Source organism: Chionomys nivalis, chromosome X (genome assembly GCF_950005125.1).
Source record: "Chionomys nivalis chromosome X, mChiNiv1.1, whole genome shotgun sequence".
Classification (NCBI taxonomy): domain Eukaryota; kingdom Metazoa; phylum Chordata; class Mammalia; order Rodentia; family Cricetidae; genus Chionomys; species Chionomys nivalis.
The window spans coordinates 69,070,853-69,142,443 of NC_080112.1; the positions used below are offsets into that span (position 1 = coordinate 69,070,853).

General features: G+C 43.7%; 2 protein-coding genes across 2 annotated transcripts; both read left to right on the forward strand.

Moving 5' to 3' along the window:
* The first annotated feature begins 491 nt into the window (after positions 1 to 491).
* On the forward strand, positions 492 to 25,050 carry Igbp1 (immunoglobulin binding protein 1). The gene is made up of 6 exons (XM_057760460.1): positions 492 to 697; positions 1,050 to 1,343; positions 8,956 to 9,151; positions 11,677 to 11,756; positions 12,473 to 12,585; positions 24,603 to 25,050. The coding sequence occupies exons 1-6, from the start codon at positions 507 to 509 to the stop codon at positions 24,749 to 24,751; spliced, it is 1,023 nt and encodes a 340-aa protein (XP_057616443.1). The 5' UTR covers positions 492 to 506; the 3' UTR covers positions 24,752 to 25,050.
* A 12,452-nt stretch (positions 25,051 to 37,502) lies between these two features.
* Positions 37,503 to 58,231, forward strand: Dgat2l6 (diacylglycerol O-acyltransferase 2 like 6). Its single transcript, XM_057760551.1, has 7 exons — positions 37,503 to 37,587; positions 52,632 to 52,742; positions 52,989 to 53,059; positions 53,428 to 53,632; positions 54,902 to 55,076; positions 57,435 to 57,646; positions 58,077 to 58,231. The coding sequence occupies exons 1-7, from the start codon at positions 37,503 to 37,505 to the stop codon at positions 58,229 to 58,231; spliced, it is 1,014 nt and encodes a 337-aa protein (XP_057616534.1).
* Positions 58,232 to 71,591: the final 13,360 nt, after the last annotated feature.

Here is a 71,591-nt window from a genome sequence, read left to right on the forward strand (position 1 = left end):
GAGCAAGCAAGAGTGGTGGGGACTGAAGACGGACGGGAGCAGGTGCCGGCTAGGACAAGCAAACCCGCGAACCAAGAGAGAGTGGCCCCTGGGTACCGGGACTCTATTTGGGTACCGACTTGACTTGCGAGGAAAGACAGGCGGCTGACCCAACCCGCACCGCACCCACGGTCGCCCTCTCACGCTGGCTAGCGCTCGGAATTCAACCCCGCCACTCTCGGGTCTCAGAGTCCTGGGAACTTGTTAGTCCACTTCTGGCCTCCTCGAGCCCATCTTCAGTAAAGCAGCTTCTACAACTTTAAAACAGGCTAACTGCTGAAAATGAGTCCATGGAAACGGTTGCCAGGGCCCGTAAACTACTACTCCCAGAAGTCATTTGGGACTCTTTGGTAACAAGCAATTGGCCAATGATGTACTGTTTCCTGTGTCGTGAGACCTTTTGGGCTCTTTACTGAGTTTACCTTTGACTTCGGTCAGAATTGTTCCGGGTTTCTTTCTCCCACAAGATGGCAGCGTCTGAAGACGAGTTACTGCTGCCGCGGCTTCCGGAGCTCTTCGAAACCAGCAAAAAACTTCTGGAGGAAGTGGAAGTAGCGACTGAACCCTCCGGCTCCCGGACAATCCAAGATAAGGTGTCCAAAGGACTGGACCTCCTTGCGAAGGCTTCTGGAATGTTATCGGAACTTGATTTGTTCAGGTATGGGGGAGAGGGTAGTAACCGCAGAGCATGATTGGTTAGCAAGGGTGGAGCCATTGCGCCTGGGTGGAAAGGACCTTTAAGGCTAAACTCGCGTGGTTCTTGCTTGCTCACTCTGTCTGCATTCTTTTCATTGTCCACATCTCTTCTGAGATGGTTAATATCCCAGGACAATGCTCCCTAGTGTACGGCTGACTGCCTCGGCCTTGGGTATGCAAACTCAGCCACTTTCTTTTAATCTGGCCAATGCTGTCTTCGCAACACTCTCTGCAAACTCTGTTCCTCCCCTATAAGCAAGAGCCACAGTTTAATGCTCAGCCAGGCTTCACGGCCTCCTCTTTGCTCTTTCCAGCCGCAATGAAGATTTGGAAGAGATTGCTTCCACCGACCTGAAGTACCTGATGGTGCCAGCGTTGCAAGGAGCTCTCACCATGAAACAAGTCAACCCCAGCAAGCGTCTAGATCATTTGCAGCGGGCTCGAGAACACTTCCTAAATTTCTTAACTCAGTGTCATTGCTATCATGTGGCAGAGTTTCAACTACCCCAAACCAAGAATAACTCAGCTGAAAATAACACTGCTAGCACCTCCATGGCCTATCCAAATCTCGTTGCTATGGCATCTCAAAGACAGGCTAAAATAGAGAGGTGGGTCAATGACTGTAATTTGAGGGCTGCAGTGCTGTTGGGGTGCATGTGTTTGTGTGTGTGCGTGTGGACTGCAGAATGGTGTATGCCATTCTCGTGGTTCTTTATTGAACATAGGCCATGGTAAAAGCAAACTTTCCAGAGTCTTGAGAAGCCTCTGCCATTGTTGAGGGGGTTGTACCAAAACTACAGGATTTCCACACCCCCCAGCACACACCTTATAGTTGCCGATAGTAGCGGTGTTTACTAGCTTGACCTTCGGGATTAGCAAAGTATATCCTGACTTTTTCCATGTCAGTACATAATGCTGTCTGTATGGGGTAAATATCACAGACGTAGAAAGTATTCTGTTCTATTTATTGAGCAGTTCTCTTCAGGAGTACAATCTGAGATGTGTAATGTCCTTAATTAATTATAGTCCTGGTACAGCATCATGTAACCTTAATATTGTTTATTCTTAGATTTAAAAAATTCAGTGAATGCTCAGTGTCTAAGAACAAAGTTAAGCACTGGGGATGCAACCTGTTTGGGTGTTTGTATGAATGTGGGTGATCATTGTGCTCTGGTGTGGGCAGGTGGCATAGAAACAATGTGAGTATAAGATGGTACGAGGAGAGATGCATGGGCGCTCTGAAGAAAGAAGTCCAGGGAACAAGGGAGAAGAGCGGGCTCCCAGGAAAGGGGATTTCTGTTCTAAGGTGGAAATGTTAGTCCGAGGAAGGAGAGAGGAGGGGTTAGCCCAATGAAGTAACGGTGTCATTCAAGCCACAAAGGCATTAGATAAACAGTACTGGAGCGGGGCTGTGTGGGAAGAGAAAAAGCGTCTCCTCCCAAGCAGCAAAATAAGGCTACAGCAAAATGGTGGTGGGGAGAGGGCAGAACTAATGATGAAGAGTGTTATAGGGCTCACATCAGAGAGACTTTGGGATGTGATAGGGAAGGAGCAAGCTTGAGAGGGTGTTTGAGTCCGGCTCCATCATTAGTTACTCCAGGATTTGGGGAAAATCGCTTCATTTCCCCAGGTCTAAAATTGAGATAATAAGTCCCCTTTTATAGACTATTGTATGGAGGGCTAACAGACATACATATAAAGCTCTTAGTGCAGCTCAGTGGCTGCCACAGTAGGCATTCAAGGTCAGGTGGAGCTATATATTTGTGGTTAAAAGTAAGATCACAGAATCAGAGCTGTGGGTTTGAGTTTCAGCTTTCCTTATGGATCATTGGACTTTGGGGTAAGTTATTTAGCCTATCTAAGCCTCAGGTTCAGTCCTATGTGAAATTAAATAACAGTGGTCCCAAATTAAATGGTGAAGAAGCAGAAATTGGCTCAGCACCCATGAGTAAACAGACAGCAAAGGTGGGTTATAAGTAAAAAATAAAAGGACAAGGAGTTGGGGGGGGGTAGAGTGAATCTGGGAGGAGTTGGGGGTGAATATGATCAAAACACACAATATGTGTGTATGAAATTCTGAAATATTTCATAAAAATATATTTAAGTTATAAAGTAAATCAGGATGGAGAGAGCCTAAAATCGGTACTGTGGCATATTGAGTTTGCGGTACCTACAAGACATCTCCGTAGAGATGTCCGACAAAATGAAGCTCAGAGAGGTCAGGCTTGGACTTTAGAAGGTTGAGAATTAGGTTATTTGACAAATAGTTATGAAGCCTTTCGTGAATGCCGGGGACTGTTCTGGATGTTAGAAAACCAGCCAAAGTCAGCGCAGTCGCGCAGCTTTGATTGTGGTAGACACAGACAGTGAGCTGGTAAATACAGTCAGCCTAGCACCCAAAAGGCACCAGTGTTGATTCATGGCACATGTGCACACGGAAACACGCAGAAAACAGAGGAGAGGAAAATTGGAATTTCCCAAGTTCAGGTGCTAAGGGTATGAAGAGTAATAAAATGTAGGTAGGGAACAGTTAAGTCACAGTGAATGATTTTTCAAAACCGTGGGCTAGACTGAGACAAAATGGATTCCAGAACCCTCTCTCTGACACTGTGGACTGGCCGCCCATAGGCATAGATCAGAAGCTAAGGCAGTGACGCTTGTGTCCCAATAGTTACCCCCAGAAAAAAACAGAAGAGATGGAGAGAGGTAAGGGAGTGGCACGAGCTGGCTGGAGGACGAGGCAAAGGTTCAGAACACAATGGCCTGGAAGACGAAAGGTCTCTAAAAATAGAAGCTGTAGACTCTTGAATGTGAAAGCCATACTACTCATTGTTGAAAAATTTGCAAAACATTTTTAAATCAAAAATAAGCCTTAATCTTAGCATTCGTAGATGTCATTGTTAACTTTCTGCTGTATTTTCGTTCAGATATATAGTTATTTTAGTTAATAAATTATGAACAATACTGTAAATGCAGCTTTTTATCCTGGTTTTAAAACACTAATATTGTGAGCATTTCCCCTGTCATTTGAAACCATATTTGATGGTTTTGTAATATTCTATTCTATAGTTGTACCATAATCACTTAAACTATTATTGTCAAGTATTTAGATCCTGTTTTGTTTCGTTAGCTTGCATTTTGAGGTATGGTTTTGTTTGATGTTTGTTTTGTTTTTGATGTGTGTGTGTGATTCTAAGTGATGCTATGAACAAACATTTGTACTCCTTTGGTTACTGTTTCCTTGGAATAGATTCCTCTTTGAATATTTTAAGACTCTTGATGTGTGGCAACAATATTGCCCTCCACAAGAATGAAGTCTTAAAGTATTTCCCATTTCACAAGTCCTGGATGTTAACACTAGAAAGTTCAATTAGTTAAATAGAAAAAGGTATCCAATTTTGATTTACATTTCTTTGGCGTGTAATCTTGATCTTTGAACATTTTTTTTAAAAAACTGTGTGACAGGTGAGTTGTGAACGCTGCATTTCCACTAATGCCCCTGGACTCATGTAACTATCCTCTATCCCTTCTGACCATGGTTCTCACACCGTTCATGGGTAATTCCACATGTGCTAGCTTTTCCTGTTTCTTTCTTCTCCTTTTCTGCTGTGGTGCTAGGGGTTGATTCCAGGGCCTCGTGCATACTAGGGAAGCACTCTACAGCTCCAGCTTGAAGCCTGACTTTGCACTCCAAGTGTGCCCACATACCCGCTCATCACTATTTCAGTAAGTACACTGCCATTCAGCTGGGTGTGTAAGCAGGAAACCTAGAAGGTAGCTTCAAGACCTACCTTTTTCTGCACTTTGTCATCTAGTCCATCAGCAAGGCCTGTCAATTCTAGCAACGGAAGGGGTCTTTTCCTGTTGTCTTCCATCTCCGCTAGCACACTTTGGTCTAAGACCTCAGTACCTCCCGAGCTTAAGTAGCCAAGGCCCTGTGTAATCTGGCATCTGTTTCTCCAGTCTCATCACGTGTGGTTCTTCACTTTTCACTGGACGCTAACTACATTGACTGCCATCCAGGTCTTTGAACAGACCAGCTCCTTCCGTCTTTGTACGTGCTGTTCTTTTTATATTAACTATTCTTCATACAGCCAATTCTTTGTTGTTTAGGTCTCAGCTTGAATGTTGTTCTTCAGTGATCCCTTTCCACACCAGTCTCTTTAAGTAGTTAGCACCTATCATTTTCTCTTCCCTCCACATTTGTTTGCTTCGTGGCATGCAGCTCACGTGCAGTTATGTCATTGCCCATCTTCTCAGGGTAGGAGCCATTTCTCTCGTTCACTGTGGTGTGCCTAGCACAGGGCCTGGCATGTACCCAGTCCTTCACCAATGTTTCCTGTTGACCAATAGGAGAAAGAACATGAGCCTGTCCCAAACAGAAGTAGAGTGCAGTGTGCACAGGAAATAGCGCTCTGGTCTGGGCTGAAGGCCGGCATGAGCAGGTCTGCTTGAAGGACTGTGCACTGAATACTGAAAGGAAACAGTTGGGCTACACGTCACCAGTAGGGCGGCTGGAATGAAGTGATAAAAGGGAACTTAGAGCTATCACAGACACTGCTTTTGTAAGGAGCATTTATATGGCTAGAAAGCTTACCCAGGGCAAATTTTGGTAGCTGAATGATAGAGTGCTTTCCTTGAATACTCGAGGGCCTGGGCTCAATCTCCCATGTGGCAAACAAACAAAACCCCAAATTATTCAGACTCTTCCTTTCTGTAACTCCTTCTGCCCATGACTCTAGATGCTGAATCTGTCCTAAATAAAACACCTGAATGGCATGTCTTCTCTCATATCTGCTTCCCTGTGCATACTCTCTCAATCATCTTTCAGGACTAAGTATGAGTGTGGTTGAGTAACAGCACGTCCCTTCTTTTAACAGAAATGAAAGAAGCTGGGTAAGTAATCAGACTATAAGGCTTAGTGGATTTAGGTTCGTAAGTGACAACTAGATGGCCTCTTCTCTAGACAAATGGAAAATAGCAACCAAAACTTGGGAGTCTGTGTTGTGACTGATGCAAAAAAAAATTTAGGCGCTCTCTACCTTGGTGAGTATAGATGTGTTTTCCAAGGAAAGACGTAGGGAAGAAAAAGCTAAGAATTAAGTGTTGGGGGCAAGCTAAGGGAGAAAAAAAAGGAAATAACTATCAGAAGAGATGCAACAAAGTACCAATAGAAGAATTTACAGAGGCAAAATGTCACAACAATTCTAAGGCCTCTCCCTACATACCCGCCTACACACCCATAACCACACACACCCCTACCTCCCTTAACACATACTTTAATTCCTAGTCATGCTGTTTAGCATAGTATAATTATTTTAGTCTCTAGACTTGGAACTTCTTAAGGTCAGAGGCCTTGACTAGTAGTGTATTAGTATTCCAACTGTATTGTATCTCACGATGCCCAGCCCAGTAGTAATTTGATCATTGTTAAAGCTTGGGGTACCTGGAAAGATAGAGGAGTATTCCAAAAGATGGAAGCAATATAGCATTGCGAAAACTGATTCTTTGGAATCAGACCATCTTGGTATAACTAAATTCTACTGCTTAAGAGATGGGGCACTATCTGCTCCCATTCCCTCCCCGGGCCATTTTCTTATCTACTAGTGATGTTTGTATTGCTATTTACAAAGAATTTTCTTGAACATTTTTCCATTTGCTCCTCTCACAACCCCATGAAGTAGATCCACATTCTACAGATATGGGGATGTGCTTTTCAAATTGCCTTGACCAAAATTACATAACTAGTAAGTGGTTAGGCTATAGTGAAACTCGGGTTTTCAGATTTCCAGTTCTAGTGCTGATCCTTCTCAAGCATAAAAGAGTAGTCACTGGAAAGGTGATTCTAAGATGGGAAGAAAGAGTGAAAATGCATAGCTATGAGTAAGGAAGGTGGGTAACTGATGGAGAGTTCTGAAAGAAATGAATCGGGATAAGATGGATAGGAAACCAGGGTGAAATGAAAGATGAGGACTGGAGGAAGGGTGGAGCAGAAATTTGAAGATAGAGGGGAAATGGGTGTTATAACTGCCTGGCCACCAGGCAAGCGTGATGCTGGTACGAAAACTGCAGAAGGTAATCATGTCTGATAGCAGACGTTTGTGGTACCCCATTTGCCACAGATTTGTAATTCCTTAGCACTGTAACTGCTTGGAAACAACGCAAGGAATCGCCCACGTCAGGGTGGTTATAGGGCTAAGAGATTCTAAGATAATAGTTGGTCCACCCTGGGGAGCCTAGAACACTAATGTAGTCTAGGACAGTGGTTTTCAGTCTGTCCTTCAGCACCTTGGAGTTCTACCAGTGAGTTATGTTGGGAGCCTTCCTCTAATTTTTTTCAAGGCACATTTTTATTTGTATATTACTTACTAGGGTCCTATTCAAATTCTCATTTAAAGAAAGTTCCTTATCTAAAAAGATTTTGTGTGTTACTGTGCGTTTGTGTGTTTGTTGTTTTTAAGCCACTAGCCTAAAAGAACAGGTGCTGAAGAGCCAGGAGTCTAAAGGATGGGAAAGAGCTAAGTTCCAGAAGCAAGGAACGGACCAGAGTGCATGTGATGAATGATCATGGAGAAGGAGAAAAGCCAAACAACTTTATTTAAAGGACCACTAGACTCCCTCAGAATTCACCCTGGAGTGTAGACCTCCTAGGATCCTTCTGTGTCGTTTTCCTATGACATAGGCACCTCCATGGAAGAGCATGAGTAGCTGTTTGTGGAGCCAAGTAAACAATCTCAAGTAATTGCAGTAGTAGCATTCCTGAGCTAGGAATTGGCCTTTGTATTGTTTTACCCAGACAGCTACATATGGTGATGCTGTAGCATACAAGATGCTTTCTTGTTGGGTTAAAGAAGAGCCTAAAAGTTTTTATAACAGTGTCTACAGTGCAGTGGTCCTTGGCTTTGGGATCAAACCTCTTCTTGACAAAATAAGATGGAAAAGGAGAGCAAGGGGATGAGGAGATGAGAGAAGAGGAAGACACATGTATGCAGAGGAAGGGAAGAAGAGAATGCATCCGAGTAGAGTTTGTATAAACTTTGAGGAGTTCAAAGACCACCCTCCTCACCTTAAACTCTCCGTCGACTTGAAGCTAAGACCTTATCAAGGTACCCTCCCCCCAAAGAACAGCTTCCTATTCTGGAAGTGAGGAGTGGGGGTTCCAGGCAGAGGGATTTTGATAGACTTCTCCTGGAAACCATGGCATTTTTACTTGGTTCTTGTCTGTTGCAAGCCTTCATATCCAACACATCAGTAACTATTGCCTGTTTCCTATTTTAGCGCATCCATCTCTTGCCACTTGCGCCACTGTCTCCCTAAGGTTGTGCTGGTACCTTCCTTTCCCTGCTTTCTGTCTATTCTAGACGCTCCTTCTCCACATTTGCTTTCCCCTTACTCTTCTCGGTATCAGGATCACTTCAACGCTGCCTTCTTTTCTTGATGGCTTTGCTCAGGCCTTCTCTTTGGAAGGGTGGCTTCTGCTCACTTGGGTATACTAGCATGCCTGCTTCCATGCCGTTTTCCTCTCCATTCACCTTGCTTCTTACTTCTCCATAGCGTGTATTCTCATCCAGCTTGTCATCTGTTCCCTTAGATCCACCTTCCTCCACTAGAATGAGAGCTGCTTGAAAGCAGGGGCCTTCTATTACAAACTGTCCCCAGCACTAGAAGTGCTTGCCACACTCTGGAGATAATTGACAGATGAATGCTAGAGGAGGTACTAGAATGCATCCTGGAAAATGGCGGTCAAGATCATTGATTCTTAAAATTAGGTAGAGATGAGTCAGGAATGTTTTGCATGAAAGACAAAAGATGACCGACCAGGTTTTCCACAGTTTTATAAGAAGGCCTGCATCAGTGGCAGGTAAGCAGTGACCTCTAAAGTTTTGGTGTTCCTTGAAGGTTCATCTTCAAAGTGGAGGACTTACAGGGAGCACTCTGGCTCTGAGCATCCAGCAGAGTGAGGACTGATATGGCCGGATGACTAGAGCATCTCATTCTGAAAGGGCTTACTGAAATCAAGATGCGCCTAGGCTCGCTCTTGCTTTGTAATCTGGGGATTGGCTCTGGATTATAGAATCTATTCCTAGATTGTACACTATTTCCAAGGTAGGAATTGTCACACATACTGCCTGGACAGCTGCAAATGCAGACCTTACTGTTGCCTTCTTTTGAGGAAATCAGTATGTGTAAGTTCATGGGTGATGCTTTTCTGTGGAACAGATACAAGCAGAAGAAGGAGGTGGAGCATAGGTTGTCTGCACTGAAATCTGCTGTGGAAAGTGGTCAAGCAGATGATGAGCGTGTTCGTGAATATTACCTCCTTCACCTTCGGAGGTGGATTGGTATCAGCTTAGAAGAAATTGAAAGCATTGACCAGGAAATAAAGATCCTGAAAGAAAAAGACTCTCCAAGAGAGGTAAGCCTTGTCTTTGCCCACAGAGTCATGGAAAGCTGCCGCCAGAAGTTCAAACATTCTGCAGGAGTGAACGCAAACCTTCAAAGATCTTAGCTGGATGTAGTGGTGCACACTTAGAATCCCAGCTACTCGGGAGACTGGAGGCAGAAGGATCCCAAGTCTGAGGTCTGACTGAGCTACACAGTGAGTTCAAATCCAAAGGAGTGACTTGAGATACAAAACAAAAGGTCTCACAACAAAAATTAGAAAACACTGGAAAAGTAGCCCAGTGATGGAGAACTTGTCTAGTATGGACAGAGCCCTCATTTTATTCCTCAGCACTGTAAACACTACATCTTTCTAGGTCTTCGTAAAAACATTGTTGACTTTAGGATAAGTGGAGAAAGGCTAGTGGTTCACCAGGGTAGCTTTCTGCTTCCTCATGGCAGCCGTCCCTGGTGCTCTCTAATCTAAGGCACTTTGTTGTAACTGGGTGGTAGCAAGGAAGTACTTTTCCTTCAAATTGGAACTGGTTTTGACTGTGGAAAGAAGGCCTAAGGAGGGAGGGGCCATTATAATCTACTTAATTATTATAGAGAAGGGAAAGACCAGCATTAGAGTAAGTGGGGAAGTAGAGGAGGAGAGAGAAACTAGGAAGAAGAAGCAAAGGAGTGGGGAAAGACTTAGAACTTAGTTGCACACTTGTAGACTAGGTGATCGTTCAGGTAGGAGCCAGTGCAGCAGGGCCATCTTCATGTGCAGAATGCCCAGAAGGCTACTTTAAGCAATCTTGTGGAAGAGCTTTAGAGTAACTTTGTGCTCACCCATCCCGGAGCTGCTTTAAGAGTATATGCTTTGTGGCCGCCTGCTCTCTCTATAGGATGCAAATGAGCTGACTTGATCAGCCACCACAGTAGTTGATCCGGGTCCTCGGCACAGCAGCTTTTAAGTTTGCCTTGTCCTTGTGAGCCTGGGAGCTCTCACCTGAGGAAAACACCAGCCTGGTCCTTCACATGGGATTTTCTAGCATTTCAAGGCTAAGGCTCTTCTGAGTCCTTCCCTGTCCCTGCCTTGCTGGGTGTATGTATTTTGGTTGTCTGTTTTGTTTTTTTTTTTTAAACCACTTCTCATGTGGCATTGACTTGGGTTCTGGAAGCAGTACATGAAAACCAAACGAGCACTTTCTACTTAACCAGACTTTTCCTTTTTTTAAGATTTTTTTTTAAATTTTTAATTAATTAATTAATTTATTTATTTATTTATTTATTTATTTTAGTCTTGCGAGGCAGGGTTTCTCTGTGTAACAGCCATGGCTATCCTGGAACTAGCTCTCTAGACCAGTCTGGCCTCAAACTCAAAGATCTGCCTCCCGAGTGCCAGGATTAAAGGCATGCACTACCACCACCTGGCTACTTATCTATACTTTGTTGCAGCATGTCTGTATACCTTTATATAAGAACCGCTGGTCTGCCCTTCCTCCCTTTACAGACAGGAATCAATCTCTAAAATACCCTAGAGGGTCTCAAAATTTAACAGCATAATTACATTTGCAAAGGCTTTTGGAAAAAAGGTCTTAATTCTTTTCCACAGAAGGTCAGGCTGAAGGAACACAGCTCAGGGGTATATGTGGAACACAGCAGTAGGGTTTAGAATTTCCTTCTTTGGATGGGCCTGTTTTGAAACCAAATGGTTTTTTCCTTGTGGTAAGAAGTTTCCTGCCGGGCGATGGTGGCGCACGCCTTTAATCCCAGCACTCCGGAGGCAGAGGCAGGCGGATCTCTGTGAGTTCGAGACCAGCCTGGTCTACAAGAGCTAGTTCCAGGACAGGCTCCAAAGCTACAGAGAAACCCTGTCTCGAAAAACAAAAAACAAAAAAACAAAAAAAAAGAAAAAAGAAAAGTTTTCTGAGAGGACTGGCTCTCTCTCATTTTGGCAAAGTACTTAATACCCCTTAAGACTAATAAATAAAAGGAACCATCAAGATGATTGATAACCTGAGTCTGTCCCCAAAAGCCACATGATGGAAAGGAAGAACTGGCTCCTGCAAACCATCCTCTGACATTCACGCGGAACTCTCCCCCACAAGAAAAAAATGCGTGGAAACCAAAGGCACATAATAGAAAGGTGTAGACGTAAGTCACAAAGCAATCCCACACCAGTTTGGAATTATGATTAATAAAAGGGTTATTTATTTAAAGGGAAAACTTACAGATCACTGTCCTGGACAACAGCCCTCTGGCAGCCAGGAACAGAGTCTAGTAGCCGGAAGAGAGAGAGAGAGAGAGACAGAGAGACAGAGAGAGAGAGAGAGAGAGAGAGAGAGAGAGAGAGAGAGAGACTACCCTGCATTTTAAAGCAGAAGAGACCACGCCCAAGTGGACTGGTATCTTAAAGGCTTTTTGCTGAAAAAGCAAAAGGAGCTCCCGCTGCAGAAAGGGAGAGTGAGTTTTGAGTGCAGAGCTTTTTCAGCACCAGAAGACTTGAAAGCCTGTGTGATAAAATGGGTAAAATGGCAAATGCACCTCTAAAATTAATTTTCTTCTTAGGAATCAACTTCTCACTCATCTCTTCCAGAGAAGCCTCCAATGAAACCCTTCATACTCACGCGGAACAAAGCCCAAGCCAAGTAGGTAGTGCCGCAACTGCCCTGCCTTTGCAGCCCAGTTTTGAGGGTTCCATGCAATGCTCGGGTAAATTACAAAACAGACATGGGTGTTTGTTTTTTTTTTTTTTTCAAAGTCATGGCTTCGGCTGTGAATGATGCTCTTTTGGCCAAGAGCCTAAAGTTTTCCTGATACTTTCTCCATGGCTGGCCTCAGAAATTCCCTTCACATCAGGTTTTTAAAAAGCCGCTGTAACGCAGAAAGAAAGCAGTCAGTCGAATGCAGAATTGCATGCTCTCCATGGTTTTTTCCTATTATTGACACTCTTCCTGCCTTCGTGAGCAGCTCTCAGAAGGACATACCTGCCTGCCTGTGATTTAATTCTGCATTATTGACGCTGTTCCACGGGGCTGCAGGAAAGTATTCTCTCTCCACATTTCAGAACCGCCCCTGTCAATTGCTAATTGTGTCATTGTGGAGTGCTGGCCCTTGGGATCACCTACCGGGAGATGACCCTGGGCTATCTACCCTCTTGATCTCATGAATGCTCTTGACTTTAGTGCTTCCTTATGGATGCCCCCTTTTCTGCATGGCTGGAGGAGATTGTACAGGTCCTCAAAAGATTGCCATGTAGGGGGATCATAAGGACATAAGCACCCGTCTCGCCATTAAAGAGGAAAGAGTCTGTTCGATATTACTCTGTTTGTTTCGTTCTCTAAATGGAATGTGGTTTTTGCAGAGTATTTGGAGCTGGTTATCCAAGCCTGGCAACCATGACAGTGAGTGACTGGTATGACCAGCATCAGAAGTACGGAGCATTACCAGACCGGGGGATAGCCAAGCCGACATCAGGTATGGAGTGGGGGAGGAAGATGGTTAACTGCTGGTTCCTTACACCTTCACAGCTAGAACCTGAGCAGAGGTAGTCTAAGCGGAGAGTCTGGCAAGAGTCACCTAGGCCGTGTCATTTCACCATTGAAACAAACAGCAGATGATTCTCGGCAGTACTGTCTTCCAATCTCCAGTTCTGACATGAGAACAGCAGCCAGATAGCAAAATCAAAAGCCCACTTGTGGTAATGGCAGAGCAGATGATATGCTGGTCCCTGGGCAGTCAAAACTTACAAACTGAACAAAATATTTTTAAAAGGGTAACTCCTTCCATGTATTTGGAAAGTGACCAGAAGCGTGCATAAACTGGAGGGCAGGCCACACTTGGAAGAAGTGAAGGGAACTTAAAATGCCTGGGAAGCAGGAGTTCCGATGTTCTGTGTTCTTGCTGCCCAGTTTGGTAGTTAGATCATAGGAGGTACTCAGAGGATTCTTTGAAAGGGAAAGATGGGCAAAGAGAAGAGCAGTGTGTGTGTGTATTATGTAGCAGGAAAAATGTCGCAAACAGGCGTGGGGTGACCAGTACACTTCCCGCCACTTAACAGGTGAGACATTGTCCACCCTCTGAGCCTTAGTTTCCTTGTCTCCTTGACTCTCTTAATTTTGTGAAGGAAGCATTCTTATGTCTAAGTCACTTACAGACCATTATCTCCATGGAGATAAGAATGCTTCCTTCACAAAATTAAGAGAGTCAAGGAGACAAGGAAACTAAGGCTCAGAGGGTGGACAATGTCTCACCTGTTAAGTGGCGGGAAGTGACTTAGACTGCCTTAAGTAATACATTGGCCAGGCTAGGATTTAAATTCAGGCCTTCAACTTTCCAGTGTTAGTGCTCTTTCCAGTAGTGCAAGCATACACACGCACGTGCACACGCACACACAAGTAGTGGCCATTTGAAAGGTGTCCTGTTTGGCTTTTTTTAAGCTTTTCACCTCTGGGTATGCTGTACTTTGATTACATAGCATAACTAAAAGTCAGATAGAAATCTGTAGACTTACTGACTGAGGAATGAGAACACTGAGTTAAGGTGACCATAGCAACTGCAAAGTGATGAAAGATGTTCTAAAAAGAAGAGACCCACACAGGGGAGCCCTAATTAACGGGAGAATTTAACTGTTAGCAATGCAACAGAGATAAACAGGCATGTTGGTTCCAAACAGTTTCATGGTCTTCTAAAATTAAAAGTTACTATTCTCTAGAGGACAGAAATTCCAAATCTCTCTAATCCAGGTGCTCTTCAACTTACCACAGGGCTACATCTTGATTAACCCATGGTATCTTGAAACTATCCTGTCAAAAATAGCTTTAGGAGCTAAAGAGGTGGCTCAGCAGGTAATGCTGCCGCCACAGAACCGCGAGAAGTGGAGGTCAGATGCCTTGCACCCATGGGAATGCTAGGTGGATATGCTGGTCCGTAATCTCAGCATTCCATGAGGCACAGAACAAGCTAGTCAACTAGACTAGCTGAAACAGCAAGCTCTGGGCTCAAATGAAGGACCTTACTCCAGTATATGAGCTGGGGCAGCACCATCAACCTTTGGCCTGTTCATGCACATGTGTGCGTACACTCCACACACATGTAAAAAATGCCTTTACTACATTTAGCCCACCGAACCTCGCAGCTTAGCAGTATAGCATTTTGGAGCAGGCTTTAAACTATTTCCACTTACAACACCATTTTACCCGGGAGGTTTTGATGGGTCTATATGTATATAAAAGTAGGTAGACTTGTGCCATTGAGACGGTCCCGCAGGTAAAGGTGCATGCTGACAACCTGACTTTCATCCCCAGGACCCATAGTGGAGAGAGAATCAGTTCACATGTGTGCTCTCATAAACATACACAGGCAGAGGATTAATAAACTGTTTATTTTTAAAGACATTTTTTGTTATGTGTGTCTGCATGGGGATGTGTGCTTTCCATGCAGGCATGAGGACCTGAGTTCAGCCCCTAAAACGCAGGTTTTTCAAAAAGCCCAGTGTGGTGGTGAATGCTCTGTCTTTCCAGAGCTGGGGAGGCAGACAGGAGGATCTCCAAAGCTCACCGGTGAGCCAGGCTAGCCAAATTGGTGAATTCCATGGTCATTGAGAGACTTTTCTTTGAAATATCTAAGGTGGAGTAATTCAAGAAGATGCTCGGTGTCAACCTCTGGTCTCTGTGCACAGGCACACATATTCCCCACACGGGAAATAAAGCACACAGAGAGCAAAGACAGGAACTCTTGTTCATCTCCCATTAGAAACAACAGGAGCCAGAGACAGCGTCTTAAAGTGCCCGGGGAAGATGGGAAATTGTAACCCTAGTAAATGAAGTGAAGACATGCTCCAAGGTGTGGTCGAGACAAAGGTGTTTCTTGTCACTATGTGGGGGAGGGAGCACAGCCATCCGGAGGAGTTCAGAGCAGGGAGAGAAGGGGTGGACTGAACATGGCCAGCAGACTGGACCAGACGTGGAGAGGAGGAGACCTTCATAGTACACATCACAACACACACAGAGTAAGACAAGCCATAGATTAATACAAAGTATTTTAAAAGATAGATCTGCTCCTTGTCTCTCCTTCTGTTTCTTGAGCGTGGCCGCGCTCTCTCTGGTTCTTTCCCTTTCTCTCTCTCTCTTTCCCTCTCTCTCTCTCTCTCTCTCTCTCTCTCTCTCTCTCTCTCTCTCTCTCTCTCTCTCTTCTCTTCTCTCTCTCTCCCTCCCTCCTTCCCCCCTTTTCTCCCCTTTTAATAAATGCTTTTATGGCTACTTTCTGTGTCCGTGGGTCTGCTCACAACCACCGCACATTGGGAATTCTGCCGCATGGCTTCCCTCTGCCGCCGCTCGGGTGCCGGACCCTGGAGCTGGCACCCGGCACTGCTGGGGACCCGCTGGAGCTTGCTGCTCCGTGAGCCCCCCGGGGGACTCCCGCACATCATTTTAGGAATAAGATTGGTGCCACGTGACTCCCGAACCGGGTTCTTTTCCACTTTGCCAGCTTCCCTAATTGCTTCAATCGGCGCTTCTTTTGGGACACCAGACAATTTTCATGCCACAGACACCAGTCAAAGGCAAAGAGACCAGCCATGCCAGGATGCGACCAGCACCCAGCCTTCTCTCGCGCCCCCCCCAAAAGACGACGCCCACAATCAGCAGGAAGCAGTCTTGAGAGTTCGCCGCCCCAGTTCCTTTGGGCTGTGGTGTCTTGTCTCCTGCTTTTTATTATAAGGAAGACCTGGGAATGTTGTGCTTTCCTTTCCCTTTAAGGGACAAGCCACACCCACTCCTCTGACCTGCCCTCGCCATCTTGTCTCTCCTTCTGTTTCTTGAGCGTGGCCGCGCTCTCTCTGGTTCTTTCCCTTTCTCTCTCTCTCTTTCTCTCTCTCTCTCTCTCTCTCTCTCTCTCTCTCTCTCTCTCTCTCTCTCTCTTCTCTCTCCCTCCCTCCTTCCCCCCTTTTCTCCCCTTTTAATAAATGCTTTTATGGCTAAAAAAAAAAAAAAAAACAAAAGATCTGCTAAGGGACTGTTATCCAAAGTATTCTCTTAAGATTCAATATTAAGAAAATGAACAGCCAGATGAAAAAAAAAAGTGACCCAGAAAGATCTTAATTAGATAGTTCACTAAAGAAGATCCACAGATCTCCGCATCCCGGCATTTAAATAAATGAGAAGAGTTGGCCAGCACTCATCTATTGAAGTGGCCACACCCAGAACACCCTAAGTGTAAATAAAACAAACCTCCACACGAGAAATCAAGGAGCGATGATCTTAGCACAGCTGCCTATTGTTAATAGGAAATTGTGTATTTTAGAATACAAAAATTTAAATATTACCAAAAATGAAAAAGCACTACAACCATGTACCATATTAACAGTAACTACAGTGATATTAGATGAAGCTGATTTCAAGAGAACAGGATAATTTTAAAGATCATTTCAGACTGATAAAAAGAAAGGGGCAGTTGCCCAGGAAGACACCTGAACTGTAATTGCAAGTGCCTGTTAACAAGCTTCAGACACAGGAGGACCAAAGTAATCAAATGGAGAAAGAGACAAACCTACAGTCACAACTGGGGTTCTGCTTTGAGTTCCACATGTTGAAAGCATGATCCCAGGTGCAGCAGGTAGGGCTTTGGGTAGTGAATGGATCCCGGGGTCTTTGACTTCATCAGTGGAATAATCTATTGGTAGGTTCATAATTTGGGGGTGGGGGCCTTGTTGAAGGGAATAGCTCCTTGAGGGCCCCTTCTCTCGTGCTCCTACTCCGGTCCCTGGCTACCTTGAAGCAAATAGCTTTGCTCCAACACATGCTCCTCACCATGATTTTCAACCTCACCTTGGACCCAAAGTTACAGGGACAAATTATGAAGAATTGGAGCAATGAGTCAAAACGGCTCCAATTGTTTTATTTCCAGCTATATTGTCAGTAGTGGGAAGCTGACCTACACAATTGAAAATATTAATACCTTTTTAGTAATTTATAGAATTATGTTTACTAGTAAGGCTCTAGAAAAACCTGATCGACACTGTCAGTCACCACATACTATTTGGCATTTATAGAACTATGTCCAACAACAGCAAAAGAAACATTTTCAAATACACATGACACATTCAACATATAGGCCATCAGAATTTTCAACTGATTTTCAGAATTGAAATCACAGTGTTCTTAGACCATATGCTACCTGGGGAGTTCCCCAAATATCTAGGAATTAACATGCCTTTAAGTAGCCCGTGAGTCAAAGGAGAATTACACTGGAAGAGCGCCAGAATGTGAGGAGTACAATTGGCGCTGTGCTCAGAGGAGTGTGTATGATGTTGAAAATGCCATGCTGGCGAGGAGAGACAGTGAAACCAGCCACCTGAGATCCTACTTCAGTAAGGTGGGAGCAAAGGAAACAAGAAGTAAGCTCAACTGAAGGAAACAGGAAGGATGGGAGGACTAAGAGTTAATTGACGGTGGTTCACAGAAGTTGAATACGGACATTCTACTCTGACCCCATGGTTTCACTTCTCAGTATAGACTAATTGTTCTCAACCTTCCTAACACTGCGACCCTTTAATAGTTTCTCATGTTGTGGTGACCCCCAGCCATACAGTTACTTCATTACTGCATCATAGCTGCGTTTTGCTGCTGTGACTATTGGAGATGCAGGATATCTGATGACGTGACCCACAGGTTGAGAACCACTGGTATACACCCAAGGGACAATGTGCCCATAAAGTATGAAGCCATAGCATCATTGTTTTTAATAGCCCAGTGTGGATACAGTATGCCTGGGTGCCCGTACATTCCAGAATGCATAAGCAAGTTTTGGAGGATTCACATGATGAGCTGCTGTGTTAACTAGCTGGAGTGATAAGTGTGGCTGATGCACACCTAATTGTGTGTGGAAAGGCCAAATACAAAAGCATGTATACAGTGTGATTTCATTCACGTGATGTTCAAAACAAGAGAAACATGTTGTGTGTGCTGATTAAAAGCCAGTATAGTATTTGCCTTTAGTTGGGGATCAGAAATGCAGTTGGACCTGAGGGGCTTCTGCAAAGTTAGTATTTCATATTTCTGTCTGGGGACCAGTTACATGAGCTTGTTAAGTATGTGACAATTCACTGAGCTGCATCCACATTGTCTTTTACTTTTTTACATATGTTTATACTTAAAATGCGAAATAAACTTGAACGCTACAACACAGATAGATGACAGTGAATCCCTGTGACCCACAAAGTAAAGATAGGAAAAGGCCATATGAGCAGGTTACTGGCGTCTGTGCTGGAGGTACCAGGAGCTAACTACCTGGAAAAGCGAAGAATAATAAGTTTCAAAGTAGTGTAGTCAGTAATCGCAGCAGTGAGGCCAGTTTCGGAAAAGCACTTGGAAGGAGGGAAGGTTTTGCTCTCCGGTAAACTCTAAGCCAATGTGGTGAGATGGCTGCGTGGGTAAAAAGCAAGCACGTGAAAAGCATGCATGATTGGACAATCTGAAGGGAGTAGAGTGCTCCAACCCTAATGAACTCTTGGAATTAACCCACCTGGTGTCGCAAGGCAGGGGCCCTCCCTCCCTACACAAATAGTATCTCCCAATTCATTTTAAAGCATTATTTCAGATTTGTTCTTTCTTGTTTTGCTCTGTTTTGTGTTGCTACAAGTAAAATCAAAATTTGTGAGGACATGAGCCAGAGAGAAGAAAGAGAAGGGTCACGTAGACGTGAGAGAGAACCAGACTGGGTATCTATTCTAGAAGCCATACTTCTCCACTGTGGGGGAAAGCAGCAGAGTGGAGCCCCTGGGAAACTGGGACAACCACCTTGATCACAAGCCTCCCTAAAAGTTCAGAAAAACTTCACATAGAAGTTAGCAACAGATTGTGATTGTGGTCGGAGAACTCCGAATATAACTTTTAAGTAGATGAGTTGTGGGACATGTATATTATATTTCAGAATTAAAAGGAAAATTACCAAGATCAAATCCCACACAGAATTAAGGGGCTAAAAGAGATATTTGCAAACACTCCAGAAGGTTAGGCTAACAAAAGGCAGGAGGGACCCTAGCACTTGGGACATGGGGGTAGGAACAACTAGGCTACAAAGCCATCCTCAGCTACCCAGTGTTCCAGGCCAGCCTCGGCTATGGTGAGACCTGTCTCACAACACAAAATACAGCAAAATAAAAATGAACAAATACGAAAGAATATTTTAGAATGGGTTGTAAAATACTATTTGAAAAGTTGCATTGACCACAGAGGAGCCATCTGAAATGGGGTAGAGAGACTTGGCAAAGCTGAAGTAGAAGGAAAGAAAAATGAGTCCAAACCGAAAATGTCTTACCAGGTAAAAAGGAAAAAAAAAATAAGAATTAAGATCAACAACAACAACAAAAAGACGAAAATTAAAACAGATGATGAGGAGTTGGGAGAGAAGAAAATATGATCAAAATATTGTATGAAAATAGTTTAAATATTTTTTAAACAAGGAAAGCTATAAACTAAAGAAACTGATATAGAGGATTTTGGATAAAATGACATATTAAAAACAGCAAAAAGAGCTGCCATATGGATGATGGGATTATCTAAACAAGAAAGCCTGTCATTCAGGCTGAGGCGGAGGCCAGCCTGAGCTACATAGAAAGTGTAAGGCCAGCCTCCAGGGTGTAGACCCTGTCTGAAAAAATAAAAATCAATCAAAGAAATAAAAAACATATATTCCTGAAATATTTCACCCAGAATGACTAAGACTAGTTCAAATAAATTTTTTAAAAAATTAAATGTCATAGATATCTCAACATTTTACATGTGATTTACTTCTGAGGGGAAAAAAGTCTTAGCTTACCTGTGAACTATGATGTGCTTCATGCTGTGAAAAAATAAAGTAGCAAATATTTAAGATCCCCAAAGAGGAAAAAATAGGACCAAGAATATCGTATCTGATAAAAACTGTTAAAATAAAGTAGCAAATATTTAAGATCCCCAAAGAGGAAAAAATAGGACCAAGAATATCGTATCTGATAAAAACTGTTAAAATAAAGTAGCAAATATTTAAGATCCCCAAAGAGGAAAAATAGAACCAAGAATATCGTATCTGATAAAAACTCTTAAGTATAAAGAGTACTGATGGTTTTTTAAATCCAGGAACTAAGACTTACTATTCCCATGATCCCTCCCTGAAGAATTTGCTAGAAAATGAGATTCAGACAACCACAGTAGTGGGAGCCATTGGTGGTGACTGGAGGACAGTTATTCGTAGAAGCAGTACTAAGTGGGAGCTAAGGAGGAATGAACGTGTAATACAACTATGTCTCAAAATGAGGAAATGAGAAAGGTGTATGCAAAGAGCTCCAACAGCCCTCAGTGACTACGTCGGTGGTGTTAGTGTAATTAACTATTCAAGGCTGTACCATATAAGGGAGTATAAATGAGTAATTGCCTGATAGTCTTACTCTGTCCTGCCTTTAAGAACTAGGTATTTTTCAATTTAAAAAGGAAGTTAACAGCAAGCAATGGTGTATGTAATCCTGATATAAACACATAAAAATGTATATTTTATAATAAATGCACAGACCTTTGCTTTAGCAAAGACTAGAAAAGACTAGAAAAAAGCGGCCTAGTAGTCACCTACTAGCCTAAATTGTGGCACTGAAGTACCATTCCCAGCCTGATACAGTGGCATTGGCCTGGAATTCCAGCTCTCAGGAGCAGCAAGTAAAGACAATGTGAAGTCAAGGCTAGCCTGTTCTCCACAGTGGGGTTCTGTCAAAAACAAAAGAAAAGAAAAAATTCCTATCAAAGCTGAATGTCTCAGAGAAATAGCTGTTTCTAATTCTGAAGAGAAATAGTCAAGATAAAGTTAGATAATGTGTTGAGAAGGGTTAGGAAACTTCCATTTCCGCTAGCCAGTTTGGCTTCAGGAAAGATAATTGGGGCTCAGGGATGTAGCTCAGTGATAAAGCCTCCTGCTTAGTAAGTGCAGTGCCCTCTGTTTGCCCCCACCCCCGGGACCACAGGAAGAAAATGGAGGCTGCAGTTGAAGCTCAGTTAGAGCACCCACTCAGTGTGTATGAAGCTTTGGGTTCATTCCCCGGCACCCCATACAAAAACAGCAGTTATCAGTAGCTCTAGTGCATGTAACAACCAAGCCTTTCTTACCAAATTGTTCCTGAATTCTTAATTGACATAGGAAAAAAATGTCTAAGCTTACAGGTGTCATTCAATGTTTCAGTATATGTGTATATTGTATAATGTTTTCAAATCAAGATAAACATAGCTATCTCCACAACCATCATTTTATTTAATTAAAAAAAATAAAAATAGAGATACCATATGATCTATCAGTCCCACTACTGGGCAGATATCCAAAAGAAAACATTCAAAGTCCTAGCTTTTCTCTTCTCTTTTTGTGGCTGTAGGGGTGGAACCTTGGGCTTCACATATGCTAGACAAGCACTCTCCTCTGAGCTTAACCTCCAGGCCTCCCATAGCTCTAGTTAGTTAGCACTATTTAAGGTTCTATGCAATAGAATACCAAAAGTGGTCCTCCAGTGTAACTGTAACTCAGTACCCATTGACCATGCTTTTATCCATCCCTCCTGCTCCTGTACTCTTTCCAGCCTCTGGTAACCAGTGTTCTCCTCTTAACTTTTTTGCTAGCAATCTTTTTGATTCCGTGTATGAGCAAGATCGTGCAGTACTTTCCTTTCTATGGCCGGTTTATTTCATTTCATGCTCTCCAGTTCCATCCATGTCACTTCAAATGACAAGATGCTCATCCTTTTGAAGTCTCTGAATAGTATTCCCTCACGTACTTGTAACACATTTTCCTTATCCATTCTTCAGATGATGGACACTTAGGTTGATTGCAATTTTTTTTACACTGTGAGTGAACATGATAGTGGTTAATGTCTCCTTGACAGACTGATGTCATTTCTTTTGGGTATTTGCCCAGTAGCAAGATTGCTCGATGATATGGTAGCTCTGCTTTTCATTTTTAGGTAGCTTCCCACAGTGAGAATACTAATTTATAACCCACCAGCAATGTTCAAGCGTTTTTTTTCCCCACATCCTTTCCAGAATTTATGTTTTCCATTTTTGATCATAAGCTTTCTTTTTTTCTCAAGACAGAGTTTCTCTGTAGCTTTGGAGCCTGTCCTGGAACTAGCTCTGTAGACTAGGCTGGTCTCGAACTCACAGAGATCCACCTGCCTTTGCCTCCCCAGTGCTGGGATTTAAGCCACCACCACCCTGCTGATCATAAGCTTTTTAACTGAAGTAAAACTGAGTCTTGTTGTACTTGCGGTTTGTGTTTTTCTAGTAACTAATAATGTTAACCATTTCTTCATATATTTATTGGTTATTTGTATGTCTTCTTGTGAGAAACGTCTACTTAAGTCTAGTAAGTCTAGTGCGCATTTTTAAATTATATTCTTTGGAGAGTTTGGTTTTTTTGTTTTTATTTTTGTTTTGTTTGCTATTGTATATTCTGGATATATGCCCCTTACTAGATGCAGGCTTTTCTCCAAACTTGCAGGTTGCCTCTTTACTGTTGATCATTTTTTTTTGCTGTGCAGGACCTTTCGTTGCAGTTTGAGGTGATCCAATTTGTCTATTTTTGGTTTTGTTTCCAATGCTTGAGGCGGGGGGGGGGGGAGGTCTTATCTAAAAAGTCCTTGCAGGCCAGCAAGATGGTTCAGCTGGTGAAGGCATTTGCCACACAAGACTGATGACCTGAGTTCTGTCACCAGAGCCTACATGGTGGAAGGAGAGAAACACCCCCCACAAGTTGTCATTTTGTGGCAACCCCCCCTCAGAAACACACTAAATAAATAAAATAGAAAAACAAAGAAATCAGTTTTAAAACCCCTACTTCTTCCAATGTCTGAAGTGATTTCTCCTGTTTTCTTCTAGTAATTTTATATTTTCGGTATGATATTTGACTATTTTCAGTAGGTCTTTTGTAACTGAACAATAGAGGTCTAGTTTCATTCTTCTGCATATAGACAGCTAATTTTCCCACACCATTTCCTGCAAAAACTGTTCCCTGGGTGTGTTCCTAGCGCCTTTGGTGAAGATCTGTTGGCCATAGCTTCTTGAATTTACTTCTAGGATCCCCTCTTATGTGTTCCTTTGGTTCATGTATCAGTTTTTAGGTCATTACTATGCTAATTTTGTTATTATGACTTTGGTGTGTGTATGTCTGTCTGTCTGTTTCTGTTTATCTGTGTGTGTGTGTGTGTGTCTTTGTACATGGATGAGCATCTAAGTAGAGACCAGAGGTTGACATCAGGTGTCAAGTGTCTTCTTCAATTGCTGTCTATTTTTTTGAAACAGACTCTCTAACTGAACTAGGCTGACTTGTCAATGAGCACCAGAGATCTGCGTCTCCTCCTCCCCAGTGCTGGAAATGCCGTCATGTATTGTGTCAGTGCTGGCGATCTGAACTCGGGTCCTCATGCTTGTGCAACTAGCATTTACTGACTGAACTATCTCACCAGCCCCAAAGTATACATATTTTTATCAGAAAATCCTGTGGGTGTTGTATTATTGAGATGTGAATGGAGATAAATATGAGGAAGTTTATTTAATGCAAAATTACTGGAAACCTGAAGACCTACAGCAATTAAATTCAAACACTTGTTAAAAAAATTATCAAAGAATGTGAAATTACAAAAACCACTCAAGTCAAATATCAGAGTGGATGAGACTGTCCATGGAACCATTTCTTTCATTTGATTCTTAAGCGTGGTTGACAGTGTAAGAATTCTGTAACATTAACAAATTCAAGGGAAAGTAAATACATGGAAAGATTGTGTGACTATAATAAAGGAAGTTGGGGCTAGCAGGATGACTCAACAATTAAGAGCACTCACTGCTCTTGTCTGCAGGAGCAGGTTCAGTTCCCGGTACCACGTGGTGCCTCACAACAGCTTGTATCTCCAGTTCCAGGGCATCTTCTGCCCTCTGAGGGCTCCTGGTGCTCATAACCCTTATGGAGATACATATACCTAATTTCTTTAACCTTAAGAAATGAATGAAGCAAATTGGTAGAGAAATCATTACCTATAATGCTACATACATCTCTGGAAATTCACAAATCATATATATTTCTTAACTTCTATGATCTCAGGTTTCTAGGACTTTTATTGTTGCTGGTGGGTAGGATTGTGGGAGTTATTTGTTTGTTTTTGTTTTGTTTGTTTTTGTTTTGATGAAGGGGTTGTTGGTCATTTAGCAAGAATTCTTTCCTGAAATAGAATCCGTTAGTGAAGGACACCTCTATGATCTTGGTTTCTCTGGAAACTTCTGGAGGCATCTTTACTTGCTACTATTGCATAGCATGTAATATATTCAGTAACAGACATGTTCTTCCCACTCGTGCCATCCCTGGGCAGCTAGCTGTGCTCTGTTCTCATTGTCTGGGGTTGTGCTCAGAACCAAGCTGAGCTCCCCTAATGTTTTTTTTTTTTTTTTTGGTTTTCTTCTATTTCTCTCCCGTCTATCATTTTCCCGTGCTAGCTGATTTGAAAAGAACAGCTCAGCAGCAGGAAGATCAAGAACAAAAGGATGACGAGGGTGACGAGAAAACTCTACACAGACTGCGAGAGTGGGATGACTGGAAGGACACCCATCCCAGGGGCTATGGCAACCGGCAGAACATGGGCTAATCTGCCTGAAGGGCCAAAGGACAACATGGTGCACGCCAAGGACAACCTCAGCAGGGTGCAGTGAAGGCAGCCGTGCGGAATCTTGCTTTGCATTCTGTAGTGTCAAATAATTGCTTGTACCCTAGGTAATGACCAGAGATTTTGTTTGGCTTTGTTAGTTCTCATCATGGTGTAATATGATTTCTCAAGTGGTCAGAGCATTAACGGCTCTATATAATCTATGACGGTATGAATTCATTCTCTTCAAAAAGTAATAAAAACCCCCTCTATCACGTGGGCCTATGCACAGACGTGGGTATCAGCTGGTTTTGTTGTTTGTGGGGGAGCAGCAGGGCTTGGCAGTGGGTCTCTGAGCATCTGGAAGTCCTTGTCATGTGCCTTCATTCTGAGCAAGAGTCCTGAACTACCCATGCTTTCTCCTTGCCACTAGGTGTGGTATGGGCCCTGTGGGCATCACCCATGCTCTGGAGTAACGCTGTGCAAGAGGAGAAGGCAGAAGAGCACCTCTGCTACAAGGCACTGGTTTCAGAATTAGAGCTGTGGGTGAAGGGACCCTTAAAGAATTAGTCTCATGAGTAAATTGGTTCACGCCAGTGATCTCAGTACTTGGGAAGTAGAAGGAGGAGGCTCAGAAGTTCAAGGCCATCCTTAACTCCATAATGAGTGAGGCTAGCCTCAGCTGCATGAAACTGTCTCTAAATAAAGAAAAAGCCTCTGTTATCCAACTCCTACCTACCTAGTCCTTACACTGACCATGAGAAATGGGAGCTCCAGAGAGGATGCTTTGAAGACTCATCCTTTATCCTCCCGAGAACATTAGCTTAAGTCTTAAGGTGAAAGGCAGCCACCTCCAGCCTCATTGGACCTCCTTGTCCGTGTGGCTCCATCCCTGGCACGGCGGGAATGTATGCCTCTGTTAGCTGGCTGTTTAGTACACTCCTACTGATCAGATACGTAGATGCCGAGAAGAGGGAATGGCGCCCGTGATGCTGAAAGTAGAAACTTTCTGGGATGGAGGGTTTGGTACCTCCTAAGAGCAGTCTATGATCTGCTTAGAGAACATCCTTTTGTTCTGTGGCTCCGGTCCACTTTGGTTTCCTCTGAAGAGGAAGATGACTCAGCCCTCCTTTTTAGCTCCTGCAGTCTAGCTTTGCAAAGACTCACTCCCTCTTGTTTATGGGGTGGGAAGTGGAGGACTGTCAGGTGCTGAGGAGGAGGCTGTTTCGTGGGTGGCGACAGCAAGAAGGCTACCAATAATATATTTGTCTACTTCCTAATAAAGGATCCATCTCCCCCTCACAGGGAGGCTCCTGAAACTGGTAGAGCGTGGCTGAGATTTCCTCCAGAGCCAGAGCAATGTTCTCAGCCCAACTCCGGTTGTTGCCAGACTGCCTCTAGCCACAGCTTTGAACCCTACCCAGAAGTTTAGTTATTTGCAGACTAGCCAGTTTGACAGACAGCTTTCTCCGGGTCCTTATAAGATTGTTCTTTGTGTAGCCTCCAGCTTCATTGAGCCTCCACACATGTGGAGCTCAGGAGGCAGGCCACACAAAGTAGGTCCTAATCCTGGCTTTGACAAGTGGAACCTGTGTGACTTCATGCATTAAAACCCCAAAGTGTCTTCCTTCAGTTGATGTAGAGGTTGTCTCCTAAGTCTGGGATGATGAAGTGAATCGTGGCCACCACTGTAATAGGCAGCTAGAGAATAAGGCTTTCATGCTGGTATCAGGGCCATGACTGGTCTGTCCAGTAGGCAGGAAAGGGAAGTGGGCAGGTAACAGGTGTTTGTTATGAGCCACTTGCCCCACTATCAACACAAAGACCTTGCAAAGGCAGGAATACTGCCCCATGCTACAGAACAAGGTGCACCAAGCAGAGTGGTTTCCTCAAGCCCACCCTGGGTTTCTTACGCTTTTAGTTACGAGTCTTCGAGCAGCTTCCTGGTGGGAGCATCCTTAAAACTAAAACCGCCACTTAAACACCACTGGGACTCTCCAGGCTCCCTCTCAGTTGACTCAGCAAAGGAAAGGTTGTGCTAAAGCCAGAGGGAGGTGGTGAGCAACCCATCTTCCTCCGTTCTCCTCAGCACTCTGTGCCTGACGCCTCACTGCTCAGAAACCAAAAAAGCACCACCTTCTCTACTCCCACCAGAGCCAGGCCTTCCAGGGGTCTCGGAGGCAGCTGATCTGGGTGAGTTCCAGGAACCAGAATTCTCGACTTCTCGATGCTCTTGACAGGTTAACAATACTGCTTATCATGCGCATATGCCTGCATATATATATATATATATATATATATATGTATATATATGTATATATGTATATGTGTATGTATGTATATATATACTGGTTTTGTTTTTATTTTCATTCTCATATCCTGTCAGGCAAGATACATATCTTCATTCTCCAATGAAGGAAACCGTCTCAGAGATGAATCAGTAACTTCTCACTGTCACTCAGCTAAGCAAAGCATGTAGATGCTTAAGTTGAGGGAAAGCATTGGCCTTCTCTGGCTCTCACGTGGAGGGCGGTTCAGTCTGCAAATGGCAGCCCAGTGCCCTGTGCACATTGAGGAGGCTGAGGTAGGAGGGTTTCAAGTTCAAAGCAAGCCTGAACTACATAATGAGATCCTGACTGGAAAAAGAAGCAAAAGTTCAGTGTGGTGGGACACAAGACTTGGAAGTGGAGGCAAGCGGATCAGGAATTCAAGGTTAGCATTAGCTACATAGTGTTGAAGCCAGCCTAGGCTGCGTAACACTGTCAAAAGAAAGAAAAGTGGGTCCTGAGGGAGAAGCATAAGGCAAGGACGAGAGCGGGCAAGGTGCGGGTGGGGAGTCACATTCATCTTATATCCTTTCCATTTTTTTTTCTTCTTGAGTGCCCTTAAATTCTTGCCTCAGCTGAGCACCGGGATTCCAGATGTGCACCATTGTTACCAATGTGAAGCAATGTTTCCCATACTGAAATGTCCTGGGCACTTTGGCACCTCTCAAGACCCTCTTGAGAAAGACAAGCAGGGGGCCAAAGGGATGATTCACATCCGAAAATAAGGGTGTTCTGGGTTAGTTTTAATTCTTGGGAATCTGTCACCTGGAACAAAATGTTTCCTTTTGTCATTTAAAGCCACTTGAAAAGGAGGGACTTTTGAAACTAAAATTAGTTCTCTGGTATCTGAACTCCAAAAGAGCCGCCTCTTCCACTTCCTTTTGGCCTCAGGTTGGCACATAGGCACAGTTGGCACGTTAGCACCCATCCCAGCGGATTAACCTACAGTAATTGTACATTGTTACCACGGTCTCCTTGCAAAACAGCCATATCCATCTGCACAGCATTTCCCCAGATTCCTTTCTGCCCACTGCACAGCCAGGCTACACGTCAAGCAAGGCAGTTTACTCCAGTTTCCGTGCCAGGGATGTTGGAGCTCTAGCCCCAACTTGTCACCCTCTTAGCCCCTAGGAGACACAACCCTTCTTACCCCTGGAGTGATGAGCACAGGAAACAAACACGCGAAAGCAGATGATCCTTGCTTTTTAATGCTTTGCAGCGTTTACTTAAAAGAAACTTCCTATTTGAAATAATGTGTGTACAAAATAGTGAACGAGAGGATATGATGAAGCTTCCTTTGCCTATCAGACAGCTTCAAGGGTTACCCACAACTCACTATTGGCCTTCCTCCATACCAACTCTATTGACCTTCCTCGATGCCAACCCATTATTGACCTTCCATACCCACTCACTATTGACCTTCCTCCATACCAGCTCATCACTGACCTTCCTCCATACCCACTCACTATTGACCTTCTTCTACACCAGCTCATCACTGACCTTCCTCCTGAACAGAGTAAGAAATGGAGAACACCAGGTGCAACACAGATTTTATGATACGGGAAATTGTTCATTTTGTGCTATGATGCTTTTAAAAAGTCTATGTTTTACTCTAACCCAGTATGGCCTCAAATCCCCAGGCTCAAGTGATTCTCCTTGCTTCAGCCTCCCGGAGGCTGGAGCTATGGGCATGTGCTACCAGGCCCAGATTGTGCAGGTTTTGAAGGGGCGTTTGGATCTCTCAGAGATACCTTCTGTAATATGGATAGACAGAATGGGATGATGCCCAGAGCCACAGTGTCAATGTTTTCTCAAGCTGTCTTCTGCAGATCAGCAGCAGTCAAAAGGTTTGTGGCATGCTTTTCTTTGTATGCCACAATAACTGCCAAAGGCGATTCTCAGTAAGCAGACTCTGAGAACTGGGTTTCACTTGTCTAGCTCCAAGGCTGCCTTTGACAAATATATGGAAAGAATAATGAATAAAGTCTTAGCTTTCAAATTCTTAGTCCCAACTGGTAAGAAATCCCTCAATGACAGTAAAACTGAGCAATGTCTTAGGCTACCCTACTCCAGTGTAGTAATAGCAATAATGCTAATAGCTACTGTATAGTAATAGCTACTGTATAGTAAGCACCTGATAGATATATACGTGTGTGTGTGTGGATGTGGATGTATGTATAGATCCTAGTAGCTTTGTACAGAACATTTCTAATCCCTAAAACTGCCCAAGTTATATATTACCAAAGTCTGAGTATGTAGATGAAAAAAATGAGGTTCAGATAAATGAGTGTCCAAAGATCACTTAGCTCTAAGGAGCCTGAATTCCAGATCCACTGACTCCAGAAGAGCTTCCAGTGGGCTGCACTGTCTCCAGTGCACATAAGGCCTGCGAAGGCAGGAACTGTATCCCCGTAGCAAACTGCTCTCTGTTCCTGTTTTAAGCAACAATTCCATCCGTTTTGTTTGTTGAACCTCTCAGGGACATCTAAGATCTACTCACTGGGAAATTCCTACACACACACACCATCCTTTCTACCACCTCCCCCTTCCTCAAACTACAAGGAAATATCCCTGCCCCTTGCCTGCCGGGTCTGCCAAACCCTCTCTTATGTCTAGCCCTGGCTGAAAGCTTGTAAGCTTTCTCTGACGGCCTCTCCCTCCAGGACTCATGCATATTTTGTTAACCAGTCAAAGCTCTCTTCATCTACCAGGCCTTCCAGAACAACAAACAACACACACTGGCCATGAGTGTGTGCATCCTACAGAGGAGGAAAGGGGACATTCAGCATCTGCTTGCTGCCCTTGGCCCTCGCTCCTGGCTCTGGCCCCAAAGAATTGAGAAATATTTTTTGAGACTTCTTTGCCAGCTTTAATTAATGTCCCTTCTTATTTCCTTATGTCTCTCTCCCTCTTTCACCCTACCTTCTGTGTCCCAGATCATTTCTGCCTATGACAGTTACGTGCCCTGACTTTTCCACCTAAACCCCAGGCATGTCTCCTGTCATGATATACAAACAGAACAAGAGCTTGACAGCCTCGAAATGAACTCAGCCATTGCCAGTCCTCTCTCCATCAGGGCTCCTTGTGTCCCCATAACCGACTTGTGCTCATCCTCCAAAGCTCACCATTGTTTCTGGCTTCTCCCGACTGAGAAAGCAAGTATTCAAACACTTGCTGAATGGATCGGGGATGAATGAGTCCTAACATGAATCATGCTGCTTCATCAGGAAGATTCACAATAATCCAGCCTCGTTCTTTTCATATTCAAACAACTCTGCATAAAAGAAAGCTCAGAATAGCTTTACCTTAAAGCTGCAGTCAGCTCCATAGCTAGCAGACTAACGGAGCATTTCAGTGGAGACTGCTTTTCCACTAAAAGGAGCTCACTCCACCTTCTCCTTGAAAGTTTAGTAAAGAATACACCAGTACACCTTGAAGTAATTGTCTTGCCTTACTGACCACAAGATAGCCTCCAATGTTAGTATGCCGTCGCTTGTGTAGCCATCCTCAGATTTTGAACATTTGGATTGCTTACATGGTTTTAGTGCATTTTATTTTAATCAGTTAGCCAAGCAAGTGACCTGATGCTTATATAGGGAAAAGTAGCACCGAAGGGGGAAGGATGTAGAGATGCTACAGGGCAGGTGTGAAAAGGAAGCTTTCCATTGAACGCCCTCTTGAATTCTGAGCCCTGTAAGCATGCTGGCTACTCAAAGCACACGCGCTGAAGGCTTATTGTCTACCAAGAGTGGCACTAGAACCTGGCTGCCTAGGCACACAGCCTAACTTTTTGGTATATGCGCTCCCAAAAGTACATATAATGTGCAGTGGGGACTCAGAGAGCTCCGTGTCTCGGGGAATAACATTTCCACTGAACACTGAAAGATGGATAAGACTCAGGCTGGTCTGAGACTGCCATGGATGAAAGGACGCCTAGCTTGCAGCAGATTGAGGAGCAAGGCTATATGTGCGGCGCCAGCGTGGGCTGGAACTAAGAATCTCGGTGGAGGGTGTCCAGGTTGAATGAATACATAGAGCACAAGGTTGAGGTGGAACAGCTTCCTTTATTGTCTTGCTGGGCTGGCTTTATACCATGGCACCAAATGAGGAGGGGGCTGCGAAGGGACTGTAACCTGACCCTGGCAGGGATCAAGGAACGGTCACCATGCACTCAAAATTCCTTCCTTCCCCGCTCCAGGAGCAGAGGGAATTTATTGTTTTCCTTGCAGATAAGCACCTCAAATGGGGGCAGGGATATCAACTCAGGGCTGCAGTTCCCACAATATGTGGTATGGAGAATAGACACTTAAAAATAATAAAAGATGTGGTGCCCTTATGTAGTCCAGGATGGCCTATACCTTGGAGTTATCCTCTTGCCTCAGCTTTCTGAATGCTGATATTACAGGCATGTATCACCAAACTTGGCTTTAAATGAGATGTTTTAAGGAGAACAGAAATGAGTGTAAAAAGGGGTCCAGACCTAGGCTCTAGGGCTTGGAATTGATCTCCAAGGTAACAGCATCTTTGAAAGTTTGAAATAGGCCAGAGATCCCATAAGAGTTTTTGTCGTTGTTTGTTTTGTTTTTATTCTCTTAATTCCTTTTGTCAAGAGTCTCATTAGATAGGCCAGGCTGGCCTGGAATTCACTGTGCAATCCAGGTTAGCTTGGAACTCATTCTATAGTCCAGGGTGGTTTCAAACTCCCAAGTCTCCTGCTCCAGCTTTCTGGACGCTGAGATTACAGATGTGTTCCACTATACCTGACTGTAAGCTGCTGTTGGCTTGCTTTGGTCTTCATTTTGTAAGAACCGTCTTTGACAGCATTTCCTCTGGAAGTAGCATGGAGGCTGGTGGACAGCATGCTCCTGAAGTACAGGAAACAGTGGTAAGAGCAAAAGCTGGATGGACTTGTTGTTCACCTTTGACCCAGGTCAAAGTGGGTGCATCCAGAAAGCTCTTGATCCTGGACAATACTCAGTCTCACCTAAACCAGGCACTGGAAGCCACTGTGCTGGCCTGGTCCAATAAGCAACTCAGTGACTCATGCTTCCAGGTATCCTGAGAGCTCCATCTGGGTTGCCTTTTACCCTCTCAGATCCCTAGTCCAACCGCCACTTCTTAGCCTCCTTCAGTACACGCTAGACTCAGTCATAAAGGAACTTGTGAGGAGCAACTCCGCTTAACCACCTTCCAGGTTTCACTTTTGTTTCTGCTCCCTAAGCCTGAAGCTTCTCTCAGAGGCAACTATCCCCGGCACTGCAGCGAAGCTCTGCAGATTTGGGGGTGAGCTCTCCACACCCTAAGAGGCCACACATGCCACTCCCCACTGCCAAATTCCAGTATGGTGGACCAGCTTTGGGTACCAGCTAAGGGGCTTTCCAAACATCACAACAAATCCTCACTGCAAATAAATGTGAATAATCTTTCCTGTTTAGTTGTTGGGTTTTTTTTTTTTTGGTTTTGTTTTTTGAGACAAGGTCTTACTTATCCCAGGATGGCCTCAAACTTACTATGTAGTCCAAGATTACCTTGAGTTCCTAATTCTCCTGCCTTTACCTCCCAAGTTCTGGGATTACAGGCATGTGCCAACACACCCAGACACGTGTGGTTAATATCTTCTACCAAATGAGGAAACTAAGACTCGGGGAGTATACAAAAAGCCCTTTATTCAGCGCCTTTTAATTCTTTCTGTTCTTTTATTTTTGAGATTATAATATGATAACATACATAATTCCTCCTTTTCCTCCCCCATACCTTCCCATACACCTCTCTGGCTCTCTTTCAAATCCATGACCTCTTTTTCATTATTTGTTGTTACATGCGTATGTGTATATGTATATATGTATGTATTTCTAAATATACCCTGTTCGGTCCGTGTAACATTTCAAGACTGGGCAATTGGCACTAGACAACTCTTCCAGCTTTGCGCAGTTCCCTGTCGTTCTTTGTGAAGGACTGAGGCCTCCTGGGCTTTTCCCTGTTCACTTTGGCATGTATATTGATATCATCCTATTGACGCGTAGGCAGTCCTGTTGGAGAGTCTTTATGGGTATAGCTTCTGAAATTATTATTATTATTATTATTATTATTATTATTATTATTATTATTGGTTTTTTGAGACAGGAGTTCTCTGTGAATCAGTCCTGGCTGTCCTGGAACTCACTCTGTAGACCAGGCTGGCCTCAAACTCACAGAGATCCCCCTGCCTCTGCCTCCCAAGTGCTGGAATGAAAGGTGTGCATTGCCACACCCAGAGCCTTCTGAAATTATTAAGAGACACAATCTCACAGCAAACTCCATGATCCTCTGGGTCTTACAGTCTTTCCACACCCTCTTCCACAATGTTCCCGAAGTCTTATGTGTGGGAGTATTTTGTACATGTATCCATTAGGAATGAGCTTCACAACTGTGTTTTGATTGGTTGTGGTTTTCTATGATGGTCTCTGTCTGTTGCAAAGAGACATTTCCTTGATGAGGAGTGAGGACCACATTTATCTGTGAGTCTAAGGATACGTATTTAGAATGTGCTTAGGTACTATGCTGGTTTAATACAGTGGAGTGTAGATTCTCCTCCAGTAGCCATGACTTCACTAGCACTGAGTAGGAGGCTAGGTTTCCAGTACCAGACATCACTTCACTCTTGTTGAGTGGCTCTTAAGTCCAATCAGAGAGCTGTTGGTCACCACCAAGGTAGGCATGCCACTACTGTACCCTTAGAGTTACCGTATTATATTTATTCTGCACATTTTAACTAAGGTTCTATGTCCCATATGCTTGGTATTTCCCTGGGTTTCAACAGCATGTATTCTGGGTCAAGAGTTGGCCAGTGACAAAAGACGTCATGCTCAACCTCCTTAGCGATCAGGGAAATGCAAATCAAAACAACTTTGAGATATCATCTTACACCTGTCAGAATGGCTAAAATCAAAAACACCAATGATAGCCTTTGCTGGAGAGGTTGTGGAGAAAGGGGTACACTCATCCATTGCTGGTGGGAATGCAAATTTGTACAACCACTTTGGAAATCAGTGTGGCGGTTACTCAGGAAATTCAGGATCAACCTACCCCAAGACCCAGCAATACCACTCTTGGGAATATACCCAAGAGATGCCCTATCATATTACAAAAGCATTTGTTCAACTATGTTCATAGCAGCGTTATTTGGAATAGCCAGAACCTGGAAACCTAGATGTCCTTCAATGGAAGATTGGATGAAGAAATTATGGAATATATACATATTAGAGTACTACTCAGCGGTAAAAAACAATGACATCATGAATTTTGCATGCAAATGAATGGAAATAGAAAACACTATCCTGAGAGTGAGGTAACCCAGACCCAAAGAAATGAACATGGGATGTACTCACTCATAATTGGTTTTTAGCCATAAATAAAGGACATTGAGCCTATAATTTGTGATCCTAGAGAAGCTAAATAAGAAGGTGAACTCAAAGAAAAACATATAGTTATCCTCCTGGATATTGGAAGTAGACAAGATTGCCGGGCAAAAAATTGGGATCTTGAGGGTGGAGTGGGATGGGGGTAAGGGGAGATGGGGAGAGAAAAGTGAGAAGGGGAGGATGGGAGGAACTTGGGGGAATGGGATGGTTTGGATAAAGGAAGGGTGGATATGGGAGCAGGGAAGCATATATCTTAATTAAGGGAGCCATCTTAGGGTTGGCAAGAGACTTGAACCTAGAGGGGCTCCCAGGTGCCCAGGGCGATGTCATAGAACCTTCATCTGGCGATGGATGGAGATAGAGACAGAGACCCACATTGGAGCACCGGACTGAGCTCCCAAGGTCCCAATGAGGAGCAGAAGGAGGGAGAACATGAGCAAGGAAGTCAGGACCGCGAGGGGTGCGCCCACCCACTGAGACAGTGGGGCTGATCTATTGGGAGCTCAGGAAGGCCAGCTGGACTGGGACTGAAAAAGCATGGGATAAAACCGGACTCGCTGAACATGGCGGACAATGAGGGCTGATGAAACGCCAAGGACAATGGCACTGGGTTTTGATCCTACTGCATGTACTGGCTTTGTGGGAGCCTAGCCAGTTTGGATGCTCACCTTCCTGGACCTGGATGGAGGGGGGAGGACCTTGGACTTTCCACAGGGCAGGGAACCCTGACTGCTCTTCAGAATGGAGAGGGAGGGGGAGAGGAGCGGGGGAAGGGGGAGGGAAATGGGAGGCTGGGAGGAGGCAGAAATTTTTTTTTCAATAAAATAAATAAATAAGAAAAAAAAAAGAGTTGGCCAGTGAATGGTAGCAGTGTCACCAGTAAATAGATTAGGGCTACCAGGGAAGTCAAAGACAATGGAAGAGAAAACTCTTGACTGTGTGACCATGGACGAGATACTTTTACCTCCTTAGGGACCAGAAGCTCTAAGCTCCCCCATTGGTTCCAGCAGCATTTACTTGAGTAAAGTTTGCCCTGTGCTAAGTGGTCCTGAGCTCTATGTTAGGGACACAGAGATGGGAGACAGTTTGGCCCTGCCCTTGTTCTGATTCCTTGAGACTTTCATACATTTCGTCTGTACCCCCATCTGAAAGTGGAGAGCAGCAGCGACCTGATCAGTAAGATCCTCAGAGCTCTTGATGTGTGGGTCTCCTCTGCCATGGGCTCTCCAGGCCCCTTCTTATCTGCTTTCCCAAGAGAGCCAGGTTTCCCTCCCTTATCTCTCTCTCCTCCCCTGAAAATTGTCAGTAGACATGGTCTTCCTTCTTCTTCTTCTTTTTAATTGGCTTTTCAAGATAGGATTTCTCTGTGTAGCTTTGGAGCCTGTCCTGGAACTAGCTCTTATAGACCAGGTTGGCCTCAAACTCCCAGAGATCCGCCTGTCTCTGCCTCCTGAGGGCTGAGATTAAAGGCGTGCACCACCACTGTCCAGCAGTCTTCCTTCTGTGTGGCCAGAAAGCTTCAAGAAGCAGCTTGAGTCCCAGCAAATTCAGGAGAAAGAAAAGAAAGAAAGGGCTGATGTATGTGGGGGTGGGTGGGGCTCCTAGGTACATTTGACAATGAAAGCAGTCCCCAGCCTAGCAGAAAGCTTTCCGAAGATCACCTCTGAAGGGTCCCATTAATTAGATCAGCAGCGAGGGCTTGCATCGTCGCCTAGGTGGGACAGATGGATCAGTATTCTCTCATACTTGTAGGACATTTGATATCATTTTTCATTTGATTTTTACAAGCACACTTTTAGTTACACAAAGCAGGAACTTTTTGGCTATCTTTTATATTCTAGGTCTTGTGCAGGGAATATTGATCTTTTCCAAATTCAACTGTATAGACATTTTTGAGATTTTTTTAAATGTCTGTTTCTTCTGTTAGACCCTAAGCTTATTGAACTCAAAACTGTGTCTGTCTTCTTCCGCACTGAATTCTCAGTACATAGCAATGGTGACTTAAAACAATATCATTCAATAGATAATGTCTAGAAAAAAAATCAATTCTGAGATATGGAACTTGGAATGGTCTTTAATTTTGCAAAGACTGACAGACAGAAGCACAACCCTTAACCAGAAACAGGCAGATGGTCAGCCGCCATATGCTGAAAACAATGATAATCGCAGGGAAGGTTTTCACATTACACACTGGGCTCCAAGGCTTGTGCTGAGCACATCGTGATTATCCACTCATTAATCCTCAAGACAACACTGTGAAGCAGGCATCCTCATTGTCCCCAATTTACAGATGGGTAGACCAAGGCATGGGGAGTCACTAACTTACGAGTGTCAGGGATCAGATCTGAACTCCTACTGTCTTGCTCTGAAGTCTATGATTCTCCCCACTATACCTCCTTCCAGCATGAATTTTTCAAAGGGTATAGTTGGGGGGCATGGAGTGTGGTGCAGCTTCAGTTTCAAGAAGTGGTTTTCCATATTTGCTATATGATGTCTGCTGATCCAGAACCCCTGGGAACAGAGGCACAAAGAGGAATTGGAGGAGTGCAGCTAGGCATAGTGCGAAACAGTTCTATTAGGCCGGGTGGCTCTCAGCTGAAGGAGCCAGATTGGCCACTGGAGCAGAAGCAAATGTGGTCCCTAGATGCCTTTTCTGTAGCAGGTACTAGCAGCAGGCTGCTTTGCAGAGCTGCCAGGTAGGGAGGAGAAAGCCATTCCTTTCTTCTTAACTACTTAGAGGCCATCCAACAGCTAAAGCTACCCGAGGCCACTGTGGCCTCATCCAAATCAGCAGTCCATGTACAGAAAGGAAACATACTAGTCTAATGTGCAATCTTACGTGTGTAGGAAGTTGGGGCGGAGCAGGGAGTCAAGCAAACTGGAGGAAAGGTTTGGTCAAGCCTAACAGCAGCTCAGCAGCTAAGCATATAAGATATAAGAGATTAGAACAAAGCCCGACATCAGCTCTATCTACTGGCTTGGCGCTTCTGCTTGAGCTTCTTGCCACAGTGGACCGACACTGAGACCATGGCCTTTTTCTCCCAACTAGATGTGCAGGAAGGCCTCCGAACACTCTCTGTCCTACAGTGGATCCCAGTCTATGTCATTTTAGGTGAGTAAACCTCAAGGGCCAGAGAACAGATCCAGAAAGAGGCCGGGTATCCCCACATGAGGAAGACTCTGGTGCCAGCACCTGCTTGGGTCCCTCCATCCCCGCGGGGGGAGACTGGAGTGGAGGCCCAGAGGTCAGGAGGGAGCCTGTGGCCATTCTGGTTTAAATATTATCCCAGTCTTTGCAGGAGTTGTACTGTATGCATTACTTGAAAGGGATCATATGTAAGGGTGGGACAGAGTGGTGATTTCTTTTTTTTTTTTTTTTTTTTTTTTTTCGAGACAGGGTTTCTCTGTGGTTTTGGAGCCTGTCCTGGAACTAGCTCTTGTAGACCAGGCTGGTCTCGAACTCACAGAGATCCGCCTGCCTCTGCCTCCCGAGTGCTGGGATTAAAGGCGTGCGCCACCACCGCCCGGCAGAGTGGTGATTTCTTGATGGATTAGTGTTACTAGAAAGATCTTGGGTGATTCCCCTAGTATAAGAATGTTGTAAAAGAATTCTGTAAAGTCCGAGGTCTCCGTGAGTGACATTAGATCTTCAGGAAAAGCTAGCTGATGTTGAGTAGACTCAATGATCACTGTTGGGCCAATGAACTCAAAGATTCAAACCAGCAGCCAAGGCCTTCTGGGAGGTCAACTACAGAGGTGAGCTTAGAAACTTGGTGGGGAGAAATAATGGCATCCTGAGGGATGAGATGGGTGGGGAACAGATGGTACCAAATCACAGTAAACTATATGCCCTGTTAGAGCAGAGGGGGTTTTGTTTTGCTTCTTGTTTGTTTGTTTGATTTCAAGCCAGGGTCTCTTCTATGTAGCCCCAGCCATCCTGGAACTCACTCTATAGACTAGGCTAGCCTTGAACTCACTGCCTCTGCTTCCTGAATGAGAGCAGAGATTCTTTTTTTTTTTTTTTTTTTTTTTTTGGATTTTTCGAGACAGGGTTTCTCTGTAGCTTTTGGTTCCTGTCCTGGAACTAGCTCTTGTAGACCAGGCTGGCCTCGAACTCACAGAGATCCGCCTGCCTCTGCCTCCCGAGTGCTGGGATTAAAGACGTGCACCACCACTGCCCGGCTCAGAGCAGAGATTCTTAACCAGAGCATTGTAGACTAAGAATTCAGGGGCAGCTTGGGGACTTTCCGTTTTGGTGGAAAGAAACGTGGCTTTCTAGTTATTCACTCTAGATGGGATGTAGCCATTCCTTCAGTGATGAATGTAGGCAATAAGCCTCGGATGCAAAAAGCAGCTCCTCTGATTCTGTCAGTAGCAGACACGGCAGAGATTTGCATTTCGTTCAAGGAGTTGTTAAAGCCATCTCAAAGTTTTACTCATGCAAATGATGACTTCCAAATTCCAGTAGTCATTAGAACTGCCGTTAAGGCTGGTTTCTTAGTTCATAGAGCAAGGCATATACGTGCTACTGTATCAGATTGTGGGTAATGTGGTAGCCGTGTTTTAATATGTGCCCTGCCTTCATGTGATGAGTATTTTATTGATGCGCTTAAGAATATTAATCAAAGAAGGGTTTTGTATACGTCATCAGACTGTCAGAGGGGACCCATACCCTCTAGAAGACGCAGGCTTCCTAAGCTTCATTAAAATCAAATCACGCTGAGCTCATCGTCTGTTTAACTTTAGCTGTGTCAAGAAAAGGAAATTAAACCTGGTGAGTTTTTTCTCAGCAGGTAAAAGGTCTTGCTGTTCAAACATGACTTCAGTCCCCAGAGCCCACAGCTGAAGGCAATAACTGACTCCTTCAAGTTGTCTTCTGACCTCTACACAGACAACATGGTACACGTGCCCCTACGCTCTCCCACATCACACCTCATACGCAAATAATGATGCTGATAGAAAATAATAGATACACACATTTTAAAGAAAGGGAAGTTGAAAGCAGGCAGGCCTCACAGGCCTCACACCTGTAATTCCGTCACTCAGGAGGCCTAGACAGAAGGATTGCTGTGAGTTCAAGGCTAGCCTGGGCTACACAGTGACCAGTGAGTTCCGAGTCAACATGATCTAGAAAGTAAGACCCTTTCTCAGCAAGAAAATAAGGAAAGAAGGTAGTAGGTGAGGAAGAAAGAGAAGGAGGGAAGAGGGAGAGAAGGAGGGGGGAGGGAGGGAGGGAGGTAGGGAGGGAGGGAGGGAGGGAGGGAAGGAAGGAAGGAAAGAAGGAAGGAAGGAAGGAAGGAAGGAAGGAAGGAAGGAAGGAAGGAAGGAAGGAAGGAAGGAAGGAAGGAGAAAGAAAGGAAAGGAAAGGAAAGGAAAGGAAAGGAAAGGAAAGGAAAGGAAAGGAAAGGAAAGGAAAGGAAAGGAGATACAGGGAGGGAGGAGAGGAAGGGAAAGAAAAAGATATTTTTGGCAGAACTTTTGTTTTTATCCTTTCAGTTTCTTTCTGTTTTCCTTTGCATTTTATTTCAACTTTCTCAAAAAGACCCCATTGGATAAGTTATTCCCCTTGAGTAGAAAAATCCAGGGCAGAGGAAGGTCAAAGAGATGTGGTGTTGGGTTGGCAGCCACTGTTTCAAGTCTGGAGCTCAAAGGGTGAGAGAAAGGGAGGCTAAGAGAGTAGCGGAAGTGGGGAGAGAGCAGAAGTGCTGAGGGCACCAGGCAGGGCTCAGTGTTGAGCACTGGTTTCAACCCCAGCAGCATAAAAAAGGAGGAGGGGAGAGGTAGGTGTGTCGGGGGGAGGGGTAGTACTTTCATGTTTGAGGTCACCTTGGTATGGCGCTTGAACACACATGCTCACATCACCCTGGCTACTCTGGGCAGTTATTTTCAGTACAGTGGTTTTACTTTGCTCCCAGAAAATGATTTTTAGACTATCCTTTTCTTTACTCAGTTTTGCCTTTCAAAGGACACTGTCTTTCAGCAGGCCTAGAGTAGAGGGTCTATCCGGCGATACCATATGTAAGGGATCAAGAAGGCCACTATAGCTCACTGACTCCCAGCCCTCCTGGAAGAGTTGGAGGAGCGGAATGGGAATGCTAGGGACACATGATGGCACCATTGTGTCACCAGTGAAAACACAGAAGCATCAAGTGGATCTGTTCTGGTCTGCATTGTTAAAGCTTTTTTCTTATAACGAATATAGAGAGAAGAGAATTCCTTGTTCTAAGCGTTCAGTTGCACTAACTACTGTGTTACACAGTGTTCTGTAGTGTTCTATAGCCATGTACAAAACTTTTCATCTTCCTAAACTAAAACTCCATACCCATCAAACCTATAATCCCTAAGCCCCCCCCCTCGCCCGCCAGCTTGGAAACCACCATTCTAGTTTCTGTTCACATGAGCTTCCCTGTTCTAAATGATCATGTTCTAGTCACTTTTGTCACTAGCTGATGTCACATAACAGAAAGTCTTTAAGTTTATTCATGTGGTAGGTAGCATGTGTCAGAACTTCCTTCCTTTATAAAAATCAAGTATCCCTTTCCTGGCTACACTAAAGGTTGTGTATTCACTCACCCATTAATGCACTTTTCCATCTCGGCTATTAGGAATGATATTGTCTTAAGTACAAGTGTGTAACAACCTCTTTGAAACCCTGCTTTCTAACCTTTAGGATATACAAAAAAGGGGGATTTATGGGCTGTATGACATTATATTTGGTGCTGGTTTTGGAAAACTGCCAACCTGATCTGCACAGAGGCTGCACCATTTTCTTTGTCTCATGATGGTGCACAAGGGTTTAGATTCCTTAACTTACTTGGCACCATCACCAATTCCCTCGGCTTCTGGGCTTCTGAGCATCTTACTGGGTGTGGAATGAAGCCTCACCATGGTTTTGACTTGCATTTTCCAATAACTAATGGTACTGACCATGTCTGCATGTGTGTCTTGGCCCTCTGTCTTGACTTGTTTTAGGCAGATTATCGTTCCATTCGTATAACGTTTTCTTTCTGTTCTTTCAAGAATCCTGGGTCCTGCAGATTACCAAAGCAATTATCCCATAGAGTATAGTGTCTACTGAGGTGCCAAAATATATACAGATCTCTTCATCAATAGTTATAGGGGAAAGATTCATTATAAGACCTTGAGTTGCCTTTGCTGAACTCTAACAATGAGCTAATTATAGAATCTTTGTGATCAACTGACAGAAACAGATGTTCCCACCACTGTACACATTTCACGCGCTAGGGCTGTGCAGAGACACAAATCACTATACTGTAATGTGGGCTGTAATAAGTGAAGGGGCCACAAGAAAGGAATGTGAAGGTACCAGGTGAAGAAAATCTTGGCAGTAGGTTGAGGAGGCCGGAAGGAAAAGCAGGCTGGCATGATGAAAAGGTCGTGGGTCCTGGAGTACATCAGCGTGGAGTACATCAGATCACTGTGACTTTGGCCAAGTTTGGGACTCCTATAAGAGTTCACATCATCATCTTCTTAGCTAGGGCCACAGGCAGTGCTCTGCATGGAAAAGTCTCCCTTCCTCCTCTATCTTTATCTATCTCCTCTATCCCTTCATCCCTTCTGTCATGCTCTGAGCCTCCTTGGTGCTTCTCTCGGAATGATATTCTCGAAAGAACAGAAAGAAAATGTTATACAAGTAGAACAATAATCTGTCTAAAACAAGTCAAGACACACATGCAGATATACTCAGTGGCATTAATCATTAGGAAAATGAAAATCAAAACTGTCATGAGGTTTCATTCCACACCCAGTAAGATGATAATAAGCTCAGAAGCTAAGAGAATTGCGGATGACTCATAGCCAATATCAACTCCCGCGGAATGTTAGGTGGGGAAATAGGGAAGACAGGAAATTGAGGACAAAAAGGCAAAGGGACAAGTAGGATGGAGAGAGTGAGAAGAGAGGATGGGAAGATGAGTTAGAGAAAACGGAAGCTCGGACAGCCCTCTGAGGTCCAGCTTTCTTTCCGAGCTCTGCTTTCTACATGTCTCTTCTGTATTGTGGAATATTATTTGAAGATGTGTTACATTTGTTTATGCTGTAGAACATTTGTTTAATGATGCAAAGATGTGTTGCATTCTGTTCTGTTGCATTTATTTAATTCTGTGAAGTTGTGTTGCTTAGCCTGTCTAAAACACCTGACTGGTCTAATAAAGAGCTGAACAGCCAGCAGCTAGGCAGGAGAAAGGACAGGCAGGACTGGCAGGCAGAGAGAATAGATAGGAGAGAAGGTCAGTAAGCAAAAGAAGAAGAGGACATCAGGGGCCAGCCACGCAGCCACACAGTTGGCCACGAAGTAAGAAGTAAAGAAAGGTAAAAGCTCAGAGGCAAAAGATAGACGGGATAATTTATGGAAAGCTGTCTAGAAATAAACCAAACTAGGCTGGAGAGATGGCTCCGTGATTAAGAGGCCTGGCTGCTCTTCCAGAGGACCCAGGATTCTGTTCCCAGCACCCACATGGAAGCTCACAACTATCTATAATTCCAGTTCCAGGGGAGCCAACATCCTCACACAGACAAAAGAAAACAAACAAACAAACAAACAAGAAATAAGCTGGGGTTCATAAGAAATAAGCCTCCATGTGTTTATTTGGGAGAAGGATGGTGGGCCCCAAAGAATAAAGAGCACAGAGCCAAACTGTACGAAAAGGTAACTACACTTCTGGGTTTGGAGTTGCCATCTCTCAGAGCTATGAAAAATAGTTCTGCTCTTCTAGTTTCTAGTCTCCACCCTCTCCAATCTATTCTGCTGCATGATCCCACAAGTCTGTCTGTCTGCCTTCCTTCCTTCCTTTCAGTCTTGGGGACTAAATCCAAGACCTCATGTTCACACTGAACTAGATTCCCAGGGCCAAGAACTTTAAAAAAGACTGATCATATACCTTTCATACTCAAAAACGATTGTTTCCTTTGGCTAGCTTGATGGTGTACAAATTTAGTAATCTGAGCATCCTTGATCACCTCCACTCTGTGACTCTGACCCTGAATCAGCTCATCCCCCTGTGTGAAGCTTGTATTTCAAGCAATCTACTTATGGGGATGAGGGCATACCCTTAACTTCTGCCTAGTTCTTTGTCTGGATGTTGAGTGGCCTTCCTAGACTGTCAGTGCCTCTCCTGAGGGATAGTACTTGAACCCTATCTTCTCTGTCCTGCTTTCTAAACTGTGTCACTTCTGAAGGCTTAAGGCACTTTTCAAAAATAAACTGGATAACATTTCTTATATCTTAAAAAATTAAACCCACAACCTTCTATTTTAGTTACAGAAGTTGAATTAACTTTCAAACGAGGAGCCAGAAACCCCGCTTTTCACTATGGCATTGTGGAGAGCACTAAAGTGGAAAAGTATGGTGTCCAAATCAAGACATTTCAAGAGGTTGTGACCCGTCTAGGCTTGGTGGCTCAAGCCTGTAATCCCAACATTTGGGCAGTTGAGCCATCAGTTTGAGTCTAGCCTCGGCTACATTCTGAGTTCCAGGCCTGTCAGGACCATATGGTAAGATCCTGTCTCTAAACAAAGACAGTGACAGAAAAAAGTTATTTATTAAGGTATGTAGTGTTTAACCAGGACCACTACCCTTTGTCCATTAAATTGTAACATTCAAGGACTTTACTGGGTGCAACCCCTTATCCCCTTCTAGCCAATAAGCTCCATGAGAGCAAGAATTGGTTCTTTTCTTTTTCATAGGTGCAAACTTGACATTAAATATATTATCTTCCTAGATTTCATCTTCCTCGAGAGAAACCATTCGCTCCACATGTTTGCACACACCCCCCCGCCACTTTAGTCATCCTCCTGTGTGGGCGCTTGTCTTCTTCTGGTTTGTGGTACTACAAAAGATTAGGACATAGTCTTGGGTGTAAGGCAGATCAGCTCTGCCTCTTACTTGCTACAAGATCCCATGCAGGAAAGACAGTTGTTTTCTGTGTGCCCTCGAGCGAGTCAGACGGTCCCCTCTCCCGTAGAAACAGAACAACCTGACTCTCACAGCTGCTCTGCAAACCAGCAAAGTGAGAACATACTCAACCCATGGTGATTTTCTCCCTTTTTATTATAGAAACTGACATCATTTGAAGCTCCACTGTCCCATCTGTCTTTATTTTTTGTTGCTATAGCAAAATACCACAGTCTGAGCAACTCATGCATAATAGTATTTTGCCTAGGGTGCTGGAGAGTGGAGCGCCCAATATCAAGGTGCCAGTGCCAGGAATGGGCTGTCTTGTGTCTTCTTCCCCTGGAAGAATTTGGAAGAGTGAGAGAGGATGCAAAAAAAAAGAGAGGAGCAAGAGAAAGTAAAACTCATCTTTATCAGGAGCCTGCTCCAGAAATAACAGCATTAATCTATCTTAAAGGTCCCATCTCTTAAAACCTGGACATCACTCTGGTTTCCAACACATGAACTTTCAGGCATACCTTCAGACCACAGTAGAGCCTCTTAAGACTGTCAGCCTTGCCATTTGAACCACCGAGACAGGATGTGTTTCAAACTCAGGCAACCCAGACTCTGATTTGATAGTAGCTTCCAAAAGAATAATAATGGGGTCCTACGAAACTGAGCACATTTGATGCATGCCTGCAGGCCCAGATGAGATCCTTCGCTATGCCCTAGCATTCCTACATCCAATTAACTGCACTCACCTGGAAAATCTCAATCTCCGTGGCATCTTTTTTTCTCCCTTTTCTTTTCTTTGCTTCTCTTCTCTTCTCTTTTCTTTCTTTTTTGTTTTGTTTTATTTTGAGACAGGGGCTCACTATAAAGCCCAGCTTCCCAAGCACTAGGAAGACAGACATGTATCATCACATTTGACTTTCATGGCAGTTTTCAAGTTGGTTGGAGAAAGCATAGCCCTGTTCAGATTTCCACTCCCAGTCATATGAATTACAGAACCCCTTCTCCCGACTCCCTACCTACAGTTTCTCCTGTTCCCACAGTTACCCCAAACTCTTCCTGCAATTAATGGGCTCCTTACCATTTATCTGCTTCTTATCTTTTCCTGGTTTATGGCCTTTAGTATCGGGGCTCATCTCTGCAGTTTGCTTCCCAGGCCCAACCCATTTCATGTCTCCTTTATGTACTTCAGCCGATCAGGACGTTACTCAAAGCCCTGGGACGTTACTGTTTCCAGGCCTTTACTCAAGATCTTCCATGCTCATTTCCTCTAGCAATTGAACTTCATCTTGGGAAGTATCTTCCACATAAGAACTAGAGGTTCTGGAAGGCAAGAACTTTGTTTTCTATGTCTATTGATGTGAGTTACCACCAAGAAGGTCTTAAAATAGCCCTTGTCACATAATACATGTCAGATACTTAATCGAGACCCAACAGATGTAATCTCCTTTTTCTCAAGACTTGGAATGAAGATGTGTGTCTTCTCTGAGCCTTCATCCCATCACCTGTAAAGTGAGATTCTCGGTGTGCCAATGCACACGGGATCCCGACTAGCACTGTCTCCTAATCCCTGCTCGGCACTCCCCATCTCAGGCCCGGCTTATTTCCACTTCCACAGTTAGTCCCTTCACCTTTCTCTTCCTGTCCCTGACAATCTCCTCCTGATCTTTAGCACAGAGATTTCCTAAGGGGTAGGCTCAGCCGATGCTTGTTCAATTATTTTATTCACATCGACTCTGACAAGTAGTATTTATCATTGATTTAGTTCCAAAAAAATCAAAAGAAGCACAGAATTATTATTATTATTATTATTATTATTATTATTATTATTATTATTATTTTGGATAATCTCACTACGTTCTTGGATTTCTGAAAGCACTGAGCCAACCGCCAACACTCAGACTTTGGCCATCGCCCTGAAGCGTAATGTTTCTGTCTAGAAGGGTTTTGGGCTAATACTGAGAACAGCTGGTCGCTCTAGCCTGACAAGCACACAGGGCTGTCAAAGGCGTTTCCTTGGTGAGAATAAGGTCACAGGTGTTTTTCATCCTGTTAACTTTCACCTGCCACTTGGAGAATGTGGAAATCCAGGTTACTATACAATTCCATGTAGCAACAGCTCGGCATGAGTCACCGCCCCATACTGGGCAATGTGCTATAGCTGTCTTCTGGGGAGAGAGATAGGCAGATGTGGTACTCACAAGCAAACACAATAAAACAGCAACAGACAGAGGCACAGGTATTATGTTGCAAGTGTGCCGAGAAGGAAATTTTTAATTCTGCTTGGGGAACCATCAAAGATATCATCAAGGAAGTATCTTTTAAGGTAAGCCTTGAAGGATGACAGAAATTTGGTGGGCAGAAAGTTGGAGCGAAAGTAATCAGAATAAAAGAACAGAACGGCTGCTTACATAGAAATGTGGACTGATGTGGTGTGGTCGAAGGCTGAGTGAGGACTGACTGAGCTACCTGGGCACCCGATTCCTCTGCTTCAGCCTTCTGGTTTGTTCCACAGCTATGTATACCATCTACGCTACTCAACATAATGCTTTCGTTAAGTGAATAATTTCTGTAGTCAGAATTCTTTTTTGAGCCAAAGTCTTTATTGCTACAATGAATTCACCTTTAGTCGTTATATGTTCAAAAAAGCATCCCAACGATATGCCACCCTCTCATATCACCTGGTGTCCCTGTGAGTGGTGAGGGCACCACACTCTGAGAACCAGCACGGGAAGTGTGAGGGCAGATACTGCGAGACAGGGCTAGGAAATACTTGAGTCTGATCAGGAGAGAACTCTGTAAATATGCTGCGATTTGATTTGCTCAGCAACACATTAATGGTTTTTGGAAAAGGCGAACATGGAAATGTGCATTTCAAAAATGTCGAGGAGCAGTTCAGAAAACTGGAAGGGAGTTCCCAGCAGCTGAAGGCAGACAGAAGGCTACAGGGGAGATGGGAAGCAATTCCCCCTCCCAGCACAGCAGTAGCAGTGGAGATGGAGAGAGGGGGATGAGTGGCAGAAATTTTTTATTTAGAAGAAGGAAAACTGTCAAAGGTGGCCTCAAACTATTGAACATATGACATTTATCCTGAGGTCTGAAAAGTGATTCAGAAATGGCATGCTGGCAAAGAAGCCAGCATGCAGAGAAACCCTGAAGCCCAATATCAGAATGAGCTGAAGGGCCTGAAACATAGTACAACGGAAAAGTCGGGGACTGGATCTCAAAGCGCCCCCGCCGTCTAGACCAAACCCTGGAGGCTGGGCTTCTTTCAAAATGGACACTTTCCTAACATGTAAATTCTGCCTCTGTCTCCCCAGAGCTGCAATTATAGGCACACACCACCATGCCTAGGCCATTTATTCTCTTACCTTTCTATATTTATAGCTAAGTGAGAATCAATAAGTACTCACCAAGTCATGGGCATGCCTTTTTGACACATGTCCCTGCTATGTGCTGCACAGTGACAGAATCAGATTTAAATTCACTCTACTGACTGCACCCAGATCCAAGGGAAAGTAGGCAATTGGCTTCAAAGGCACTCAGACTCACCTAGAGAGATAATGATGGCTTTGAGCACGTGGTAGCCTGGAAGTGGGGAGCAGAATCGTTTGAGCAATAGCAGAACTGGTAGAGATCATTAACTGACTCAAGGGAAGCCATGGTTCTAACTCAGTGGTTGTAGACAGTTATATTATGGTCTCAAAAATCTAAGAAATTAATAAAATAAATCAAAGGAGCTGGGGAGAGGGTTCCACGAATAAAGCATTAGCTGCACAAGCATGTGGGTTGAAGCTTGGCTCCCCGGAATCCACCTAAGACCAGGCAGGTGTGTCCGCTGCCTGTAATCCCAGCACTCAGGAAGCAGAGACAGAAAAATCCCTGGAGTGCACTGACAAGCTAGGATAGACGTTGCTGAGTTCAGAGAGAAACCCTATGACCAATCAAGGAAGACAAATGACATCAACCTTGGGCCTGCACATGCACCCACACACGTACACTCTCACACTTTCACCTGCACATGTGTAAATATACATATGCATGAATCATAACACACACACACACAAGAAAAAGAAAAATTACCTCTATGGGAAAGCACCTTCACTACTAGCAAATGAGACAAGATAGTAAAATGTTTACAGATAGCATGATTACCCAGAAAAGAATCCTAAGAAATTTATGATGTGTTCATGTGCTTGTGTATTTTTGGTTTTATTTTTTCTTCTTTTGTTTGTTTTTTAGGCATTCAGCAGGCTGAAGTAGAAAGATTGCTAGATCAAGGCCAATCTAGGCTGACTACACAATGAGATCCCATTTGAGAAAGGAAGGAAGGAAGGGAGGGAGGGAGGGAGGGAGGATGGAAGAGAAGGAGGACGGAAAGAAGGGAGGAAGGGAAGGTCAAAATAAGAAGCAACTGAAAATAGACATTTAAAAATCAACACCATTAAATACTTCCTCAAATCAAATACTTATGCATTCAACAAAAAGTTGATGTTGATAAGCACCTAATTAAAGAACAAATAAAGATCTCAAATAGCTAGAAACTTAAATTTATACCTCAAGGGAACTAGAAGCAGAACAAACCAGGTTCACTAATGATAACATGAAGAAGGAATAATAGAGATCAGTACAAAAATAAATGAAATGAAAATATCAACAAAAGCAAAAATTAGTCTCTTGAAGACAAAGATAAAATTAAATAGTTAGCTGATAAACCAACAAAAAGTGAATATTAAGTGAAATTTAAAAATTAAAGAGACATTATAACTACCACCAGAGAAAGAGTGGGAATCTCAAGAGACTGCTATGAGAAATATCATATAAACAAAAAATTGTATAACCTAAACAAAGTGGATAAATATCTAGACATACGCAGCCTAGCAGGTATGAATCACAGAAAAACAAATATAAACTATACAAGTCAGAAGATGTGCATATACTAATAAGAGTCAGTAATCAGAAACCTCAACAAATCAAAGCCCAAGATCAGACGACATTGTCACTGAATTCTACTAAACATTCAAAGAAGAGTTACTATCAACAATACTTAAACTCTTCCCAAAAAGCTAAAGAGGAGAAGGGGTCCAATTCATTCACAAAGTCAGCATCATGGGGCCTGGAGAGATGACTCAGCAGTTAAGAGCATTGACTGCTCTTCCAGAGGACCTGGGTTTGATTCCCAGCACCCACATGACAGTTCACAGCTGTCTGTAACTCCAGTATCTGACACCTTCACAAGACAAACACGCAGGCTAAACACCAATGCATATAAAATTAAAAACAAATTATTAAAATATAAACTTATAAAAAAAGCACAAAGTTAGCATCACTGTGATAGAATGCTCCAAGAGAAGTAGAAGCCCACATTCCCGATAAACACAGAAGCAGAGCTCCCCAGCAAAACACTGGCAACCAAAGCCAATAGTACATCGAAACCATGGTCAAGTGATATTTATCCCTTGGAAGTGAATATGCACAATTTCAACATGTTAAAGTCAGTAAATGCTAGTCACAACCTTGGCACAAAGAAGAATAAAAATCATAACCTTAACACAAAGAAGAATAAAGATCACACAGTTGTCTCAATAAATACAGAAATCAACTTAACAAAATTCAATATTCATTCAAGGTAAATTTTATAACAAATTGGATATAGAAGAACTGTTTCTCAGCATAGTGAAGACTACATATAAAAAACTCACAGCTACAATCATACTCAATGTACAACGAAAAGATGAAGCTTTTTCTGCTCTTATCCTTTCTCTTCAATAGAGTACTAGAATTCTTAGCTAGGGCAATTTGGAAAGGAAAAGAAATGAAGGACATCAAAACTGAAAAAGAAGTGGAGTTGCCTATTAGTAGATGGCATGGTCTTATCTAGAGAAAACTCTAAAGTTTCCAACAAATACGGTTGGAAATAAGAGGTGATGTGGCGCCTCCCAGGAAGTGGATATACCATTGTGCTTGCCCAGGGCCCACCTTCCTGTATCCCCCAAAACAGAGAGGTTAGCCCAGAGCCCAGCTGTGCCCTTCTACCACTGACTGGGTTGGCCACTGGGCATTCCTACATCCTCAGTGACCTGCACCTAGATTCTGTGCAGGATATCTGGGTGCCGCAAGAGCTGCTTCTAGCTCACACCATTGCTATATGGTAGCAATTGGCTGCTCGCACATAACTTTCTTCCTGTGAGGGCTTTGCAAGTCAGGGCCTACAGACCCTGATTTGGTTGAAGTGGAGAACCAGTGGTCATGCCCATCGGAGGCTACCAAAAGTTTTGTGTCAAAAGGAATTTGGTTGATTCCCCCACGGTTCTACAAAGTGAGAATATTGGAAATTTTTCCCTCTAGCTGCTTTTCGCACAGGTTTTATTTGGGTCATATGTTGGGATGGGCTGAAAGGTGACTGGACATCACATTTTTAACAGCAGGAGGGATGCTCTAACTCCTAGGAGGAGATGAGCTATCCTTAGATGATTCAGACTTTCATCCTGGGGGCATAGCTCAGTGGTAGAGTGCTTGTATAGCATCTGTGAGACCCTGGTTTCAATCCCTGGTAGGCATTCGGCACTCAGGCAGAGGTAAGAGGATCTGAGTGAGTTCAAGGCCAGCCTGGTTTATGCAGTGAGTTCCAGAACAGTCAACAGTATATAGAGACTCTCTCTGTCTCTGTCTCTGTCTCTCTCCCCTTGAGATAGAGTCTCATGTAGCCCAGGTTCATGAGGTATCCAAAGATGTCCTTAAACTCTTGGTCTTCCTGCCATTGCTAAGATCACCGGTGTGCACCACCACTCCAGCTCTTCTACCTCTTGAAATCCCACATTTGTGGTCAGAAAATAGTGCTGACATACAGGCATGGTCTGCTGGAGTCTACAAGAAGACAGGAGATTGGAGAAAGCTAAGGGACGGCTATGAGAAGAGGTGGATAGCTTAAGCATCAAAGTCAAATAGGGAGGAAGTTTAGAGGAGGTATCAGAGGGCTAGGCATGGTCTGGGGAGCTCCCCTTCCCCGTGTGTAGGAACACTGACTGCAGACTGTTGTGGGAGTCAGAGAGGCAACAGAAAATCTGGACCGCCCTGGACATTTTGAGGAGCTGGGGAAAGGCTGTATCCAGTACCACAGCAGCACTAACTGAAGCGAACACAAGAAAACCCTCTCCTCTCCATACTGGATGTGCCGCACTGGGTTGGCTAGCCCTGAGACACCATCTCAAAACCACACCTGCTGTGTTGGTGTCTTTTCTGCTTGTTTGTTTGTTTGTTTGTTTGTTTGTTTGTTTGTTTGTTTGAGAAAGGGTCTTGCTATGTAACTCTGGCTGTCTTCAAACTCACTCTGTAGACCAGGCTGGCCTCAAACTGGTGGAGATCCACCTGCCTCTATTTCCTGAGTGCTGGGATTAAAGGAATGTGCTGCTAAACCCAACCTGTGTTGATGTCTTGGCAACATAAGGGCCTCTGTGAGCTGCACTCTGTGAGCTACACCCTGGAGTACTCAGAGCAAGTGGCCTAAGACTTTATGCTGATTTAAAGTGGACCCCACTGCCGAGGATGTAGTTCAGTGGTAGAGTACTTGTCTAGCATGAACAAGGCCCTGGCTTCCATCTCAGGAGAAAAAATAAATAAATAATTTTTTTAATTAAATGAACAAATTTGTTTAACAAAGACAGTGTTATGTTATTGCTGTAAGACGTAACATGTGTGCATTTTCCAGCCTCTCATGTCTCTCTGCTAACAGAGTCACACTCCCCTCTTCTGAACAGTTCAGAACCCTTTGAAGGGAACAGAATAAATACAATAAAGCAGTTTCTAATCTACACTTTCTTCACAGCGTCACATTGCCTGGACACTGCAGGTAGGCCTCTACCCTCAGAATGTGTGGTTCTATCGGTTCAACAAAGCAAGGAAAATCTAACTTTTATAAGGAACTTCCTGAACTGCCAGGGTGAGGACAATCAGCCACCATCCCAATGTGCTTCTCTTCCCTTTTGCCAAGCAGTCCTGCCCTTTGACTCGAGCTGAAGGCCTGCTCTAAGAACTTCATCTCAGACTTCAGGAGGACCCAGATCCAAGGACCCAGACAGCAGCCTGAGGCAGAGCAAGAGATAGGCAATGGCTGAGGGGAAAAGAGAAGACGATCCCCACAGCAGCCTTGCCTGCTCCCTCAGTGGAGAGGCAGAGGTGACATGAGGCTGTGAGAGGTGTATCAAGCCTCGAGCGAAACTGAAGGGCATGTATCGGTTGTGTCTCCTCAGGAGCTATTCCCATCTTAGGTATACCCTATTGCCTGCTCTTCAGTAGCCTATGGCCCTTAGCTGTGCTCTCCTTAATCTGGCTTGTCTGTGACTGGAACACACACAGTCAAGGTAAGAGATGTGGGCAGGATTGTGGGCCCTAAGGGTGGAGTCATAGGGACAGGGAAGAGGGAAGTGGATGGAACGATGAGGAGAAGAGGAGAAAGGTCTGGCTGGCTTCCCAAGAAACTTTAAGCGCCTAAGAATGAGGCTGCTTCTGTAGCCTGAGGAACAAAGGGTAAACTCTTCTTCAGCTCTGGGAGGGGTAGGGGGACTAGCAATGGCTCATTCGTTCTTCTCTTTGTCCTCTGTCCACAGACGGTAGGCGTTCAGCTTGGGTGCGAAACTGGACTCTCTGGAAGTATTTCCAAAGCTACTTCCCAGTAAAGGTAACTAACTGCCTTTCCTTTGGGTACCCATCTTTCTTCCAGATACCCTTGCTCCTTATTGCTTGAACTCCCCATCCACAAGGAGACCCAGGTTTTCAAGGGCTCTGACGGCCAGCAGTGAAAGCGAACACTTAGAGGCCTGATGTAGAACATAAATCCAAAATAGATGGGCAGGTGGGGAGACAGGTGAGCAATACTTTTCTACCATGTCAAACCCAGGCCAGCATCGCTTAGCACCATGATCCCTGGAGATCTCCATGACAATAAATCCTAATGAGCAAAGATCTAGAGGCTGTTGGCTTGGCTCTGAGTTTTCACATTCTTTCTTCCTTCTGCTTGATCAGTCTCCCTCAATCTTCCTCTAACAGCTGGTGAAGACCCATGACCTTTCTCCCAAGCACAACTACATCATTGTCAGTCACCCCCATGGCATTCTCTCTTTTGGTGCCTTCATCAACTTTGCTACTGAGGCCACTGGCTTTTCCAGGATTTTCCCATCGATCACTCCCTTTTTAGCAACTTTGGAAGGAATCTTCTGGATCCCAATTGTGCGAGAGTATGTAATGTCCATGGGTAGGTACAAGAAATCATCCCATTCTGAAATCCAACTCAAGATGTCTACCCCAATAAGCGCCACAGTCGCTTTGTGATAGAAAACTCTGTTAACTTTGTTAAAGAGTTCAGCCGGCGTTGGGAGTATGTATCAGTTTCTGTACAAAGGATGAGAGGCAGTTCAATTGGGCAGCAGGGCAAGTTACAGACATTCTCGAGTTGCCAGGATTCCTTACAAAGGGCAATCAGAAGGCTAAGTGCAGAATCAAGCCCAAATGGAAAGCAGAGAAAAAAAGCAGCATTCTAAATGTAAAATACAGGGGAAATCGTACCAGATTCTTTCCTGAGATGGCAACTGGCTCCTTTCAGCTCTCCTTCCAAGGCACCGTAAAGACTTTATAAAGTCTCTCATGCCAGTTAGTACATACAATCTTGGTCCATGTCCTGCATCTCCTGGGAATCCCTTCATCCTTGCTTAATATGCCAAAGGATAAAGGACAATCATCCATCAGAATTCAGGACAACTTCTCAGGCTTCAAATCAGGACACTGTGACAGATTCCCTTCTCTCTGGATGAATGTTTATCTTTCTGGACATCAGCAAACAGCTGAAGGCAAACTAAAGGTAAGCTACATTTATCTTGAGGGGAATCCCAGAAGATGGTTCAGTGCCCCTCTTAGGTTGGTATGTCCAGGTGCAAGGGTTTCTCTCGATGGCTAGACCTTGTATGCAAATTCTGCCATCCCAGACAGATGAATTCAATGCAAAAATGGGATTTCAAAGTGATGAATGTTGAACAACAGAATGTCATCCACATTCCATTGTTCATCTACCTTTCAATTTGGCTTGGTCTCCCTGCTCACCCAAAATCCGAGCCAAAGGATCCTTTTGTCAGCTTACTCTTAGGGAGGAAGCACACTGGTGGTGGCTAGCCTGATTACCTCAAGAAGAAATACCTCTGGGGGATTCCATAGTGGTCAGCCTGGACAGAGAGTAAGATAGCTCTACAGTCTGTGAGGAGAAAGGAAAAGGGTTCATCTGGAAGACAAGAAACCATAAATAAAAGCAAGGGGGAAAAACAGTATAGCCCTTACCGTAGAAGCCCAAAGTCCTACCAAGGTAAGTAAGCAGCTGCCACTAAGAATACCTTCTCAGGCTAGGGCTAACTCAAGGCGTGAAGACCGAAGACAGAAGATGGTAACTGTCTCTAGCAGGAAGATCCCGGGAGAAGCCTTCTCCCACATTTGGGCACCAAGTTCATTCTATCCACTTGACTCTTTGGTTTCACAGGTATATGTCCAGTGAGTGAGTTGGCCCTGAAGCACAAGCTGACCCAGAAAGGCTCTGGCAATGCTGTGATCGTTGTGGTGGGTGGAGCTTCTGAAGCCCTCTTGTGCCGCCCGGGAGTCTCCACAATCTACCTCAAAAATCATAAAGGTTTTGTGAAGCTAGCACTGAAGACAGGGTGGGTCTCTAGGTCCGGGGACTCTTGTCATGGTGCCTTAGCCCTCTGTAGCTCTATCTACAATGACACCCTCTCTGGGAAACCTGTCAGATACTCCTTTCCTCTGATTATTTCCTGTTACCCTTCACATTATGCTTGGGGGTGTTATTTGAACCTCCAAACACTTGGTGGGCACTTTTAGATCTTGAAGTTGGGGAAAGAAGAGCAGAAAAGGATTCACTAGTCTGGCACTCTGAGAGAGTGGCTGTGTTCTCTCATTCACTGGGAGACCCTGAGGACCACCTGTAACATGAGTGGGGGCCCAGGCCTGCTTGTTGTTGTGGTTTTTTTCCCGCCCGGTACCCCAGCTATTTAGTCCCAGAGAAAAATCACACATAGGTCTCCATAAATTATAAGCTGATTGGCCCATTAGCTCTAGCCTCTCTCTGGCTAACTCTCACATCTTGATTAACCCATTTTTCTGATCTATGTTAGCCATGTGGCTCAGTACCTTTTTTCAGCGAGGCAGATCACATCCTTCTGCTTTGGTGGTCTGGGCAGGAATGGGAGTAATCAACCTCCTCCTTCCCAGAATTCTCCTGTTCTCATTGCATCATTTCTACTTCCTGTCTGGTTTTCCCGCCTATATTTCCTGCCTGGCCAATCAGCATTTATTTATAACATGATTGACAGAATACAGACAATTCTCCTGCACCACTTCCCCCTCTTCCCCTACCCCCCTACCAACCACCCAAGGGCAATGAAGGAACTGGCTGAGAGTTCAGGGGATGGCCACTCAGGGGATGCCCCCAGAGAGTGTGTCAAGGTTAGTATAGGACATTGAAATACAGGAATAAACAATACCTGGCACTTATGGACTCACAGTCTAATGTAGATGACAAGTACATGCACATATCATAACAAAACATATGCAGACTCCAGCTCCTTTACATCCCAACTACTATCCCCATACATTAGAACTACTATCTAAGCACCCATTATCTCTCTACTGGATCATTACAACTCTTGGAACTGCTCTTTCTGCCTCTGTCCTTGCTTCCCCCACCAAGATTCTATTCCCAGTTGTAGCTAGAACAATCCTGGTAACCATGAGTCAAATTGTATCACATCTCAAAATGCCCCCAATGACTCCCAGGCCACACAGAGCAAAAGGTCTTGAAGAAGCTGGTCTTCGGCCACTTCCCTGACTTCACTGCTTACTATTCTTCCCATGGCCTACTCCATCGCTGCTCGTAAACACCATAAGTATGGAGATTTTTCTTCTTCCTTTGTGTTCACTGGTGTATCCCCATGACCTAAAACAGTGCTGGCACAGAAAAAAGAACTCAATGGAAATGGGTTGGAAAAATGACATGTGATACGCGAGACATATGCAAATTGCTATGACAGCATCAATTTATAGAAAGACCTTGTCTCAGACTAGATCTTTCATCAGAGAGTGACATCTGAACCATGTTAAAGTTAAAATATGAGTAGGAGTTGCCAGTCAGAATGAAATGGGAAAAGAGCCAGACATTGTGGCAGTTACCTGTAACCCCCCTTACTCTAGAATCTGAAGAGGGAAGACTACAAGTTCAAATCCAGCCTGGACAAGTTGGCAAGATCCTGTCTCCAGCTTAAAAATCTGAATCCCCAGCACCTCAAAACCAGTACAGTAAACAAACAAACAGAAGTGAAAGCTCAGGCATTGGATGAGGAACCAGATGATATATATGCAGCACTGCCCCAGACCCGACCCCAAGGATTCAATGAGAACTGTCAGGGTTTTTACTTCTGATTGGTCAGCTGGGTAAGGAAGTGACTATAAGGCAGGGCCTGGATTGGGAAAGCAGGAGAGAGAAAAGCACTAGCTGAGGGATAACAAATCTGCAGTGGGGAATCGGAGTACTGAACGGTCAAATGGGCTTTGTCACGTAGAGAGAAGGCAGAGGGAATAGAACATACAGACTCGTGAGAGAACACTTGGCACACTAACTGTGGTTAAGTAGTGAGGAACCTGGGCACACAGAAAGGGCGAGGGCACAGAGCTTGTGCTAAGCAGCGAAGGCTGCAGTGAGGACTTCTGGGAGAACTTCAAGCAGGGGAGTGGCATGCATGCCTGTGTAATTTGGGAAAATCATTCTGGATGCTGAATGAAGTGGCGAAGTCTCCCGAGCTACTTCTTCCCATCATGGGCTAAGACGCAGCAGCCATACTGATGCTCCATTGGAGGAAGTGGTATGGCAGGAACAAAACATAAGGCCGGAGATGTCTGGGTGCTTGGAATCTTATCAGAGGTTGGGGATGTTTCCCACCTCAGAGTGTTGCTGGGGGTGAGGGGGGCTGCCTCAGCTCATATTGCTGTCCCTTTCTTTGCAGGGCGTACCTTGTCCCATCTTACACCTTTGGTGAGAATGAGGTTTTCAACCAAGAGACCTTCCGTGAAGGCACATGGCTAAGGTTCTTCCAAAAAAACTTCCAGAAAATTGGCAAAACAATCCTAGGCCTAAACTTCTGTACTTTCCATGGCAGGGGCCTCACTCGGGGGTCCTGGGGCTTCTTGCCTTTCAATCACCCAATTACCACCGTTGGTAAGCTTTCTGCTTTTTCTAGGCCACTCAAGTTCTTGGTCTTCCACCCAAAGTCACCCACCAATCCCCAGGCAATCTGGCTCACAGCCAGGGAGGGTCTACTAAGGGGCATTGCAATAGGTGCAGCTGAAAGCAGAGTAGGAAGGGCAGCCAAACAGTGGGGAGCATCCATAGGTGGGACAGAGCTCATCGGCTGTCAGAGAAACATCCTTATCCAAGTACACTCATTCAGCTCTTTCCTGTGTTTGCTTTCATTCTCTGGGACATTGGTGAAACTTAAGTAACCAGAGAATGAGCTCCAAAACATAGCTGCAACAAGAGGGAAGAAAGAAGGGAGGGGGACTGGATACTGTTGGAATGGGCTCCCTACTGAGATGTGGGTGGTGTCGTTGGGGTAGGGACTCTGATGCTTGTCTCTTCTCCTCCATAGTTGGAGAACCCTTGCCAATCCCCAAGATCAATGATCCCGACAAGGAGACGGTGACAAAGTACTTTGAGCTTTACATCAGTGCCCTACGCAAGCTGTTTGACCAGCACAAAGTGGAATATGGCTTCTCTGAGACCCAGGAATTGACAATTATATAACAGGAACCAGAATCTCTGTAACTACAGCTCAAATCCAGAAGAGATCTGAGTGAAGCCACAAGGAAGGGAGAATTTGGGGACAGAGGTGGATTTTAAAGACGTGAAGAGATGCCAACTGAGCCAGAAGTGCTGAATGAATTGGCAGTCCAGCAACTGAACCCCCACCCATGTAGCCAAGACAGACTGGGTAAAGGGAAGACAGGAGAGGACTAGTGAAGGCTGACTAACAGAGGGGGTAGCTCTGTCACGCTTTGGTGTTTTATGACAATGACCCAGTTTAGGAGTCTTGGAAGTCAGTCATCAACTCCATAATAAAAGCAATGAGAAGTCAACGAACTCTGTGCTTCTTCTCCACAAACCTTGGTGCCATCATTAGTATTTAGGTTTAAGCTTGGAAGCTTGACTTAAAACAGAACTGGGTTGGATCCTCTAAGGCCAGGCCCTTATTATTTAAGGACTGGGTCAGCAGGGGGCCTGAACTGTGGCTTCCGAATTCAGATAGGACTCTGTCAACTATGCTGGTGTTTCAGATGGCAGTGCAGCCCCGCTGTTTCACCCGCAACAACGAAGCTCCAGAATAAAGCACTGTGCAACTCCTTCCTAGTCACCCGGTAGTTCTGCTAATGTGCAGACAACCCATTTCTTTTCCTCAGCCGTCCTTGATGCTTTTTCATATAAAGGGTGAAGGAATGGAAGCACAGGTGCTCCATAGTAGAGCAAAAGCCCAGCAACTGGGCCAGATGTCCACAGAGCAGCTGCTGCTTCTGATCCCACGGAAACCGTCCTGGACCAGAAGGAGGGTGTGACCAGACTCTTCAACAGCCATAAGTTAATTTGATGTCAAATACCTGCTATATGCTAGGTCATCAAATTCACATCTTTTGTCCCAGTGTTCACACCATCCCTATGAGACTGTATTTACCATCATTCGCATTTACCAGTAGCTAGACTCCTTAGAAATTTAGTAACTTGTCCAAAGCCATACAATTTTGTATACAACAAGCATTCAAACCCATGTCTCATGAATTCCAAACCAAAGTTCTCTCCAACATACCTAAATCACTACTCCCTCATTTTCTAGAGGCATATTTATCATTTTGATTTCCATTTTTTCTCTGAAGCACCTCATTGCGTATGTATGTACATTGTACATGGCATCGTCACACAGAACCCTTTCACACAAGTACACATTGTTGTACATTGACCACAAACCTATCTAGCTTCTAAGTCACTAGATAGCTGAAGACAGTCTTGAAAATATGATCTTCCTGCCTTCTTTCCCAGAAACGTGGATTATAGATAGGCATGTGCCAACATACCTGGTTTGATGTAGTGCTGAGGATCAAGCCAGAGTGTTGTGCATGCTAACCACTCAGGCTACTGCACTACATCCCCAGTGCAATCAAATTTCCTTAAGTAATGTCCCATAGTCCTCCAACAAAACTAGTTCTTAAGCCAGAAAAAATAGGCATGGTTCTTTAAAGAACAGAACTGTAGAATGAATACAAGAAAGCAGAGACTCTAGTAGTTTTTCAGTCTGCTAGGCTGGATGTCTCAGCACTCCCAATCTGGTGCTGGAGCCCTTATGGATTCCTGGAGAGCTCCTGATCTTCAGTCTGTGTTAAATCATGAAGAAGTTGGTTCTAATACCAGTGAAGGAAGGCCTCACAACAGGATAGACGAATTTGCCAACAAAAGGGTGCAAGCAGGCAAAAGCAAAGCTTCCTTCTTTCATGTGAACTGACACCAGAAAGTGTGACCCAGATTTAGGGTGGGACTTCCTGCTTCAGATAATCTGATTAACACAATCCTTTGCTGACTAGACAGCATCTTGAGTTTTAATTGATTCCAGATGTTATCAAGTTGACAAGTAAGATTAGCCATCACAATTGTGTCCAGTGTATGTCAGGAAAAAATAGTTCATTAGAAAATTATGTCAACTAAATGAAATTAATAGTGTAGAAACAACAAAAAAAAGGGACATTACTCCAAGGAAATCCTGAGAACCATTAGGTCACACTTCAAAAGCCTGTACTACACAAAATTGGAAAATCTAAAAGAAATGGGCAAATTTCTTCATAGATACCATTTACCAAAGTTAAATCAAGATCAGTAATCCCTAAGGAAACAGAAGCAGTCTTTAAAGTCTCCTAATAAAATAAAATCCCAGGGCCAGATGGTTTTAACACAGAATTCTACCAGACATTTAAAGAAGAGCTAATGCCAATACTCCTCAAATTATTCCAAAAAACAAAAACAGAAGGAGCATTGCCAAATTCTTTCTATGAGACCACAGTCACCCTGATACCCAAACCACACAAAGACTCAACAAAGAGAATTACAGATCAATTTCACTCATGAACATTGATGCAAAAATAATCAGTGAAATACTGGTAAACTGAATCCAAGGACACATCAAAAAGATATTACACCATGACCAATTAGGCTTCATTCCAGAGATTCGGGGATGGTTCAACATACAAAAATCTGTTAATGTAACCCACCATATAAACAACCTGGAAAAAAACATATGATCATCTCGTTAGATGCTGAAAAATCCTTCGACAAAATTCAACTTACCATGAGACCCAGCTATATAACTCTTGGGCATATACCCATAGGATGCTCAATTATACAAGGACACTTGCCCAACTATGTTCATTGCAGCATTATTTGTAATAGCCAGAAGCTGGAAACATCCTAGATGCCCCTCAACCGAAGAATGGATAAAGAAAATGTAGTACGTTTACACAATGGAGTACTACTCAGCTGTTAAAAACAATGACACCAGGAAATTTGAAGGCAAATGAATGGAACTAGAAAAAAAAATTATCCTGAGTGAGGTAACACAGACCCTGAAAGACAAGTTTGAAATATACTCATTCGTAAGCGGATATTAGCTGTAAAATAGAGGACAGCTATGCTACAAGCCACAGCCCTAGAGAGTAGGTAACATGCCTGCATATCCCTAGAAACGCAAATCAGTATCACCTTGAAACCCTTTCACTGCTAAATCTATAAAAATGACAGCACCAAATACCTGTTGGATGTTGGGAAACCAGGATTCTTGGGCATTGCTTATGAAAATATAAAATGGTGAAGCTACTTTAGGAAAATACTGACATTCTTCAAAAAATTAAGCATTGAGTTACTATATATTTTGGCGTTGGTTTTACTTTGACTTGATATAAGCTAGAGTCAATTAAGAAGTGGGAATCTCAATTGAGGAAATGCCCAAAATGGCCTGTGGGAAAGGTCTGGGATGCATTTTCTTGATTGATGGTTGGTTCTGGAGGGCCAGTTCACTGTGGTGTCGCCATTTAGGAGTTGGTGGTCCTAGCTACTGTCAGAAAGCAGGCCCAGCAAGCCATGGGGAAATATTAGTTTAAACATTTGGGTTTTTCATTTATTTGATTGATTCATTGGTTGGTTTAGGTGTTTTAGGTGGTTTTTCCCCCTTTCTTTCTTTCTTTCTTTCTTTTTTTTTCAAAAAGTTTTTTAAAGCCTGTTTCTTCCCATTACAAATATTGAGCTTTATTGAGAAAGACTTTTATTATGTGGTCTAGGCTAGCTCTGAACCCATCAGCTTCCTGGCTTAGTCTCCCATGAAATGGTGAATTTTGTGTTGTGTGAATTCTGTCTCAAAGAAGGGGCGATATTTAAGGAAAAGTATTGCCACTGGGTCATGTAGCTCAATAGAAAAGTGCTTGACTAATTTCATGAAGTTCTAGATTCAATCCCAATAAGTGGCAAAAAATAAGAAAGGTCTTAAAGGAAAAATAATCACGGTAAAATGTTAATGCGTCTTATTTTAAAGTAACTTGTCAATTCACCAGAAGTCACAGGAGTAGAATTTCTTGAACATTTATCCAGCTTCGTGCAATGATGATATCTTATAGAAATGTAATGCAGTATCAAAACAGGCAATTAACTTGATACAGTATTGCTAACTGAATATAGGCCTCATTCCATGTTCCCCATATTCACATGCATAGCTTATGTCTATGAGCACTTCCATGTGCACAACTGGCTCTCTACATAGATTAGTATAGCCATTATGCTCATCATACTATAGAACTGTTTCATCACCACAGAGAAATGCCCCATGCTATTCAGTAAAATACTGCCTTTACTATTGTCGCCCGGCATTACTCCTGCTTTCTCCATCTCTAAAGCTGTGTCATTCCAAGGATTGTACGCAAGTAGAATCAGAGTGTTAAATCTGCTGAGATCTGCTCTTTTCACTAAGCGCAATGCCCTAAAGCTCTAAGTTATCACGTATCAAAATAGCCTTCCTTTGACTGAGCAGTAACTGTTCCATAGCCTGGTTGTGGCACAGTTGTTTAACCATTTATTCACTGAAAGACTTTGTGTTGTTTTTAGTGTGTGTGTGGTGTGGTGTGGTGTGGTGTAGAAGTCAGTTCCACCCACCCTGGGTTCTGATGCTCAAATTCAAGTTGTCAGGCTTGTACAGCAAGTACTTTTATTCTCTGAGCCATCTCGTTAGGCCATAGATTAATTCTTCAATACTGAGTTTTGTAGATCCTTTATAAATTCTAGATGCTATTTGCGCATTGGACATATGGCTTGTAGATCTTTTTGTTTCTAGTCTGTGAGCTATGTTTTCAACTTTTTGTACAAAGATTCTTGCTGTGTAGCACAAGCTGGCTTGGGGCTCATGTATCTCAAGCTGACTTTGAACTTGCAGTCTTCCTTTTCTCAGCCTCCCTCCTCCACATGCTGGAATAATAGGTGTATTTTATGACATCGAACTTCTTTTTAACATTTTTAAAAATAATTTACTTATTTTTATTTTATGTGCATTGGTGTTTTGCTTGCATGTATATATGTATGAGGGTGTCAGGCCTTGGAGTTATAGTTGTTAACTACCTTATGGGTGCTGGAAATTGAACCTGGGTCTCTGAAAGAGCAGCTGGTGCTCTTAACAGCTGAATCATCTCTCCATCCCTCTTTTCAATATTTTAACAGGGTCTTTTGCAAAAAAAAAAAAAGTCACTTTCATTGGAGTCCACTTACGATTTTTTTTTCTCTTATATGAATTGTATGAGTGTCTTATTGAAGCTGCTACTAATTGCCACCAACTTGGTTACTCCATTTTTTGAAACAGGGTCTCACTGTGTGCTCCCTGGCTGTCTAGGAACTCAATATGCAGATTAGGCTGGCTCCAAATTCACAGATATCCACCTGCTGGGATTATAGGCATGGGCCACCATGCCTGGCTTTGGCAACTTTTAAAGAAACTAATCTGCCAGTCCTGGAGGCCAGAAGCCTGAGAAAGGATATCATTGAGTTAGAAATAAGATGTTGCTTTATTCTTTCTGGGTGCTCTAGGGAGAATCTATTCTCCTGTCTCTCCTTTCTAATGGCTGTTCACGATTCTCAGCTCTTAGCTTTTTTTTTTTCAATTTTTTTATTGTTTTTATTGAGCTGTATATTTTTCTGTATTCCCCTCCCTTCCTCTCCCCTCTCCTTGTACCCTCTCCCTTGGTCCCCATGCTCCCAATTTACTCAGGAGATCTTGTATTCTTCTATGTCTCATGTAGTTTATATCCATGTATGACTCTCTTAGGGTCCTCTTTGTTGTCTAGGTTTTCTGGAGTTGTAAATTGTAGGCTGGTTTTCTTTGCTTTATGTCTAAAAGCCACTTATGAGTGAATACATATATTTGTCTTTCTGGGTCTGGGTTACCTCACTTAATATGATGTTTTATAGATCCATCCATATGTTTGTGGGCTTTCTGAAATAAGTGTCGCTGTTGAATTCTAATTTTAAGCCATGGTGATCCGATAAAATACATGGGGACTATGGATATTTTCCTTTGTTTAAAAAAAAGGGGGGGAAAGTGATGCAGGAGAATTGTCTGATGTTTTAAATAAACACTGATTGGCCAGGCAGGAAGTATAGGTGGGTCAACCAGACAGGAAGTAGAGGCGGGGTGATGAGAACAGGAGAATTCTGGGAAGAAGGAAGCTCCTTTGCCAGTCCAGCCCAGACCACCAAAGAAGCAACATGTGACTTGCCCCCACTGTGAAAGGTACTGAGCCATGTGGCTAGCATAGATAAGAATAATGGGTTAATATAAGCTACAAGAGCTAATAAGAAGCCTGAGCTAATGGGCCAATCAGTTTATAATCTTATGGAGATCTCTGTGTGATTTTCTTTGGGACTTGCTGGCTGTGGGGTACTGGGCGGGACAGAAACCCCAACAAGCCAGCTCTCATGTTACAACCAGGACCTTCTGGCTTTCATTATTTCTGTTAAGAAGTCAGGTGTAATTCTGATAGGTCTGCTTTTATATGTTGCTTGGCCTTTTTCCTTAGCAGCTCTTAATATTCTTTCTTTATTCTGTATGTTTAGTGTTTTGATTATTATTTGGCAAGGGGACATTCTTTTTGAACTACTCTATTTGATGTTCTGTTAACTTCTTGTATCTTGATATGTATATCTTTCTTTAGGTTGAGAAAGTTTTCTATAATTTTGTTAAATATATTTTCTGTGAATTTGAATTGTACTTCTTCTTGTATACCTATTATCCTTAGGTTTGGTCTTTCCATGGTGCCCCTTATTTCCTGAATATTTTGTGTTAAGCTTTTATTAGAGTCAATGTTTTCTTTGACCAATGAGTCTATTTCCTCTATTGTATCTTCAGCGCTTGAGATTCTCTCTTCCATCTCGTATATTCTGCTGTTTATGCTTGCAATTATGGTTCTTGATCATTTTCTCATAATTTCTGTTTCTATAATTCCCTCACTTTGTGTTTTCTTTATTGTCTCTATTTTGGTTTTCAAGTCTTGATTCATTACTTTCATCTATTTGATTGCTTTTTCTTGGTTTTCTTTAAGAGATTTGATGATTTCTTCCGATTTTTTTGTTTGTCTTTTCCTCCATTTCTTTGAAGGAATTTTTTATTTCCTTTTTAAGGCCCTCAAACATTCTCCTAAAGTTATTTTTTAGGTCCTTTTTGTCTGGTTCATCTATATTTGGTTGTTCAAGTCTTGCTGTTGTAGGGCCACTAGTTTTTGTTGGTGTCGTGTTGGTCTTTGTGATATTGAGTGTGTTCTTACCTTGTCTACCCATATTTTCCTCTGATTAGCATAGTTAAGGCTGTGTCTCTGGTGATCAACCTTCCAGGTGCCAGTGGATTCAAGGTTCAGATGGCTGTTCCTCGTGGTGCAGTTAGGGCCCTGGTTCCAGTTACCCCAGAGGCCATTCAGTGTTTCTGGAGGTTGTTCCCAGGGGATCATTGGGGCCTGATCCCATGGAGGTTGCTTGCTTGGGGATGCTCCTTCTGAGGTTGCTGCCTTGGGCCTGTTCCAGCTGAGGTCACTGGCTCAGGCCTGTTCCCACAGATGTCCCTGACTTGGGCCTGCTCTGTGGGAGGTCCCTGACTTGGGCTGGGTCCCACAGAGATCTCTGGCTCCATCTCTCAGCTTTCTTATAGCAGAAACATCATCCCACATCTCCCATTGTCATCGGATTTCCTCTAACCCTGATCTTTCTGTCTTTATGTTCTATGAACCCAGGTGATAACACACATGGTAACCCACATAATCGCCACACAAAAGATCCTGGATAATCTCCAGATTTTTAGGTGAATTACTTCTACAATGTGTCTTTAAGGAAGGTGCTAGTTCACCATTTCAGAGGACTAGGGTATGGCCATATTTGTAAGAGTCACTCTTCAGCCTTCTATAAACACCTTGCTTTTGGCATCATGTCTATGAAGTTCACTTAGTTCTAAGTTGCCAAAATTTTCTATTGAGTATGTTTTTCCTTAAAAATCTCATGACTTATGCTCTATATTTGATTCCATTTTTGTCTTTCATTAATTGTTGTATAGGGTATGAGTAATCAGTCTAGTTTTGATTATGTATAAAGTACCACCCAAAATAATTGAACAAATGTAATTACCCCAAAGAAGGCCACCAAGATAGCTTCTCTTTCATATGTTTTCACTAATGGTAGGAGCTGATCTGAATCAAAAATAATACACATACCCAAAAAGGATACCATAGAACAATATAACTTATAAATTAACATCAAGCATCTCAAACAAAGTAAAAGTAAATTGAATTCCCCTTAAAACCCGGTACTGGTGGTGCATACCTTTACTCCCAGACTTGTGAGGCAGAGACAAGTAGATTTCTGTAAGTTCAAGGCCAGCCTGATCCACAGAGTGAGTTCCAGGACAGCCAGGGCCACAGAGAGAAACCCAGCCTCACCCCACCCACCTCCAGAAAAAAAGAAGGAAGAAGAATCCCCTTCAAATACATACATTATATATATGAAGATGTCACAATTAAACCCATTATTTTGTACACTTAATATACACTGATAAAAATAAGTTCCATATAGAATTCTGCATCACTAGTAAAGTCTTATCCAATTATTGAAATATGGAAAACATTTCTATGTTGAAAGAGTAGCCAACAAAGGAAAACTGCCCACTTTTTTATACTGGAGATTTAACTTAAGGCCTCCCACAAGCTAAGTGAGTGCTCTGCCATTGAGCCCCAGCCCTCTTTTTATTACTGATTTTGAGACAAAATTTCACAAAGTTACCCATGCTAGCCTGGAACTCATTCTGTAATCCAGGTAGGCCTCGAATTTGTGATTCTCTTGCCTTAGCCTCTGAGCAGTTGAGATTACAGAGATTAAAGGCCTCTCTAATATATTTTAAACATATTTGTGCATGTGTGTGTGGGGTGTATGTCATGTTAGTGCTGATACCCTCAGAAATCAGAAGAGGTAATAGGATCACTGGAGACCTGGAGCTGAATTTACAGGTGGTTGTGTATCACCCAACATGGGTACTGGGAACTGAACTTGGGTACTTTGAAAGAATAACATATGCTCTTGACCACTGAGCCATCTCTCCAGCCCCAGTATTTTATTATATGCTAAAATAATAATTAAAATACTTAAATGTTGGCTAAAGAGATGGCTTGGATTTTAATTTTTAGTAGACTTTTTATTACTTTATAAATAATAGGAATCAAAATTTCCACTTTCTCCCCTCTTCCCACTTCCTTCCTGGTCTCCCACTCCCTCTTCCCCTCTCCCCCTCCAGTCCTAAGAGAGGGCAGGGTACCCTGCCCTGTAGGAAGTCCAAGACCCTCCCCCTTCCATCCAGGCTTAGGAAGATGTGCATCCAAATAGACTAGGATCCCAAAAAGTCAGTAAATGCAGTAGAAACAAATCCAAGTGTCATTATCATTGGCTTCTCAGTCTGCCCCAGTTGTCAGCCACATTCAGAGGATCCAGTTTGATCCCATGCTCGTTCAGTCCCAGTCCATTCTGCTCCTATAGAAGACCTGGGTTCAATTTCCAGCATTCACATAGAAGCTCACAACTCTCTGCAACTGCAATTCTAGGGAACTTGATCGCCTCTTCTGGCCTCCCCAGAATCTACATGCACATACTTCCCTTACATTGTTTTTTCTTGCTGAAGCATGCATGGGCAGCCCGTATATGGAGGTTCTGTTGAACTTGTCCATATCAGGTTTACGGTCCTAGTTGATGAGGACAACTGGCCAGGTATCTTCCTCAAGAGGGCACCAGGTCTCATTATACATGGTTGTGAGCCACCATGTGGTTGCTGGGAATTGAACTCAGCATCTTTGGAAGAGCAGGCAGTGCTCTTAACTGCTGAACCATCTCTCCAGCCCCAGAGACCTTACATACACACATACAAAACACTCTTACATATATAAAAATGGAATAAATAAAAAGAAACAATAATAATTAAATTATTAGAATTGCTAGAATTAGGACACACTTTTATGACATCAAAAAAGATATCTAGAAAGGTTTAAGCAGAGATAGGAATGAGGAATAGAAAGAGAAGAAAGGAGACGTGGATGCCAGGGACATAAAGATTTAAGTGCAAATGAGACGGGATGTGAAGGGCAACCCACACTTGAGAGGAGGAGTTGGGGGAGAGTTAACCAAAACTAAGAATGTATTGGTGCCAGAGACTTGTCTGTATTCTGTCAATCATGTTTTGAATAAACGCTGATTGGTCAGGCAGGAAGTATAGGTGGTCAACCAGACATAAAGTAGAGGCGGGGCCATAAGAACAGGAGAGTGTTGGGAAGGAGGAAGCCCAGTCCTGCCCAGACCATGGAAGAAGCAAGATGTGACCTACCCCACTAAAAAAGGTACTGAGCCATGTGGCTAACATAGATAAGAATAATATAATAATATAATATATAATAATAATGGCTAACATAGATAAGAATAATATAAGCTACAAGAGCTAATAAGAAGCCTGAGCTAATGGGCCAATCAGTTTATATTTAATGCAGACTCTTTGTGTGATTTTCTTTGGGACCTAATGGCTGTGGGAACTGGGCAAGACAGAAACCAACAAGCAGGCCCTCATGTTACAATGTATGAAAAGTCTACAGAAACCTATAAGTTAGCAAGCTAATTTATATACATATATATGTATATATACATATATATAATTAATTTAAAAGACAACTGCTCTTGGCACACTCAGAAGCACACTATCAGAAGCTTAAGCATTAGATATTGCAGACAAGGGCCATTAAGTGGCCTCTCAGTTCTTTATTACAGAATTTCTCTTGTGAGGGAGCTGAATGGTTTTTAGGATCAATAGCCCCTTGCCTGAAACATGATCTCTGATGTTGAAATGTCTGAACCTGAACATCATAGTCAAGGATTACTCAGCCTTTTTATTTTTGGGGGGTTTTTTTATTTTTATTTTTATTTATTTATTTATATTCTTTTTTAATTAAAATTTCCACCTGCTCCCCGTTTCCCATTTCCCTCCCCATCCTCCCACATATTGCCTCCTCCCCACACTCCCCTCCCCCTATCCCCACTCCTCTTCTCCTCCCCCCACTCCATTCCCCCTCCCTCTCGATACTGAAGAGCAGTCCAAATTCCCTGCCCTGTGGGAAGACCAAGGTCCTCCCACTTCTATCTAGGTCCAGGAAGGTGAGCCTCCAAACAGGCTAAGCTCCCACAAAGCCAGTTCATGTATTAGGATCGAAACCTAGTGCCATTGTCCTTGGCTTCTCATCAGCCTTCATTGTCCGCCATGTTCAGAGAGTCCAGTTTCAACCCATGCTTATTCAGTCCCAGTCCAGCTGGCCAATAGATCAGTTCCACTGTCACAGTGGGTGGGTGCACCCCTCATGGTCCTAACTTCCTTGCTCATGTTCTCCCTCCTTCTGCTCCTCATTTGGACCTTAAGAGCTCAGACCATTGTTCCAAATTGGGTCTCTGTCTCTATCTCCATCCATCGCCAGATGAAGGTTCTAAGGTGATATGTAAGATATTCATCAGTATAGGATAGGGTCATTTCAGGTTCCCTCTCCTCAGTTGCCCAAGATACCAGCTGGGGACATCTCCCTGGACACCTGCGAGCCCCTCTAGAGTCAAGTCTCTTGCCAACCCTAAGATGGCTCCCTTAGTTAGGATATATACTTCGCTGCTCCCATATCCACCCTTCCTATAACCCAACCATCCCATTCCCCCAAGCTCCTCCCATCCTCCCCTTCTCACCTATTCCAGAAGAATTAGAAGAATTCGACTCAAAAGTGAATTATACTCAGCCTTTTTAAAACGTAAACTTCCACAAAATAAAAAAATCATGACCCAGTTAAAGGAGTTTGAATGAAGGTACCCTAGATAGGTGGAAATGCTGCTACCAGAAACCATGGCTTCTTAAACAAAAATCCCCGCACTGTGCATGAAACACTTCCCTATGAGCAGTTGGCAAGAAAGCCCTATCCACCTGCCCAAAGCAACCAGATGATAAGAACCTATCGCTGGACTCAGACGATGAGGGCATATGCCTTTAATCCCAGCACTCGGGAGGAAGAGGCAGGCAATCTCTGTGAGTTCGAGGCCAGCAGCCTGGTCTTCAGAGAGAGTTTTAGACACAGAGAAACACTGTCTCAGAAGAAAAAAAAAAAAAAAACTATTGCTGAAAACACCAAACACTTTGGTTTCAGGACAAAGAAAAAATCAACCTAGAACTAACATGGAAACTTCCTTTCTGCTGGCTAGCTTTAACAATGCTGAAAGATGCTATGCAGGCCACTTGGGAGCAAAATCATGAATGTTCTTACCCAGTGCTGGACCCTGCATGTTCTAACAATACTGACCTGCCAGTCAAGATACACCCGCTGTCACAATAGTGGCATGCATAGCTCTGATTCGATTTGAATCCAACTGCATAGGAGGGAACTCATGCCTGGTACCGTAGCTCACAGGCCTTAGGGAAGAATTAACTACTGTTAGTTTGCTAAACGAAGATGTTGTCAAGCTGCCTCATAAATACTTACATTTCTAGCCACGGATTTTAGTACTGCTCCATTCCTGGTCTTCAGAAGCGTTTCGTTTTGTCACAGGTAACAGTTAATGTAAAGACGCATGGTGCTAAGGAAGAGACTGGTGAACATTTAGTCCCAGACATCTGCATCAGCCCTATCCCCAAGGCTCAGGGAACACTGTGAAGGAGAGGGTGGAAAACCCACGAAAGAGCCAGCGGATGGGAGGGAATGTTGGGAAACACTGTCTTCTGAACACAACGTGGCCCTTGTACTCATGAAATTACAGCAGCTATGGTTACCAGCATCAGGCCTGCACCAGATCTGGCCTCCACATATGTGCACACAAATGTGCACACCCACACATGCACTTACACATACACACACACACACACACAGAGAGAGAGAATGTCTGTCAACACAGTTACTTACACTTTTTTCTAATTGTGGCCAAAGTGTATGTGGTGGGGGGGAGAGAATAGAATAAAAAGTAAGAAAGCAACAGAGTGACGTTTATAGGCAAGCCCTTTTTCTCACATTAAAATCCTCACAGTAATGTCCAAAGTCCTGTTTATACTGATGACGTCAACTGTTCACAAGCTGAGGGCCAGGTGAACTGGAGGAAAGAGACTGGTTTAGGGCGAGGGAAAGCAGGTGTCAACTTTCTCAGGTCTGGGCAAGTGCTTGGGATGGTAGTCTAAGTATTTCTTAAAGATTTATTTTCTTATTTTAATTATGCTTAGGTGTGTGTGTGGGGGGTATGTGTGCATGTGTATGGGGGTGATGCCTGAGGAGGCCAGAGATATCAGATCCCCTGGAGCTGGAGTTACAAGCAGTTGTGAGCTGACTGAGTGTGTGCTGGGAACAAAACTCAGGTCTACTGTGAGACCAGTATGTGCTGATAACAACTGACCCGTCTCCAGCGCCTATTCTAAGTTACTGAAGAGGAAGCCACTAAAAGTCTGCAATGGGAGAGGTCATGAAATCTGATCCCCTTTACACTGTTCTTCAGTTATTTTGGTTTGTTTCCTTCC

What these genes read in the sequence shown, in the direction of transcription:
- Igbp1 (XM_057760460.1), top strand. Translation starts at nt 507, where the DNA reads ATGGCAGCGTCTGAAGACGAGTTACTGCTGCCGCGGCTTCCGGAGCTC. An exon ending in TCGGAACTTGATTTGTTCAG is followed by an intron (nt 698 to 1,049) that starts GTATGGGGGAGA and finishes TGCTCTTTCCAG; the next exon opens with CCGCAATGAAGATTTGGAAG. An exon ending in AAAAAGACTCTCCAAGAGAG is followed by an intron (nt 9,152 to 11,676) that starts GTAAGCCTTGTC and finishes TTTTCTTCTTAG; the next exon opens with GAATCAACTTCTCACTCATC.
- Dgat2l6 (XM_057760551.1), top strand. Translation starts at nt 37,503, where the DNA reads ATGGCCTTTTTCTCCCAACTAGATGTGCAGGAAGGCCTCCGAACACTC. An exon ending in CTGGAACACACACAGTCAAG is followed by an intron (nt 52,743 to 52,988) that starts GTAAGAGATGTG and finishes CTCTGTCCACAG; the next exon opens with ACGGTAGGCGTTCAGCTTGG. An exon ending in AAGCTAGCACTGAAGACAGG is followed by an intron (nt 55,077 to 57,434) that starts GTGGGTCTCTAG and finishes CTTTCTTTGCAG; the next exon opens with GGCGTACCTTGTCCCATCTT.